At 36.4% G+C, this 68,456-nt stretch overlaps 11 protein-coding genes across 20 annotated transcripts in view; 8 read left to right on the top strand and 3 right to left on the bottom strand.

Moving 5' to 3' along the window:
• Positions 1-2,139, top strand: part of LOC110732185 (N-alpha-acetyltransferase 50-like) — a 6,273-nt gene extending 4,134 nt beyond the window's left edge. The window contains exons 2-3 of the mRNA XM_021912103.1: positions 728-850; positions 1,612-2,139. Of these exons, the coding sequence (XP_021767795.1) occupies positions 728-850; positions 1,612-1,829 (341 nt within the window). The 3' untranslated portion in view covers positions 1,830-2,139. The remainder of the gene's footprint in view (positions 1-727; positions 851-1,611) is intronic.
• A 2,703-nt stretch (positions 2,140-4,842) lies between these two features.
• On the top strand, positions 4,843-9,478 carry LOC110732183. 2 transcript variants are annotated; one of them, XM_021912102.1, is made up of 7 exons: positions 4,843-5,107; positions 7,624-7,666; positions 7,743-7,830; positions 7,917-7,979; positions 8,088-8,183; positions 8,332-8,409; positions 9,082-9,478. In XM_021912102.1, the coding sequence occupies exons 1-7, from the start codon at positions 5,029-5,031 to the stop codon at positions 9,166-9,168; spliced, it is 534 nt and encodes a 177-aa protein (XP_021767794.1). In that variant the 5' UTR covers positions 4,843-5,028; the 3' UTR covers positions 9,169-9,478. The 2 variants fall into 2 exon arrangements, with proteins under 2 accessions (XP_021767794.1, XP_021767793.1); XM_021912101.1 differs by having other exon boundaries at positions 7,738-7,830.
• Positions 9,479-14,477: 4,999 nt separating this feature from the next.
• LOC110732173 lies at positions 14,478-15,017 on the bottom strand. The gene has a single exon (XM_021912083.1). It carries the CDS (start codon positions 15,015-15,017, stop codon positions 14,478-14,480), a length of 540 nt encoding a protein of 179 aa, XP_021767775.1.
• A 6,941-nt stretch (positions 15,018-21,958) lies between these two features.
• Positions 21,959-30,942, top strand: LOC110732181 (carbon catabolite repressor protein 4 homolog 6-like). The gene is made up of 16 exons (XM_021912099.1): positions 21,959-22,324; positions 22,413-22,788; positions 23,955-24,118; positions 24,766-24,831; positions 25,517-25,569; positions 25,728-25,809; positions 25,944-25,990; positions 26,497-26,578; positions 27,055-27,147; positions 27,226-27,258; positions 27,344-27,435; positions 27,525-28,144; positions 28,229-28,386; positions 29,153-29,238; positions 29,407-29,491; positions 30,532-30,942. Exons 1-16 carry the CDS (start codon positions 22,211-22,213, stop codon positions 30,595-30,597), a joined length of 2,217 nt encoding a protein of 738 aa, XP_021767791.1. The 5' UTR covers positions 21,959-22,210; the 3' UTR covers positions 30,598-30,942.
• Positions 30,943-31,217: 275 nt separating this feature from the next.
• On the bottom strand, positions 31,218-33,027 carry LOC110732182 (chlorophyll a-b binding protein CP29.2, chloroplastic-like). Its single transcript, XM_021912100.1, has 2 exons — positions 32,437-33,027; positions 31,218-31,786 (listed from the first exon to the last, which is right to left on the bottom strand). The coding sequence occupies exons 1-2, from the start codon at positions 32,941-32,943 to the stop codon at positions 31,433-31,435; spliced, it is 861 nt and encodes a 286-aa protein (XP_021767792.1). The 5' UTR covers positions 32,944-33,027; the 3' UTR covers positions 31,218-31,432.
• A 2,287-nt stretch (positions 33,028-35,314) lies between these two features.
• Positions 35,315-40,431, top strand: LOC110732180 (syntaxin-81-like). The gene is made up of 7 exons (XM_021912098.1): positions 35,315-35,728; positions 35,879-35,962; positions 36,072-36,176; positions 37,272-37,415; positions 38,409-38,651; positions 38,759-38,890; positions 40,078-40,431. The coding sequence occupies exons 1-7, from the start codon at positions 35,651-35,653 to the stop codon at positions 40,219-40,221; spliced, it is 930 nt and encodes a 309-aa protein (XP_021767790.1). The 5' UTR covers positions 35,315-35,650; the 3' UTR covers positions 40,222-40,431.
• A 1,088-nt stretch (positions 40,432-41,519) lies between these two features.
• LOC110732179 (3-ketoacyl-CoA synthase 11-like) lies at positions 41,520-44,269 on the top strand. 3 transcript variants are annotated; one of them, XM_021912095.1, is made up of 3 exons: positions 41,520-41,663; positions 42,047-42,086; positions 42,265-44,269. In XM_021912095.1, the coding sequence occupies exon 3, from the start codon at positions 42,325-42,327 to the stop codon at positions 43,864-43,866; it is 1,542 nt and encodes a 513-aa protein (XP_021767787.1). In that variant the 5' UTR covers positions 41,520-41,663; positions 42,047-42,086; positions 42,265-42,324; the 3' UTR covers positions 43,867-44,269. The 3 variants fall into 3 exon arrangements, with proteins under 3 accessions (XP_021767787.1, XP_021767788.1, XP_021767789.1); XM_021912096.1 differs by having other exon boundaries at positions 42,235-44,269; XM_021912097.1 differs by lacking the exon at positions 42,047-42,086.
• Positions 44,270-46,219: 1,950 nt separating this feature from the next.
• On the top strand, positions 46,220-51,662 carry LOC110732178 (26S proteasome regulatory subunit 8 homolog A-like). The gene is made up of 9 exons (XM_021912094.1): positions 46,220-46,534; positions 47,514-47,611; positions 47,784-48,008; positions 48,105-48,167; positions 48,421-48,584; positions 48,737-48,893; positions 48,991-49,089; positions 50,196-50,306; positions 51,259-51,662. Exons 1-9 carry the CDS (start codon positions 46,354-46,356, stop codon positions 51,397-51,399), a joined length of 1,239 nt encoding a protein of 412 aa, XP_021767786.1. The 5' UTR covers positions 46,220-46,353; the 3' UTR covers positions 51,400-51,662.
• Positions 51,663-53,495: 1,833 nt separating this feature from the next.
• Positions 53,496-61,407, top strand: LOC110732177 (probable 1-deoxy-D-xylulose-5-phosphate synthase, chloroplastic). Of its 3 annotated transcripts, XM_021912090.1 has the most exons (10): positions 53,497-53,918; positions 55,985-56,104; positions 56,250-56,414; positions 56,580-56,730; positions 56,832-57,100; positions 57,245-57,524; positions 58,372-58,664; positions 59,232-59,507; positions 59,834-60,118; positions 60,838-61,407. In XM_021912090.1, the coding sequence occupies exons 1-10, from the start codon at positions 53,751-53,753 to the stop codon at positions 60,985-60,987; spliced, it is 2,157 nt and encodes a 718-aa protein (XP_021767782.1). In that variant the 5' UTR covers positions 53,497-53,750; the 3' UTR covers positions 60,988-61,407. The 3 variants fall into 3 exon arrangements, with proteins under 3 accessions (XP_021767784.1, XP_021767782.1, XP_021767783.1); XM_021912092.1 differs by lacking the exon at positions 60,838-61,407 and having other exon boundaries at positions 53,496-53,918; positions 59,829-60,005; XM_021912091.1 differs by lacking the exon at positions 53,497-53,918 and having other exon boundaries at positions 56,010-56,118.
• A 1,884-nt stretch (positions 61,408-63,291) lies between these two features.
• Positions 63,292-66,476, top strand: LOC110732172 (probable boron transporter 6). The gene is made up of 11 exons (XM_021912082.1): positions 63,292-63,383; positions 63,477-63,615; positions 63,714-63,879; positions 64,025-64,191; positions 64,341-64,514; positions 64,604-64,699; positions 64,797-64,919; positions 65,054-65,361; positions 65,472-65,769; positions 65,883-65,942; positions 66,275-66,476. The coding sequence occupies exons 1-11, from the start codon at positions 63,307-63,309 to the stop codon at positions 66,425-66,427; spliced, it is 1,761 nt and encodes a 586-aa protein (XP_021767774.1). The 5' UTR covers positions 63,292-63,306; the 3' UTR covers positions 66,428-66,476.
• Positions 66,477-66,720: 244 nt separating this feature from the next.
• The window catches only part of LOC110732175 (potassium channel AKT1-like), an 11,186-nt gene continuing 9,450 nt past the window's right edge, over positions 66,721-68,456 (bottom strand). For all 5 annotated transcript variants that reach the window (XM_021912086.1, XM_021912089.1, XM_021912085.1 and 2 more), the window contains exons 11-12: positions 68,104-68,456; positions 66,721-67,571 (exon numbers count right to left, since the gene is read on the bottom strand). The exon at positions 68,104-68,456 is cut by the window's right edge and continues 217 nt beyond it. In XM_021912086.1, coding sequence (XP_021767778.1) covers positions 67,321-67,571; positions 68,104-68,456 — 604 coding nt within the window. In that variant the 3' untranslated portion in view covers positions 66,721-67,320. The remainder of the gene's footprint in view (positions 67,572-68,103) is intronic.

Raw genomic sequence — 68,456 nt, 5'->3', positions numbered from 1 at the left:
GATATTAATTGCTGGGTACTTAGTTACTGTTTTTGTATTCACGTGTCACTTCTTGTCATGTTTTGTAACGGTGTAACCTATTGATATAAAAAGTAGCCTTTCCTGCATAAAAGAATTTGGAAAAAAGGTTTAGTTATTGTTGTAGATTTATTACGGCACAGTGTTTGTTGATGCAGATATTAAAAGATCCATTATCTGTTTCTAACAAAAAGGATTGCTCTTTTTAGAGGCATTCTGTTCTTAACTCTGTCAGTGGTAATATACCGACCCACGCTTCCATGAATGCAGTTGCTGGCTGGAACAGTAATGTCACAACACATTATTAATTCTCACTTGGGATAAAATGAAATTATAATTTATTGTTTTTGTCAATTCTAGTCGTGAAAAGACTTTAATAAAACAAAAATGCTAGTAATAGATAAAAATGGTTAATCTTATGAAAATTGTGAAGCTATTTCTCTATTAGTATGCAATGATTCATGGCCACAAGAAAAACAAGCTGGGTATTGAAAGTAACTTGATTGTGATTAAAAAGTAAAAATAATGGTGAACCTATCTGTATCGACTGTATGTAGTAGTAAACTTATTGAATAGACAAAAAGAGGGGGAGATATGTAGGTATCCATTTCTAAAGGCTCTGTTTGGAGCCTCATAATTTCTCTTTTTGAGTCCAACTAATTAATACTAGTATATGAAATATTCATCCGTATCTGTTTTCCAATCGCAGCTTACTACAGTGATATATGTGTTGGAGCAGTTGCATGTCGTATTGAGAAGAAAGATGCTGGAGCTGTTCGGGTTTATATTATGACATTGGGCGTTTTGGCACCCTATCGTGGGCTAGGTATTGGTAAGTATATACTGCTATCTTTCTTGTCAAATCAAGGATGGAATTTATAATCCATCATAATAGTACTTTGTATTTGTTAGTGAGATGTATGCTGTTTTGCTCCTTTGTTAAATTGAGAATGTGAATTTATGATTGTTTGAATAAAGATGGTAACTTCTGTCCAATGGCCCCAAGATTGATTCAAAATTTATAATTCATTGCTCATAACAGCTAATTTGTCTAGTTAAATAAGTTTTAACTATTCTAAAAAATGAAACATTGTATTGAAGGCGACTTGCTATGTTTGAAATCTTTCCACGTCAGCTCTTGTGACTTGGTTTGTTTGAAATATTTTCGTCAGCACTTGCGACTTGCTTTGTTTGATCAAGTTTCTATGTCAGCACTCAAATAATGGTGCTATCTCTATTTGGGTTAACATCCTTGATGAACTTCTCTATAAACCTATATTTAAACTGAGATTATCTATAATAGAAGTCACCATGATAGAATGACCTGATTTATCCAAAAATAAAATTTCCCTTAATTTTATTCAATTGTGATAGATGCTTAGTTTTTCCATCAGATATTATGTCTGAAATTTGAATTCTTAACCCTTGACTCCTGAACTCCTTTAATATTGGAGACTTTGGAGTACCTTGTTTGCTCCAAGTTTCCCATAAAGATTATACGTCTGATCTTGAGCCTATAAAAATTACCACTTTAGTTTAGTGCTGCTCTGTGGAATTCTTTTTGTCTGATGGGTTCTCTGTGGTTTTGCACAGGTACGAAGCTTTTGAACCATGTACTTGAACTCTCCTCCAAGCAAAACATATCTGAGATTTATATGCATGTTCAAACCAATAACGAGGATGCTCTCAATTTCTACAAGAAATTCGGCTTTGATATCACAGATACCATCCACAACTATTACACAAACATCACTCCAGCAGACTGTTACGTTGTCACCAAGTACCTTTCTCCTCCTCAACCGAAGAAATGACCGCTTTTCTTATGTTTGTAGCTGAAGCTGAGTTTTGAACTTCAGAAGATTGTTTAGTCTCAAACTTAGTTTGTACTCAGTATTAGTTATCATATATGGGGGTATGATACCATTCTTGTCTGCTAAATCTCGAGATTTTGTGATTTTTACAATTGTAGGACCTTTTCTACAGTCTCTATTGTCCATTCTAATACAAACCAAAACTACCATGCTGTGGCAAATATCAACTTCCCTGTGTTGAAAAATGGGATGATTCTGGTCCTGTTTATTACTTTGTTAAATTTTAGCTAGTTTGAGAAGTTAAATTATAGTTTGCCCATCTAATTAGTTTGCTCAAGTTAGTTACTTTTGTTTTGTAAGACTCTGACAACAACATATAGTACATTAGTACTATGTAATAGAATTGACACAAGGATTGCAGATTTGCAGGAAGGCAACTACCTTCGCTTTTCATTGTATTTAACATTGTAGTGCTTGTGGTGAGTTTATTACACGGGTATGTCTCTCGAGCTTAGACCAAGGGAGCCTTCCTAGAAAGCTTGCTTACCCAAGAATCTCTTAGGAAAAGTCCTCGAGTAGTTTAAACATTCAAAACGATTTTCTATTCTTGTCGGATTTCAGCTTGCTCCTATAGCTCTTACAGTTCATGGTTTTTATTGGCAGGTAATTCTGCATTCTGATACCAATACAGGGTTGTAATTCTAAGTTTGACTTTACCCGGATTTGTATGGTTGATTGTTGTTAACGATGAGTCGATGATGATGAAAAACCCTTGAATTGGTATGAACATTCATATTCATTCAATATATCAATACAATTACATAGTCATACAACTTAATACACAGCTTTATTCAGCAATTCATTCACCCAAGCCAACAAGATTATACTCACACAGTCTCAGCAATATAATCATTAGCTCCTGTTACTTGATCCTCAATGACAGAATACCCTTCAGTAGCTTGCAAAACAGCATGAATAAGTATGACAGGGATGGTACCAACAAGCGTAAAAAAAAGATGAAGGCCAGCATCAGTGACAATCATCTCAACTATGGTGGCTACTGCAAGTGCAGCAAATATAAGTCGCTTGTCGATCCATTTATGGAGCAACAGTGAGCTAGGAAACGCGCGCAACAGTAACAAGTACAGGACAGTGAAATTTGTGTTTACAAGCAAGAGAAACAATGAGAATTTTCGCTGTGGAATAAGGGTGATTAACAGGACAACCCCTATGAAAATAACATAGAATGGTAGGAAAGTGCCCAAGTTTCTTAGGATTCTAGCAGCAGCTGCTTCCAGAGTTGAGGGTATGTTGAAGGCAGATGAGAAAGAGATGCTGATGTTAATGTTGAATATTGGCTTCGAACTTGAGCTTTTCGGTTCATGATCATCTGTTTCTTTAGTGGGTGCTGAGCCTAAGGTTGAGACTTGCCTGTGTGTGACATTAGAGTTGGCCATTTCTCTGTAATTTCGAGTTACTGAAGCAAGTTTTAGGAGTTAAATTGAGAGGTTATATGTAGAATATCTTGATTTCATTTGGTGAAGTTAAAGACCTTAAAGTAGATTAATTGATAGGTGAAGCTGAGGAAGAAACTTCTGTATTACTATGACTTAGTCATGGATCAAAAACTTCTATATCATGACTTAGTCTTGGGTCTTCGGCTTGCTTTTTACTTGTCAAAACAACAAGTCTTTGGACTTTCGAAAACCAACAAATAGATGAACATCAGGAACTCTTGACTCTTGAGGGCCTTGGTCAAACTATTTTTTAAACCTTTCGTCCGACTTTTTATAGGATGTGTTGCAAAATATATAAAGAGAAAGAGCGTAGAAGGTTTTCACTATTTCTTTAAAAGAAAAAAGGTTTTCACTATCTGTAATATAGTTGCAAATACGGATGAATGAAGAATGGTAATTTTGCATATTTCACCGAGTATTTATAGTTAAAGCACACTTCTATTACTAGCCTTACACAAGTCATATATTTCAACATATAGATTACTAGGCTTAGGAAAAACATTTGCCTATACATTAAATGTCTTGTAATTCTACTATAAATCATGCCTTGGGGCCCTTGGGCATTCACATTGAGTATTCACAAAACTCATAACATTTTAAGATTATAATGAGTTTAATCTATTAATAACGACCACTTGACCTAGACCTATAATACTTTGTAACATAGTACAAATTTGTTTCAGTAGAAAACTCAAACTGGCTCAATTCAAACTCAAATTAAACCAACCCGAATATTACATAAACTCAAAAAGATCTTAACATGATATAAATTGATCTCAACCAATACTGAACCTATCCAGACTAGATGAAATCGTGCTCGACTCAACCCACCACCCAAATTGACATCGTAGATTTGCCCTCTCCTCTTTTTGTTGGAGTCTTATGAATGACTCTTATCATGGGCAAATTTACCACTAATATATATATATATATATATATATATATATATAAAGGGGAGTTTTTTCCCGAGATTTAAGAGCACCACATAGGATTTTTATTTTTAAAAAATTATTAGAGCGTCACATAGGATTAATATTTTTAAAACGCTACAATAGGATTATGCCACCTAAGATTAGTTAACGTGCCACGTAAGATTATAAATTATAGTTATATCCAATAAATAATTCAAGTGTCACATAAGCATAATTGACCAATGAGATATTAATGGTTACATTAATTAAATACGAAATATTATCTTTTGAGATTATGAAATTTATCTAATATTTTAAAACAAATACAGAGAAAATGATGTATTACGTACAAGTGTATAACTAATAAAATAACAAATGTAATCACATAAATATGAAAATATTTTTTTTAAAAAAAATAGATCGACCCGTGCATCGTACGGGCTTCATCTAGTACTTATTCTATTCACGTATCTAAAACAACACTCTAATGCGACTATTGCCACGTCGGATGCTCATCCAATCATCTTGATCCAACGGTCATAACATCAAAAGCATCCCAAAAAAATTGGACCAAAACCCAGTATTACAAATACAAACCATTCAACAATTTTCATATAATTTGATCAAATTTTTTTCCCATAATCTTAAACCCAGAAAACCCAGAAAAAGATAATCAAATTCAGTGAAGAAGAAGAAGAAGAAGAAGAACGATGTCGTTTAGTTCATCTTTAGCAAGTCCTCAATCTCTGACACTCTTTTCCAAATCCTTTAATGGACAACTGCAACAAAGGAGGACTTCTTCCCGTTTCAGAGCTTCTGCTGATATCCCTGATTTTCTCTCTGCTGATTGGTAATTTTTAATCTTGATTCATTTATTTAATATATTTACTTTATGTAATTTATTATTGTTACAACTGTTATCTAGTGATTAATGATTTGATTCGTGTGGAATTGTGGATACTTGCTAGCTTAGTTGGTAACGTCTTTGGGGTAGTACCCGAAACATAGTTATGTATGAATTTCGTTTACATCATTGCCCTACTCGAGAAAGCTTATATAGGGTAGTTTTGGTCCAAAAATGATTCTAATATATATGGAAATGTTGAGTTTTAAGTTGTTTAGCTGATTCTTCAATTTGATTTAATTTTGATTATATATGTTACTTATAATTAATTAAAGGTGTACTCTTTTGGACGTGTAAGCTAGTTTAGTTGGTAACCCATGTACTTTTGTGCTTATTGTGGCTCGTTATGTGTCCATTATTGTGTTAACCGAACAAAATGACATATTTGGACCTTCCTAGTGTCTACGATGGACTAACAACATGTCAACAATTGTTTGAACAGATAGTAAGGACTAAGGAGTTGTTCTAGCTTCACCAAGGTCAGGTTTGAGACTTGGGGACGCAGCTTAAATTTGTATTAGTCGAAGCCTAATAGGCTATGTATTAATAGGTATACCTGCAAATGAAAAAAATACTTCCTCCGTTCTTTTATTATTGCATCACTTGTCTTTTTAGGAAGTTTCATAAATATTGCACTATTTCCACTTTAGAAAAAAAAAAATAACTTGTGTTCACACTACAAATACCCAACATACCCTTACTTTTTCACTCTTACTTTTTAATTTATCAATATGTCATATGGGCAATTTTGTATTTTTACCTTTCTCTCTCTTACTTTTTTCCAATACCAAAATATTTGTATCCAACCCCTATGGTGCAATAACAAAAAAAACGGAGGAAGTATAGTGTCATCATAGGGTCTACAATAGGGTTTTCATTGTCATGCTAATAGGCCCTAATAGGTATAACATCATCCTAAAGTCTCTAAAGAGGCTCCCCACTCTAAGCTGGGTAAGGGGGTGATTCAAATGTATGCACCCTTAAAGGAAAACCCCTAACTTATGTGCAATAATTCTGTTAAGCAATAATTCTTTATACTTCTTTAGTGATCTTTGAACCCACCTCTCCCTAGACTTTGTATTTCATACGGAGTACCACTTTATAATTTAAGTATAGACTGATATGTAATTATTACCCCAAACATTCAATACATCATAATTCTCTCAATTTCCAAGAAGCTATTTTTGGATTTTTATGTTTTGAGGAAAAAACAAGGAAATCAACAAGCAAACTAGTTAAATTTTTTCTACAATCACAAAGGCTGAAGAATATAATGTTTATATCACTCATCTAGTCATCTCAATAACAAAGATTAAAGTAATTCAGGTTTATAGAGAAGGGAATTGAGCGGCGGATTGGTTGGCCAACGGCGGAATGATTCAAGACTCTCAACTTGATTTTCATAATAATGTAGTTCCGATAGAGTTAAGTAGGATTTTAGAGGAGGATTCTAGGGGCGTGGCGATCCCACGCTTAGTCCCTCCGTAGGTAGTTGGTTAGCTTGTTTGGTTTATTTCCTGTTCTGTTATTTTTGCTTTTCTTGTATTCTGGTTTCTTGCCTCTCATGAAACAAAAAAACAAAGATTAAGGTTTGCCATAGAGTGCTCACAAAAATGCAAATGGAGAGAAAATCTCATATGCTCATAATCCATCCAAAGTTCCATAATATAATCTAAAAGAGCTCCTTATATAAGCAGTAGTGCATAAGTTAAAAACCCTTGATAACTTCTACTAATGGCCTTAGATAACAACTAAATGGTCAAGATCAATCCATTGTATACAAGAAAATCTGAAAATTTCTAGCCAACCCTTGATAACTTCTACTAATGACCCCTCTTGGTAAAGGTGCCCTATCAGTCTTGAACCGAGACCTCCAAAATCTTCGAAAGAAAATAACAAATTCGCAAAAAAGTAGCTTTGCCCGACCCCTCCGAGTTTTATACTACCCATATGCCTTAACAATTACTTGACCTTCCAAAGAGTGTTTATCCTCTTAGGCCACTTCATTAACTTATATGAGTGAATCCAATGGTTGTTTTAGAGCCAAAAAGGTCACCAATTTGATTTCAGATCATATGCCTAGAGTGAATTGAAGGATCCACTATCACAAGGTATTTTTAACTCTCAACGATTTTCCGGGAAGAATAGAAAGCAAACCCCTTTTGTATTTTGGTAAATGTATCATTCCTTGCTAATGTCAAAAAATCCACTTTGCATTGGTGACTTGCAACTTGTTTTTGGTCCAGTCATTCTTTCACTTGCATCGGTTAAATAAGGACTTATATTTTGGAAACTTGGAAAGTGTTCATGATGATGGTCATGGCTTGAGTCTTGAAACTCATGGATTATTTTTTTTTTACTGAAATTTTTGATTGAATATTACCTCCTTTTTAAAAAAATTTGTATCATCCTGAAGCTAGACCTGCTTATTAACTTCTTTCACTGAAATCATGCTTGTGTAGGCTTGAAGCTCGCAAGAAGAAACCTTTTGGTCCAACTCTACATGTAATAAAATTCTGCAGAGTTTGTTGTCTTTCTCTTATTCGTTATAAAATCTATTTTAATATTCCATGTAGTTTAGTGCAGAGGAAGCTGTTAGTCAGCAGCTAGATGCCCTGAAGTACAATGATCAACCTCGTCAAGATTATGGGATTGAGGTTATGTATAGGGTAAAATTTCCGTACTGATGGGCTTCACCTTTTCAGTGTGCTATCCTTCTTATTTTAAGATATTTATTTCTCTTTGCTATCTACAGTTTGCTGGATTTGATCCTTTTGAAAGATCTACTTATTTCGGACCACACTTTGATTTAGGGCAGGTCTGTAAATTCCCTGAACAACTCGTTATCCAAGCTCAACTTCATAATATTTTTAATGATGCCCATCTGCAGAGTAACATGCATTTGAGTTTTCTGTGTCTCCTGCAGTTTGAACGCTTCAGGCGAATTTTTCACCATTCTAGCTACCGAGTGTTGCTTGGCCACAAGGAAAGGAAAATATTGAGCAGCTTATTGGTTAAGGAGGTAACCTTGGAAAATCCATTATATACCGAGAATTGCATCTTGGTTATTTTTGCTCTATTCAACGAGGGATATTTGCTATTTGAAAGTCTGATCCTGTATTTTAATGTTGTTATAGCTTATAAACTTCATTGGTTTTATTGTGGCACAGAATCGCTTCAAGCAACGAGTTTGGGTGCAAGGAGCTCGTCCAGCTGAAGAAGAGATATTTGAATTTACCATGGTGCAGGTTTGATGTTTCTCATTTCTTATGTGATATCTGTTCTCTTAATTCATATTTCTAGCTTTCTGCATCATCCAATCCTCAATTGTATATAAAGGGAATGAAATGGAGGGATAATTAATCTTTGATTTTCTCGTTAAATCATAATCAAAACAGGTCAGATTTGAAGAATTCGACCTCTGATCAACCTCTGACATAAAATACAATACGTAGTACAATGATTGGAAATGTAGTTCCTTTCTAGGGGTGATGCTGTTTGCTAGCTTTCCGCATGTACTCCTCAGGCCCTCAGACAGAAGATGATTATTTGTATATGTTATGTGCCTTTGCTTAATATTTAATATTTATTTTGTTAATTTTCTATTCATCTGAGGGAGAGTCTCCGACTCCAGTAGGAAATTGTCACAATGACAAGCTAGATTGGTGAGTTTTAATCAAGGAGTTAAATAACCACTGTGCAACTGTATTGTAAAAATGGCGTATAATTCTTAGACCTGTTATTAGGCTGGACTCCTGACTTGCAATGATCTGCATGGATTAGTTTGGTTGGTATCTCTGTAAAGTGTCAGACATGAATTTGTTACTTTATATCTTAGTTTTTCAGTCATGTCAATTACTGAGTTTTCTTTTATTCAGTCCCATTTTGCACATTTTTGATAGAACTATTTTGATAAGCAGAGGCTTGGTGGTTCCTGGGATGGTTACTGGCTCACTGAGAGTCTACATCATGACGGAGACAGCTTCTCCGGTGGTATGGCTTATTGAACAACCCTCTTGAGAGAGTCTAGAGCTCGAGACGTATGGTGGAAAGTAATTGCTGCAGAGTGATTACTTCTTGTCAACTCTTAACAAAGCATGGTATTAAAGTGTTGTCTCACCTTCAGAATTTGTAATTTTGTACATATAAAGGTCCAAACTGTTTTACTTGTTCTGCTTAATTATACTTGTAAATTGTTACTCCTGTGAATAAAGCAATAGTATCATATTCCTCTTGTATGTATATATATTTGCTCAAGTGCTTAGTTAAGAATAAATATGGAAGCAAATCAGATGAAGAGTTTGATTTACATGTCAAGGATTCCGAAGGCTTAAATAAGTAGATTCTTTAAATTCAATACTAAGCCGTTATTAGAGGCTTGCCTTGAAAGTCTTTTCGAGCTTCAAACTTAAGCTCTTCAGCTTTTGTTCTGTTTTTGAGCTTTGAAATCAAGCTCCTGTTCCATTTAGTCTTAAAATGAAGTAGTAAGTTGGTTTATTGTGGAAGCCCTCAGAAATTATGAGTGCAACAGGCCTTTTTACATGCTACCTTTTACGTAGTTGTTGATGCATTTGATGAGGCGATGATAGTTAAAAGATTAGAAATGCATTTGACAGAATTCATTTCTTTTATGAAGATAGTTGATGCATGGAGTACTAGAGAAAGCCTAAGTTTGTAAAAGTGATGCCATGGTGAAGAGTCCTGATTCCTGAAGACATGGTTTTGGAGTAATGCGTTGAGAGTTGAAACATTGTCTTGTAAATGAAGTAGTAGCATTAGGACTAAAGGAGATATAGACACTAGAATATGGTTATGACTTTTAACACTTACATTTCACCTCTCTTTAGAGCTATGTATACAGTATACCTGACCTTACCATGTTTATGGCCAAGGCAAGTATTGGCAAATACTATCATATTTCATACAAAGTACTCATATAAGGCAATGCTTTAATCGCTAACAATAAATATTGAGTGATCAAATTTACAACATACGCAAATCAGATCGGACACGCAAGTGCATGATGCATATCCTACACTCAAAATTACATCCAATTCAAATCAAAGAAACACATAATTATTAACAAATTAATGAATTATCATCTCCACCACCTCTTTCGGAGTATAATGCGCATCATGCTCTCGAGTGTATAATCTAATCGCAAATCTGCATATTAAAAAAAAAAAATTTGTTAAGAGGTAATTATGATATTGTATATTTTACGATGATGTAGATGGAAGAGAGCAAAAGAGCAATTAGAGAATGTCGGTTTTTCTTCTTACTCTACTAGTTCACAAGATAGTGAACTTATTTATAGGCAAATATTACCCATAAAGTATGTTACATAATTGTACTTATATACAAATTATTGTCCTAAATATAGCTCATGTGATGAGCTATAAGCTATTGTGCTCCAAACTCATGTGAACTTCATTTGACATTTTCTTAACACTCCTCCTTGAAGTTCGCATGAAATGGAGTATGGGTTGCTTCAAAGAAAAATATAATATGCTTTGATATACTGCCTCGTTAAAAACCTTGTCAGGAAAAACCCAGTGGGATAAAAACCTGATCGAAGGGAAAAAGAGTGCAGTGCATATAATACTCCTCCTGATTTCAGCATAGATCACGAAGATGTCGCATTCCAATTTTGTGAACCAATTGCTCAAATTTCTTGGAAGGAAGTGATTTGGTGAAAAGGTCGGCAAGATTTTCACAAGACTGAATTTGCTGGATATTTATTCCCTCGTCCTTTTGCAGATCATGTGTGAAGAACAGTTTTGGGGCAATATGTTTCGTTTTATCTCCCTTAATATATCCTTCAGTTACTTGAGCGATACATGTTGTATTGTCTTCAAAGATGATGGTTGGGTATTCTGTTATTGCGTTCATTCCACACTCCTTTTGGATATTACTGATCATCGACCTCAGCCACACACATTCCCGTCCTGCTTCATAGAGGGCTATCAACTCTGCATGATTTGATGATGTCGCGGTCAATGTCTGCTTTGTTGATTTCCGTGATATTGCAGTGCCGCCATAAGTGAATACATATCCATTTTGTGACTTGGCATTTTGAGGATCTGATAAGTATCCAGTGTCTGCATACCCAATGAGAGCAGCATCTTGTTTTGGTTGGTAATATAAACCAAGGTCTTGTGTCCCTCGTAGGTACCAGAGTAAGTGTCGAACTCCCTTCCAATGCCTATATGTTGGTGCATTGTTGTGCCTGGCTAACAAATTCACAGAGAAAGCTATGTCGGGTCTAGTACTGTTAGCTAAGTACATTAAGGCTCCAATTGCACTTAAGTATGGTACTTCTGAACCCAGAATCTCTTCATTTTCTTCTCGGGGTCTGAATGGATCATTTTTCATATTCAAAGAACGAACAACCATTGGGAAGTTGGTTAGGGTTGCTTTGTCCATGAAGAAACGTTTCAAAACTCTTTCTGTATAGTTTGATTGATGGACAAAAATGCCATGACTCAAGTGCTCAATTTGTAGTCCAAGGCAAAATTTAGTTTTCCCAAGGTCTTTCATCTCAAATTCTTTCATCAAGTATTTTGCAGTTTTCTCGAGTTCATTTGGGGTTCTGATGATATTTAAATCATCAACATAAACTGCAATGATAGCGAATCCTGATTGTGATCGCTTTATGAAAACACAGGGACTAACTTGGTTGTTTTTTAATCCTTCTCTCATAAGGTATTCGCTCAGACGGTTGTACCACATCCTTCCAGATTGTTTCAATCCATAAAGTGACCTTTTTAGTTTTATGGAAAGCAGTTGTCTAGGCTTGTGGTTTTCTGGTAGTTTTAGTCCTTCGGGGACTTTCATGTAAATGTCCGTATCGAGTGACCCATACAAATACGCAGTCACTACATCCATTAATCGCATTTGCAGTCCTTTTGTGACTGTCAAACTTACCAGAAATCTTAATGTAGTTGCATCAACCACTGGAGAATATGTTTCTTCATAATCAATCCCTGGAATTTGAGAAAATCCTTGGGCTACAAGTCTTGCCTTGTATCTAACTATTTCATTTTTCTCATTACGTTTTCTCACAAATACCCATTTGTATCCAACGGGTTTTATACCTGCTGGTGTAAGGGTCATTTTTCCAAAAACTTCTCGTTTTTCAAGTGACTTCAACTCGGCCAGCATTGCCTCCTTCCACTTTGGCCAATCACTCCTGTGTCGGCATTCTTCCACTGTCCTTGGTTCAACATCATTTTCATCAGACACAATGTCGATTGCGATGGAATTTGCAAATATTTCATCCACGATAACATCTTTCCTATTCCAATGAGTCTTGGTAGAGACGTAATTCATTGAAATTTCATTGTTATCGACGTTTTGAACGTCTTGTTCATTTCCCGTAGGGTTGTCTTCTTGTTCGTCCCCTTTTGGATTATCATCATTTTCTTTACTTTCATCCACATTTGGTCTTTCTTGACCTTCTGACGGGGGAACATTATTAGTCTCATTTTCTATTCCATCCAATCTTTTCAATTTTCTTGGCTTAGAATCTTTTGAACCAAGTGGTCTTCCACGCTTTCTGCGTTCCTGAGATTCATTTTCTATGGCCTTATTACCAGTTGGGATTTCAATACGTGCAGGGGCATTTTCTGCTGGTATATGTGATTTTGTCACCTTCTTTGTGTCTACAAATGCATCAGGCAATTAATTTGCAACACTTTGTAAATGAACAATTTTCTTAACTTCTTGTTCACACATATTTGTTCGTGGGTCTAACATCAACAATTGTGTTGCATTCCAAATAAGTTCTATTTCTTTCTTGTGTGGGTCCACTTTCTCTCCCTCTAAGGCTGGGAATACTGTTTCATTAAAGTGACAGTCGGCAAATCTAGTCGTAAATAAGTCACCAGTCAATGGTTCAAGATATTTAATTATAGATGGGGATTCAAACCCGACATAAATTCCCAGCCTTCTTTGTGGACCCATTTTTGTTCGTTGGGGTGGAGCAATAGGAACATATACAACACAACCAAAGATTTTTAGATGTGAGATACTTGGTTCTCTACCACAAACAAGTTGTAGTGGTGAGAATTTATGATAAGTTGTAGGTCTCAATCTAATTAGTGCTGCTGCATGTATTATAGCATGTCCCCAAGCAGATGATGGCAATTTTGATCTCATTAATAATGGTCTTGCAATCAATTGTAATCTCTTAATTAGTGATTCAGCTAGACCATTTTGTGTATGGACATGAGCTACTGGATGTTCAACATCAATTCCAATTGACATACAATAATCATTAAATGTTTGGGATGTAAATTCCCCAGCATTATCGAGCCTTATTTTCTTTATTGTATGATCTGGGAATTGTGCTCTTAATTTGATAATTTGGGCAAGTAATTTTGCAAAAGCAACATTTCTGCTTGAAAGCAGACTGACATGTGACCATCGTGTGGAAGCATCAATTAAAACCATAAAATATCGAAATGGTCCACATGCCGGATTAATTGGCCCACAAATATCTCCCTGAATTCTTTCTAAGAATTTTGGAGATTCAATAGCAATTTTGTTCATGGATGGTCTTATTATTAATTTGCCAAGTGAACATGTAGAGCATGTTAATTCATCCGATCGAGGAATTTTGGCATTCCTTATTGTATGTCCAATTGAATTCGCTATTATTCTTTGCATCATCCAAGTTGCTGGATGTCCCAAACGATCATGCCATAAAATAATCAAATGTTTGTCATCTAACTTCTGGTTAGATATCATATTGATTTCCACGGGTTGTATGTTTATACGGTATAACCCCGAAGAGTATGCTGGCAATTTCTCATAAATGTGTTTCTTGCCATATTTTCCTGCCGTAAGGCATAAATACTCCTTTTGACCCGTTGTCATTGTTTCTAAATGATAGCCATTTTGGCGCACATCTTTGAAACTTATGAGATTTCTTCGAGATTTACTCGAGTATAAAGCATTATTGATCATCAATTTTGTTCCATTTGGAAGCATTATACAAGCCTTTCCAGATTCTTCAATTAATTTTGCTGACCCGGAGATAGTGTTTACATTTTCCTGAAACAACTTTAGTTGTGAAAAATATTTCCTATCCTTTAAGATAGTGTGTGTTGTTCCACTGTCCAAAAGGCAATGATATTCGGAACCAACTTCGGGTATATCCATATCTTCATAAAATAAATATGAGATTAGTTTAGAATAATATCATACAAACTTTTATTTATGATAGAAATTAAGAGTACATGACTAATCATTTAAAATACATATCAGAAAATTCATTAAAACGTAGTATATATTACATCAGTAGATGGGTTAATTAAGCATTGTTATTTTCTCCAAAGATGAAATCATTCCCAGTTTCAGCATTGTCCATGAAGAAATCGGACACATCAAGGGTAGGACATGGAGCATTTTCTTCATTAACATAATTTGCTTCTGCATTTTTCTCTTTGCCTTTTACAGAAGCCTGGTAAAGGTCTACCAAATGTTTGGCCGTACGACAAGTACGTCCCCAATGTCCTGTCATGCCACATCTGTAACATGTGTCTTTTCCTTTTGAAAGAGTTTGTTTGTGGCTTCCAGATGACTGTCCCTTCTGTTTTTCAAATTTTTTGAAATTACTGTTTCTTTGAAAATTGTTTCTACCACGTCCTCGGCCTCGTCCGCGATAATTTCCACGACCTTTTCCACGGCCATTGTAATTTCCACGTCCACCTCTTCGTGTAGCATTTGCCTCGAGTGGATAAGAACTTGTTGCATTTGCCTCATGATGAGTGGCCAAAGACCCAGTTGGTCTGAGATTGTGATTTTTCAACAAAAGATCGCTATTTTGTTCCGCAACAAGCAATACACTCATTAATTCATTAAAATTCTTAAAACCTCTTTCACGATATTGTTCTTGCAACAGTATGTTGCTTGCATGAAAGGTAGTGAGTGTTTTTTCAATCATTTGTTCATCGGTGACTGGATGATCACAGTATCTCAATAGGTACAGGCGCAAGGATACCAGTCCCGGAATTGTAACTCTCCCGCAGGACATCAAAAAACCCCGAAACATTTTGACGCCGTCTGTGGGGAGAGTACTTTCGAGATGGTATCACAGTCTGTACCGATTCTAAGTGAGAAGCGTCCCATGGAAGACCCCCTGGTCCAGTCAAACCAGGATTCCGACAAAGAATATGAAGTCGAGACTCACACGGCCCCTGACGGGTCCCTCAGAGCTCGACGCACCCGTCCCATCGAAAGGAAGGAATGGGGAGACTGCCTGGCTGAATCTAGTAAACCAGTCGGCCCGCCGCCTAATCATCAACAGGCGGCCGAGGGATCTGCCCCTATCACCAGGAATGAACTCATGACCCTCATGAGTAGTTTCAAGGGGGAGATCCAAGACTTGATCAACCAAAGGGCGCTTGTTCCTGCAAAGGAACAGTCGGCCAAATCAAACCACTCCCAGTTGAAGTTACATGTGCCTAGCATGACACTCACTGGGTACAACCGGCAAAATACCAGCTTCTCTGCATTCGGCCAAGCAGTCAAGTATTGCAAGCGTCGGATGACCGACTGTTCAGAATTGGTGTTGCCAAATCATTATTATGATTTTGATATATATATATATATATATATATATATATATATATATATATATATATATATGAATGGCACATATATGTTGCTGGCAAACATTGCATCAATTTGCATGCACACTTATACACGTGCAATATACATACAAATGATATGCATATCACTTGCATAAGCTTGTATGAGTCGTCCCCCACTTATTTTTTTTTAAAAAAGAAAAAGAAAAAAAAGGGGGGTTTTTAATATGCCGAATGGCTCGGAGTGCCGAGCATTATTGACAAAGCATTATTTGCTTTGCATGAACATGCCATGTACACTAATTTGTTAATGACCTGGCAACACATGGCTACTTCCATACCAAGTTATTGACAACTAGCTTAAAGCATAAAATGGCCAGCTGGAGTATGACTATTTTTGTGAGTTATTCTTTACAGGGCACTACTTACATTCATAAGCATAAGGCGCTAAGCAATCGGCTCCTCGCTGTTGAAATCTTGCAAACAAGGTCTTAATGGCTCCTACTTCAAAACTAACAAGGTTTATCAAGAGAAAATGCCGGCCTTTTATGAACCACTTTACCCAAGTATACATTATACAATATAGTATATACTATACAAATATCAAGCGGTATATAATACAAAGATACCATCCATGCTTGAAGCGGTTGTTAAGAAGCTGAGCATTGGAGCCCTTGCTAGAGTAGGCGGCACCTAAGTTTTCCCTCAAGAAAGCAAACGGCAGCCGGCCTAGTACCAGCCACGAAGCCGGCACAAGTATTTTATAAATAAGCAACCAAATGCCGAGTTCGAGGCAATAAATTTTCAACTCCATGAAAACAGAGCACTCTTCGAATTTTGTTAAATAAAGCATAACAAGCAAGTCAGCCGGCCATCTCTACGCAACATTAGTTAGCTCTTGATTAAACATCCGGCACTCTCAACATTTGAGAGCAGGCGGCATTATAGAGTTAGTCGGCATTCGGTCAGCCAAACAGCCGGTGCTCGTCGAGGGTAGCCTTGAAAACCCGGCTATATGTATTTAAAGCAAGAACGCCGTGAATAATTACACAATCACAAGTGCTCCTCAAGATTACAGCCGACCATACCCAAAAAACCATTGTGCTCGGTTTACTTGAGGTTCAAAAACGGCCCCGGCATGCGAGCATCTATGATCTTTGCTATCGTGATAAGACCAGCCGGCTCTATATGATGTTTTATCATGGTACAGTCGCATGGTTTTGGCTCAAAATTATGGTACCAAGTATACTTGATGCAAATGAGTGTAGAAGAAACCGAGCCACTGTCCACTTGAGTGTAGAAGCGACTTAGCGTTCAAGCTTGATCATGAGGCACCTAGTGTCCAAGCAAAAGGAAATACCGCCTCTGACCACGCTAAGGTAAAGTAGGCGGCAACCAAGTAATCAAGAAGCTATGGGTGCTATGCTCTCCTTTGATATCAGTGACATTGGGTACAAATCAGAGCAAATCATTAAAACAGCCAGCACTTGTTGAATGACCATCTGCTAACGTTCTTGCCAATTATTAGCAGCTGGAATTGGCACAAGAGCATTCGGTCTGCCATCTCTAAAACAATAAACCGGCATCGAAGTATCGTAGCTCAAGCTAGCAGGCGTCACTTGCAACCAAAGCAGCCAGCCATGTTAAAAGAGGCGGCACATGAAACGCAACATAACAGCCGGCTGTGAGAACATAGTCCAAAGGCCATCGTCTACAGTCGTTTCAACAGAGCCATATGGTGCATGCTTGCGTAGACAGGCTTGCGTATTGAGGCCTAGCTACAATGCCAAGTCGGTTGGGTGAGTAGGAGATGCTTGCCACCCATGGACACCCAAAACTTTCTTGTGAGAGTAATACCTATCCTTGGTCAGCCAATTACAAAACATTCGTCCATCATGGATACGAGTACATGCTAAGTTCATGCTAAGCTATCCATTCGTCCAATTATCATGCTAAGTTCAATTATCATGCTAAGTCCAACTGGCATTATCAGCCGGCAATGAGTGGCCGGATGCCCAGCAAAATCAATCAATATCTAATAGCTCGAGCTTGAGTAGCCAGCAATTCGACATTGGGCATTGATGAAAACACCTTCCTCGGCCCTCGCCAATAAGCTAGCAGGCGGCAGCTCAACACAAGCCGACCTTTGGTGATAGCAGCCGTCATAGGTTTGTGATTGTAATCATAGCAAGCGTCATCATCATCATCATCATCATCTTGGTTTTTAAGCTGAATGTCTTGGATGCCTTGCCAAATGAAAGCAAGCGGCATACCGAATAGGGGCTTGCTTTATCATTATGATAATCATTATTATGATTATTAAAAAAAAAAAGAAAAGAAAAAAAGAGAGAAAATATATATATATATATATATATATATATATATATATATATATATATATATATATATATATATATATATATATAAAGGGAGGGAGCCGCCTAACAGCATCATTATTCTCATTCTCATGCATGAGAATAAAACAAAAGCATAAGATCCCCTCAAAAAATATTGCCTAAGTCTATCAAGCAAGAGAGGCGGCATGAATAGTAGTCGCCCCCCCTATACGACGAAGTCTCGTAGCTATGAAAGCAGTCAACCCTCATTAATTTCACTAAGGGGCTAAAGACCGGCGGCAAATGTGTGGGCCGAGCAGCGAGGTCGCAAACTACATTAAAACAAGTTTAGCACGACCACCTGTCCCCATTTGAAGAAAGTAGAGTCATCAATCCTCCATGGAAGGGAGCTAAGTGATCTATCTACTCTAACACTTGAAATTATTTCAATACTTAATACTAATTCAGAGGGGCATGCCGCCTGTACCTTTACAGTCGGCTACTCTCCATTGAGTATTTCAATCTATGATCAGAGGGGCATGCCGCAGTACCTATATAGTCGGCTACTCTCTACTTTGATTATTTTACTCTATCACCAGAGGGGCATGCCGTCTGGACATACAATCGGCTACTCTCCATAGAAGATGGCCGACTGGTTCCAAAACAAACGGCCACCCTCCTATACTTAGCTAAAAAATGATCAGGGCCTGGCCGACCCTGTGCCTAAACAGGCGGCTACCCTCCTCTTACTTAGCACCTACGTTCACCAAGAACTATCCAAGGCCACAAGCCGAATGATCAGTCCAGGCGCCAAGCCAACTGATCCAATCTTTAAACTAATACGACCTGTCCCAACATCATAGCAGGCGTCCGACGGCATCCCTCCGGATGAAATTCGTCGTAGAGAGCAGCTCCCTTTTGGGTGGAACATTGCTCTATAAACTAATTACACGACACCTATACGACTGTCCCCAAGGGCAACCACGTAGCCGTTTTTGAGACAAGGATAACTCTATCACTAACCAAACCAGTGGTAGCAGTTGACATCTGAGTCGGATGACCCCCTGTATTACTTGGGATAAATGCAGGGGGTACCTCTTGAGTTAATATCCAACAAACATTGGCGAATCAAAAGGTTCGGCCGGCCTCCGCCGCCTGGTACCTTTACTACTCAAGCAGGAGTGACGACAACTGAGTAACACCAAAGTCAACTCATAGGCACTCCCTCAAACTTGGTATGGAACCTAAAAGGTTTGAGTAGACCGCCTGTTTTTTGGCAAACAGGGGCACTCAAACCCCTATTCCTACTAGGTAACCACTCCTTGGGTTAATCGCCAACAAACATTGGCGAATCAAGGGGATCAGCCGGCCTCCGCCGCCTGGTACCTCTACTACTCAAGCTAGAGTGTGACGGAGACTGAGTAACTCCCATGTTAACTTATAGTCACTCTCTCAAACTTAGTATGGAGCCTAAAAGGTATGAGTCGCCCGCCTGTTTTTAGCAAACAGGGGCTCTCAACCACTACTCCTGCTAGGTTAACAACCTTTGAGTTAATAGCCAAGAAAAACTTGGCGAATTAAGGGGACTATCCGGCCCCCGCCGCCTGGTTTCCCTACCACTCAAACAAAATAGGCAGTGATTGACTAACCGCAAGGTTAACCAGTCGCCCTCCTTAGTACGGAACCTAAAAGGTATGAGGAGTCCGCCTGTTTTTTGGTAAACAGAGGTACTCGACCACTATTCTTACTAGGTTGGCTATACTTAAAGCTGTCGTCTGTAACCCAACAGGCATAGCTACCTTGGTTGGACGTCCTGTCTGACGCCTGCTTCTATGCAGCCACCAAAGCAGACGACCAGCCATCCCCCAACGAAATAAACTAAGTACCAAACTTAGTATATTGAATCAAAAGAGGCCAACGGCCGAATAATGCTAAACGCTTACCCCTTGTGCAATAGTTGACAGTCCACCTGATCAGGGGCTATCTGCATAGTAGGGCAAAGAATCGGCATCTGTCTAGTTCGGCGGCAATCATTATTATGATTGATTAACTTTGAAAATGTCATACCGCCCAAAGCATCAAAATTTTCTAAGTTAATCAAGTCCATCTCCCATTAGAACTAGACAAGATGCCGACCTAGCAAAGCTTCGAGGGTCTAACTTTCGAAAGGAGCAATCCCTCCTGGAAAGAGAAATAACTCCTTCCGAGGGGCAAATGTTTAGGGTAAAATTACCCATGACAAATGGACCAATCCAGACCTGCCACGTGTCCACCACGTGGGCCAATCAGCGTCCGCCACTTGTCACCCTAAGAGGTCCAACATGGACTATTCAGGTCACATCATGTGGCCCATTATCCGCCAACCTGGAAAACGGCCATCGCATGCCCAATTCCCGAGGCAAGTCCAATCAGTCCTAGGTTTTCCCAGAAAACCTAGTATTAGGCACGTACTTCGAGGCTATATAAACATGTCATTAGCCTCCATAAACAGGAGAATCATCTCACCTAGAGAAGTCTAAACATATTGATCACTCCTCCCCTAGAGGAACCAGATCTCCCACCTTTACTTTCCGCATTTGTTACTCCTCAAACAAGTACTAACTTGACCGTTGGAGGCGGAGCTCCCACCACAAGGAGTCTCCATTGTTTTGCAGGTACATGCGCAAGGATACCAGTCCCGGAATTGTAACTCTCCCGCAGGACATCAAAAAACCCCGAAACAGTAACAATAATTATAATAATAATGGTAATATCATACAATGATGATTTAAAACAACAAAACAACATAATAAAACAAAACATGCTTTTAACCGACAAAATAAACAAACTTCACTTGTACATTATGACAAAAATTAATATTGCTACTAACAGAACTACAAACACCGTAATTAGGAGAAAATATTGTTTTATTTTCTTTAAATCTTCCTCAAAGGTGAAGGTGTGGGTGTTTTGGATGTTTTGATCGCCGTCGGGGAACATATTGGAGAAGAAGGGGTGAATAATTTTTGGGTGATTTTTGGATAAAGAGAGGATAAGAGATTTGTGGTGAAAATCGGGGGAAAATCTACCTTTTATAGAGGTAGGTTTATCTGTTACTGTTTTGTACAATTGTAAAAATATCATATAATGGTTTAATGTACTGGAAAAATTATCATTCAAATATAAGTATTTATAATTGTAAAAGGTTATCACACTGGGAATGCAAGCCATAGTGGTCCGAGAGCCCTAATATCTATAAAAGATCATGGGTTCGAAAACTGAAAGAAACACAAAAAGTTCGTAAAAGAAAGAAAAATAATAAGTATAAAAGGCTGCATCTTTTTGTCAATTTAGTTAATAATATGCATGCAAAGTTACTACTAATTATAATTACTAAAATTAAATTTTACATAGAAGGTGAGTATGTAATATCAACATGTATGAATCAAACATAAACCAAGATACCAACATAAATAAAACAAGGCAAGATAGTAATAAATTCATAAGTAAGGATATTTTTCACCGTTGTTTTGAGATATATGATATAATAAATGTTTGAGTTTCTGGTATAGAGGATCCCAAAATATGGGCAACTATAGAGCATACTCCTCAAAACATTTAGAAGTAGATAGTATTTATTTGTTATAATTTTGAGAAGTAGGTATAAATATACCTGACTAGTAACTGGTGCTGATAACGTGTTATGAGGTAACTATGATATTGTATATTTTATGATGATGTAGATGGAAGAGAGCAAAAGAGTAATTAGAGAATGTCGGTTTTTCTTCTTACTCTACTAGTTCACAAGATAGTGAACTTATTTATAGGCAAATATTGCCCATAAAATATGTTACATAATTGTACTTATATACAAATTATTGTCCTAAATATAGCTCATGTGATGAGCTATAAGCTATTGTGCTCCAAACTCATGTGAACTTCATTTGACATTTTCTTAACAAAATTATATACATGTACCAATGTACCATCTACAAATCTTTTACTCCATAAATTGAAAAATAAAATCCTAAAATAAATTGGAAAGAGAGTAAAATGACCTGAAAGAGTTGAAACTTGAAACTATACAATATAAGTGCATGAACTATTAAAAATCTCATATAGTTAACCAACGATGTAAAATGCGACAATCCTCTTCATTCTCTCTCCACCGTATCGCCACCGCCATCGTCAACACTCCACTCACCTCCACCGCCTCCGCCGCCGCCGCCATGTCCGCCGCCATCCGACCTCCGGTACAACTTTCTCTCTCCTCTCTCCTCCTGGCTCCTACTTTCTCTCTCATCTTCTTCACCATCTCACTTTCTCTCTCCTCCATTGCAGTTTAGAGGAGGCCGAAGTCAAGGACAAGGTCGTGGTCGAGATCGTGGTCGCCGGTACTTTTCCGACCACCCGACCGCCGTCTCCGGCGACGCTAATGTTCAATCTGTTCGTGACTCGAACTCGTCTTTTCAGCGAAGTGCTGATTTTCGCCCAATTAATAGCTTCAATCACAATTACAATCGCAATAATTATAATAATTGTTATTATGATTATAATTCTTCGTCGAATAATCGTGGTGGTGGTGGTAACTATAGAGGTAGAACGCCGTCGTTTAATCGGCCGCATAATCAGCAATCGGGAGCTAGGGTTCAGCGGCCGAAGCCGGATGATCATCGGGTTTGGGAGCTGGCAAAGGTTCCTCCCCCTCCTAATTCTGGTAATTTCACTATTATTCATATATTAATTGTTATTACTAGTAGTTCATCTTTTTTTGTAATTAGGGTAATTGTGATGAAATGAATGGCGGGAATTTATGAATTTTGTAAAAAAAAAGTTTGCAAAGCTAAATTTTTTATTAATTAAATTTTAAAATTAAAGGTTTGGTAATGCTTTGTTTGAGTTTGAATCAAAAGATTACTGTTACTACCTTCCTTTCATATGAGTTGTAACTTTGAAATATTTTACACGTCACATTTAATACCCTAAAGTTGCCACTAATATGAAACAGAGGCAGTAATAATTATTAGAACCATAACAGAGAAAAAAGGTACAAGAGGGGAGCAATTTTGATTATACATGGCGTATTGGTACAAGGTTAATGTTGATTATACATGTGGGCGTACTATATGACCGAGGTTAATGTTTTGCACATTTACTCGTTTGGATTGCTTACATTCTCCTAAATTCCCAATTAACAAAGTAGTGAGCGATTGAGTGTGGGGTGTAGCATCTGCATGTTACACTCGGTGTATCGAGGGCACCTTGTGTTGGTTGAGGGAAAGAACAAGGGAATTGCGCTTGAAGTTGAAAGCTTTGCCTAGAAAGTACTTCGTTGGTTTCTTTTATTTGCAACATTTTTCATTTCATATGTACCAATGCTTTATGTACACCTATGTTCCTTTTAATTTTCTTTATTGACATTATTTTGGGAGTTAAATAAGAATATTGTGGTATTGCTTAGTTCCGGAGTTAGATAAACCAATTTTTACTAGTGGGAAAAACTTTCAAATGTGTAACATTGGAATAAATTAATAAATTGTGCAAACTAATTGAGTGGGTGTCTGGAATAGAGCATAATTGATTAGAAAATGTTTGAAGAGCTAAATGAGTAGAGTGGTTGCACATTTCTTGTTTCTCGCTACTTTTTGCGTATACTGATCTTTGGCTACCTTTGATATGTTTACAAAACATTCTCTGGAAGTTCGATGTTGAAGTTTGTTATTGACAGCCTTCTTTTCCATTTTAGCATATTCTTTAAGTAATTAAAGTTTGTATTTATTGCCATTATGTTCTTTGGGCTTCTTGTAAAAGACTTAGAAACATCAGCATGGTTTGTGAATCAATGTTAGTACAGCCGACCTAAATTTATTTATGTTTTTGCAGAACGGTTTGTTGTTCTCTCGTATAATATACTTGCTGATTACCTTGCTAATAGCCATCGAAAGCTGTACTTTCACATCCGACGCTATTTTATGAATTGGGAGTGGCGGAAGGGCAAGATACTTTTTGAGCTTCAGTTGTGGTCACCTGACATTATGTGCTTTCAGGTCCCTTCCCTTCTGTATTTACTAAGCTATAGCTATTGTGTTTTATGATCAACAGGAGCTTCCTTTTTTAATTGATTCGCATGTTTGTATTTGAGCTGCTTAAACTTTTCTTCCTGTTTGTCATTGCTCTTTATACTACTGCTTTGTACTATCTTTGTTTTCTGCTGCTGTTTATTATCTACCCTTTGTTTCATTCTGTCTAATATTATTATTTTTCATGTGTCATGGCTTATTGGTCAATTTGCTTCCTTATGCAATAGCTAGTTTTACTCTATAAAAATACCTTCTTTTTTTTTCCCCATGTTAGGTATGTGATACTTTGTTGTTCCTAGCTACCACCATACAGCAGTCCTAATAACTGTTAATTCATATTGCTTTCAACTTTGAGACTGTCTGCTGCTGTTTATTATCTACCCTTTGTTTCATTCTGTCTAATATTATTATTTTTCATGTGTCATGGCTTATTGGTCAATTTGCTTCCTTATGCAATAGCTAGTTTTACTCTATAAAAATACCTTCTTTTTTTTTCCCCATGTTAGGTATGTGATACTTTGTTGTTCCTAGCTACCACCATACAGCAGTCCTAATAACTGTTAATTCATATTGCTTTCAACTTTGAGACTGAGAAGCTTATGATCCATTTTCAGGAAGTTGACAAATTTCATGACTTGGAGGAGGACTTGGGGCGTCATGGGTACAGCGGAATTTGGAAGGTTGTGGTTAACATAAGCACATCATTATTGATTTATGGATTATTGATTGCTGTTTTTGCTTTCTCTTTGAGTTTATCATCATTAAGAAAGAGAGATATTTTCTGGTAATAAATACCTTGTTGTTTCGACACGCAGTTTTATTCTTCACTTGAAAGGTTGTGGAAAAAAAAAAATCATTTGTTTGAATAGGCTAATAATTAAGAGAGAGAATATGTTGTACTTTCCTCTGCACTTCTATTACACAGTTGACATCATAATTCTTAGCTCCTTAGGTTTTTACTATTCTAGGAAAATAATGGTGCATTAACTTCTGCTGCATGTTGCCTTTTAATTTTGTGCTACCTTTTATGGTGTTAAAGCACTATAGGAGGCAAGGAGGATAAACTATTTAGTCCATTATTGAGTTTCTAAGCTTCCGAAACTAATATGTTGCTTTCAATTGATGTGCCTATGCTGCTGTTCATGGAGAAGTTTAAGACTTTAAGTTACATATATTAAGCACTTGTGTACGGATTTGAGCCGGTGTTAATTCTTAGTTTCCAAAGGGTCAAGCTATTCTTTATGCTTAAGTAGATCCCTGGGGCTTGAATACTGTTGTTTGTATAATTCCATGGAATGGTTGAAGTTTGATGCAGATGTATGTTGAAAATGCTGATGAGGCCTAATTATTTGCCAAATATACCAGATGCGAACTGGTGATCCAATTGATGGGTGTGCTATTTTTTGGCGAACAACAAGGTAAGGAGTCTTTAAAAGCCTAATGCTTTAACTTGTAAGTGATGATGCCATTTGCTACATTTTTTGCTGTTCATGTTGATGTCGTGCGTTTCTGGCCAAGAGAAATGTGTCTTTGAGTGGGATATCTTGTGACATTTGTTCGAAATTCATGGGTTTAGGTTCAGGTTGATGTATAAAGAGTGCATTGAGTATAATAAACATGGAATGCGGGATAATGTTGCTCAAATTTGTGTTCTAGAGGTATGCTGCTGATCTTGAATCTTTCTTCCTTCTCCGAAGTTATGTAGGGAAAAAAGAAGTGTCAACCTTAATATTTTGTTCAGCATGCCCATGTTAAAATGCGTTTTTAAATAATCTTTTCATTTATTTTACAGTCATTAAGTCCAAATCAGAATGGAACTCAGATGGCATCATCAACAAGGTAATGCTTGTTTAAAAATATCATTCGTTTTCTGCTGTTATTTTTTGTTAATTTTAATTTTTAGAATTAAAAAATTAAAAATCTTAAAATTAATTATTAAAAAATTTAAACCAATCAGAAGTGACACGTATATAAATGATCTCCTACAATTGGTACTTTACCGGTAAGGTTTTTTGTAAGATAATACCCCTTAAAGGTTAGATTATTATTGAAAGGTAAGATTATTTTCATTTAACCGACAAAAGGTTGGATTACTAGAATCAGGTTTTCCTTAATTTTTTAATCTTTCTATTTACTGAGCTTTTGTAAGATAGGCATAGTAACTAGCTATGTTATCATGTCAAAACATTTAGTTGTGAATTATTGGAGGTGTATATCTACATGAAAAACTAATAGGGGTCTTTCGTAACATTTACTTTCCTTTTTCTTTTCTTGGCTATCGATTATTAATATGCTTTGTTGCTACTTTGCTCTCTAAAAAATGAAATCTTATTTTACCACTGCAGCTCAGAATCCCCTAATAGAGTCGTCATTTGTAACATTCACGTGCTTTACAATCCAAGAAGAGGAGAAATCAAGCTTGGACAGGTATCAGGAATTAGTTGATAGTTCACCCTTAAAGGTCCTTTGTGCAACAAAATTTTGTATGAGTATGAAGAGTTTTGGTGAAGGCATTATTGCAATGTTTGTCGGCATATATATTACTTGTGTAGTAGATGTATAGAAAACTGATTTGCTTCCTCTTCACCCTTTTGCTACTATAAATAGGGAATAAAAAACAATAAAGAAAGAAAGGGCCAATTAAAATATATAGTGTGTACTTCCTTCTGCTTGTTATCTCACTTGATTGGAATCGTTCATGACAAGCTAATCTCATTGCACAAGTGTTCAACTATGCATCTCTGTTTCCTTGATGGCTATCTAAATTTGTTTGTTTATGGCACGTGTGTGTGTGTGTGTGTGTGAAAAGGACCAGGTCTTTCTCGCTCCATTGTGTATGTAAACGGAGAATGTCCTTGTCCTTGCTGCCTTGCTAATTGGAGTCTTTTTGTTGTTGTATGTAGGTGAGGATACTTATTGAAAGGGCTCAAGCGGTATCGAAGACGTGGGATGATGCTCCTGTGGTCTTATGTGGTGATTTCAATTGCACTCCAATGGTATACAGCTTATCTTTCTCCGTTCTCAAGTTAAATTGGGGCACTTATCAATAAAACTAAGTGTCTTCCTTTTGACAGAGTCCCTTGTACAACTTCATATCTCAGCAGAAGGTAAAGTTGGGACCTTTTTATTCTTTGGAATGACTAGCATCCCTCTATAAATGTCTGTTAAGCTATCAAATCTGTGATTTGGCAGCTAGATATATCAGAAGTGGACAGAGACAAGGTTTCAGGACAAGCCTCTGCTGTAATTAGTCCCCCTCCCAGACAATATGGTTCTTATCCTAGGTTATTTTTTTCTCTCCTCAAATTCTGCTGAATCAATTTTGCACTCTATTCTTTGGTAATAGATTTGTAATGTTTTTCCATTTTCTTAGGGAACAGCCGGCTGGTAATGTCGCTAGTCCAGCAACTGTTGAGAACAAGAGTATTGACGGAAAACAGAGTAATTCCCTTGAAAATAAGAACGGATTTGAAAGCTTATCTAACAAACTTCAAACACCTGCTAGCCTGCAGCAACCTCCTCCTGCTGATTCTTTGCAAAATGTACCCGCAAACTCATTTGATAAAAACACTGATATAAGCTCAGATGAAAATGCTGATCAGTTACTCAATGAGACTCTTAAAGGTCCTGATTCTACTTCAGTGCTTTCAACTGAAAATGTTGTTTTCTCTGGTTTGCCACTGAATGAGCAGGAAATTAAAGAAGTTCCAATTTCTGAAGACTTTAGCTTAATGGGCAATACTGATAGATTTTCCTCTGTTGCTGGTAATTCTGACAAGAATGTTGTGGAAAAAGAGACTAGAAACAACTATAGCTCAAACGTTTCTCAATCAGATGAACCTTCAGCTTCAAACCTTGATATAACTGAAAAGGTTAATGAGCTATCACTTGATGAGATTAGTGAAATTTCTGAGGGTGAAGATTTACATAAAGATCTTGAGGAATCTTTGTCTGATTTTAGCAACGGTGGTGATGGGGAACAATCAAGTGTTGGTAAGATTGTAAATTCCTTCGTGGAAGACTAATTGTTAATTTTAACTTAAGGTAGCTTCTGATAACCTGTTTTTACTATTTTAGGTGATTTGGCCCCTGAGGTTGAAACAGTTGATATGAATATACCATATTATGATCCATCTCTGTGGACCACAATGGAAATAGCTACTGCTACTGGGGATGCCAACAGCCGTATTCTTGAGCACCCTTTAAAGCTCAGGAGCGTGTACACAGAAGTGGTGGTAGGTTTTATTTTAGGCTTTTGGCTTTATTTATAATACAAGAACATGTGACATGATCTGGAAAAGGTGTGGTATATGTGATTGCTTTCATGTTGTTCCATGGGCAGGAATAATTTATGTGTCCTAGCTTGGGCTTATACGGTAGTTATGAACTGGTTGATAAATATTTTTGTCAAGATAGTCTACCTATGGTATAGTGAGTCTGTTTCTTCCACTTGATGAAGTGATGCTGCTGACTAAACACTTCATTTTCTTGTTTCCTTGGTTGATAAGAAACCTATATATAATGTTCTTTCTATGCTTTCAATGGATTCCAAATTTTTCGCACATAAAATATCTTTTGTGCAATATTATATTAACCTCGTAAATGTAGTCTCCTAATGCTCTTGACTCTATGTTACTTGGACTCTTCTACCTCTACTCGTGTCAGATTCTCAACATTCGGACATAGGTAGCTCTTTGACCCTTCGTTTTAAACCAAAATCATGAAATTTTTACCCTGATAAGTGGCTGATTAATTTAGTGTTTGTTTGAATTCGGACATAGGTAGCTCTTTGACCCTTCGTTTTAAACCAAAATCATGAAATTTTTACCCTGATAATTGGCTGATTGATTTAGTGTTTGTTTGAACACGTCTTACCCTCTCCAGACCCTGAGAAGTTTAAGATTCATACTAAGCTGCTGCTACAATTGCTCTTATTGTGTTCTCTGTATTAATGATATTGTCTGAGGTCACCTTTTAATGATCTCTGTTTGGGTTTTCTAGGATTCTTCTGGGACAAGAGACTCTAATGGGGAGCCACTGGTAACTAGTTATAACACTTGTTTTCTGGGAACTGTTGATTACATATGGTGAGCTGTACTTCTGCTCCTTTGCTTGTCCTATTGTTTGATTAATGACTTGCTAAGAATTGTGTGATAGTATTCGCTCACCTTTTGAGCTGCGTCTTGTTCCGAACACAATTTTCAGCTCACAGATTTAAATCTGTACAAGTGATATTTTGCTTCTGTGGCATACAGGCGATCTGAAGGTCTTTACACCGCTAAAGCTCTTGCTCCAATTCGAAAAGATGTAATGCAACGTAGTGGGGGATTCCCAACAAAGGTAAATTTCTATCAATATTCATTTTGTACTGTTCTTTTCACCTTAAAATGATATTATTCCAAAAAAATAAAGGTCAGATAAGGCTGCTAGTAAGTACTGATATGTTTCAATGTGGGCTACCCAAATTCCATTCAAAACTATGATTAGTTCTTGTTTGTGCCAGTTGATTCCAATTTGTTCAATATAGTGGATTTCAGATGAAAAGAACAGACACTTAATTGATGGATATGATCAATTTGATTCCAAATAGCTCTTACCATGCTTATGAAAATTGCAGATATAAATTGATCTTGATAATTGATATTCAATCTCTGAAATGGCTAATCTGCTAGGTTAGTGCTTCAAGTTTGAACCAGTAGTGAGTAGTGTGACTTCATTTTATGAGAAGCGACCAACATTAGTTATTTAGTATAGCAGTAATAGCACACATGAAAATAATAATTCTTATCCTTAAATTGTGTTGCTCAGTGAATAAGTCTAGTGCAGATATATCATGTATTTGTGTGTCTTCTCAGTTTGCTCTTCAAATTTGGATTTTCTCCATTATTTTCCCTCCATTTTCCATCTTCAAGTAATAAACCTTACAAAAAGAAGGTCAAGATCTTCCTAATTTTTCCATCATGCACCCGAAAAGAATCTTGGTAGATCATTATGGATTGGTGGACAATTGGACATGAACAGGCAGCTTGTCTCTTTCTTTTCTTTTCTTTTCCTTTCCTTTTTTTTTGGGGGGGGGGTGTGGGGGAACAGGCAGCTTGTCTCTTTCTTTTCTTTTCCTTTCCCTTTTTTTTTTTTTTTTTTTTTGTGGGGGGCGGGGGGGGGGGGGGTAGCTGAACCATTCAATAGCCAGAATTTAGTTGCAGGGCTTGTAGGGTATGTCTGCCCTGTTTCCATATAACACAGGCTTAACAGATCTAATAATTTTTAATTTTATCTTTATAGTGTTTGTCTCACTTTGCTGAAGTTGCTTGCAGCCTTGCAGGTAGAATTTTATACAGGCATTTGATAGTGATACCTTTTTTATGTGGTTTTTTAATCAGAAATGGGGAAGTGATCATATTGCTTTGGTTTCGGAGTTGGCATTCGCTGAAAAACAAAATGGATGAAAATGTTGAGCTTCAGCAGCTGACATCTTGGTACTTCCATTTAATTGTTCCCTGTTGTGACTTGTGAGTATAGTCCTCGTACATGTTTCCCGTTTGTGGTGATTGAGATAAGAGGGCACCGCAGGAACACATAAGGAAAGCTGATCTTTTCAAATTGTTAGAAAATACAGAATTAAATTTTTCTACGACATGATGCATAATAACTTGTGTACATTTGTTTTTATTTTTTGCTACTTTTGAAATCTCTTCCCCTCCCTTTTTTGTGGAGGCGATGAGATTATATTGCCTGTAATTGTTTACTGCCAATTATAAGATATAAAAGCTCTTCTTCAACTGTGTCCATGTTAACTTCTTTGTGCTGTTAGTCATGATTGTTTGCAGAAGTATGTTAGGAAAGCATATTCTATATTCCTTATTTTGGGTGTTTCCAGTAAACAAAAATGGGTGCTTCTAGTTAAAATTATTTCCAAAATGTGTCATAATATCTGCATTTTAGTAACATTGATAAAAAGGATTTTGCATCGAAGCAAAGAATCATTATTCCTTCTATCTGAACTGAGTGATTCTTTTGAAAACAAGTTTTAGTGATTTGTTCCCGTTTATTTGGCTGATTTCTGTTGTTTAGTTAATCTTTGATACTATATTTATAGTATTCCAATAATAATCATACAACCTGTCTAGAGAATGCATTCTTCATTCTACTTCAAGCCCCAATAATCCATTCTTTACAGTACTGGTACAAGATAACAGTAGGCACTTCTGAACTACACAATGAACCCTATATTATGGGCACTTTAAAGATGCTTAATGTATAGGATCCCCAACCAGAGTCATTCTACAGGAACCTGTCCAAGATGGTAGTGTGGAGCGGGTCGCTCAAATGAGTCGCCCAGTTGTTAAGCGGGCCTTTACCGGTAACAGCAGCCTGAACAGCAAAGCCAAGGAAACCAACCATAGCTAGCCTGGCATGCTTGATCTCTGCCAACTGAAGGATCGGCTTCTTTTCCGGGTCAGATGCCAAGCCCAATGGGTCGAAGGTTCCACCTGGGTAAAGCCTCTTTTCAGGGTCAAGCTCTGAATTCCTCTGGAACTCGATGTATCCGATGACCAACACCTCAATCCAGATCAATGTGGTCATTGAAAAGGGAAGTGGTTGGCCAAGGTATGATGATCCTTCAATCAGCTCCACCTATAAAATTTAATCACAGAAGTAATTGTCAAGAGAAATTTAAGTATTTCCCCAGTAGTGCTACAGTAAAAAAAAATTAATTAAATTTAAAAAGAAGGCATAAAGACTACCCGTTAATACTACGAATTTGTATTTTATTCATTCTTGAAAGTTCAACTCACTTTCTACTTTAAGGTGTTCAAAATTCAACTCATTTATACTTAGATTATTTATTTTTGGCAAACCCCTTTTACCTCGGTAATTTTTTTTTTTGCTGTACTATTTAACTCTTTCCACTCATTATTTCTTACAAAGTATTATATCCACCATTTTCTTACAAAACTACTGTAGCTTTCACTCCATCTTTCTCACTTGTTTCATTAGCCTATTTCTTTTTTTCTTTTTTCTTTTTTTTCCATTTATTTTTAACCAACTTTTCTAAAAACAAGTGTTTATATTAACTTTCAGAACCAATATTAATATGCAACTTTAACCTGAAACAATCATCATTTTGATCTGAAATTGTACATATGTGTCTAGTATGATTTCCTGTTAAAACATCTAGATTTCATCATTCTACAAATTTCCTTATAGTAAAATCATTTTAGACAACCAAGCAAGACATTTCTCTGAACAATGAATACAAACTCAGGAAATCATATTATACTTACCTTGCCAGCATCTTGCCAGGTGACACCAGTAAGCCACTCAACAGTCAGAGCACCAAGAGTAGCCAACATAGCCCATCTGCCATGAATCAGCTCACACTCCCTGAACCTCTGAAGCCCAAAAACCTCACTGTATGGCTGCAAAGCTGTGGACTTAACATCCTCCGACTCGGTCCGGGTCCCAATAATGTCACCAGCCAAGTTCTTGGCTAAGTTCTGGTCCAAACCATCATAGTCATATTGTAAATACTCAGCAGGCTTTCCTAGCCCAAATGGGTCGAACCCATAATCACCCACTAAGGTCCCATCTAAATACTCTGGGGCCTTGGCACCAGGGTACCATAATGGGCGGTCTGATGTTGAGCCTGATTTGGGCTGGGCCTTCTTGGCTACTTTCTTGGTTCCAAACCCGAATCGGCACGTGACCTTTCCTGAGTTGGATGGCACGTCAGGAAGACGAGTCCCGATGAAAGATGAGGTGGCGGCAGCGGAGGCCGAGGCCGAAGCCATGTTTGATTTTATTTACTTGTTTAGATGGATTGGTGGTGGTTATGGGAGGTGTGTTGAGAGTTTAGGACTGAGAAGTGTATGGTTTAGTGGTATGAAATGTTTTTGGTGGGGTGTTTTATTTCTGATGTTTGGGTGATGGGCTATCTAATGTGGGCACTTGTAAGGCGTTGGATTGAGGGAGAATATCTATCTAACGGGTGAGGTAGTTTGGGCCTTATCTTATCTGATTTTGGTAATCTAATTACTGAAGCAAATGTACATGTCATTTTCCTTGGCCCACTTTAGTAGCGTAGCTGTCTTTTTTAAACAAAAAATCCTCAATTTTATTTGTGAAGGGAGCAATAAAGACAATGATATAAACGCAAAGAGCCAAAGAGTCATCAAGGCAATAATGTAGTCTATGAAATGAAGGTAGTAGAAATGGTTTAATAAGGTCAATAACGCAAAGAGTCATACGGGCAATAAATCAATAATGTAGACCTCAATTTCAAATTATTTGCAAGACATGAAGTGATGAAGGTCGTTGATGAGATTTAATTTCATGTGTTTAGGTGGTACGGAGTATATTTTAAGACTTTAACCAACAAAAACAATTGACATCCACAATTTTATTCATCTTTGATAGTGGATAATTGCACATAAGCACAATTTTGGAGAACTAACCTAACACATGCTCAATTATTACTTATAAGTTTACCGTTAGTCTCGATATAAATTCAATAACTTATCACTTGATATTACTGGAATGAGTATAATCAAATTCTAATTGAACTAATAATGTATTGTCACCCTAAATAATAATTGTCTCATCTTTTCAATATATTGTTTAACATACATCCATTTTTACCCATTTTTATTCACAAAGAAATTAATTAGATTTGGCACTTCTCTTTAGTGTGACTTATTCTTAGTCCAAGAGTTTTGATAATTGTTTATTTTACAAAATTTTCATAAATTTCCATGACCACTAAGAACATGGATGTGTGACCACTATGGACATAAATATGTGTTCATAGTCGTTTGAAATGTCAAAGGGGTCAAATTTAATTTGTTGATTCATGCTGACTCTAAACTCTCTAGTGTAACACCCTCAATTTCTAATCACAATTCATATTATGATACAGTAGATTTTTTTTAATTCAAAATAAATCTAGGTTATTATCAATCTAAAACTTCACTTATGCCCAAAATCTTGCCCATTTGCTTTTCTTCTTTTTGAAAGACATGCAACGTAATTATTGTGTTCTATTAATTTTTGTTATTAAAATTAATCTAATTTATTTGAATTTATTTAAACTAACCTTACTTATATATATATATATATATACACACACATTAATGTTAATTTAACAACATTTAATTATTCCATATCATTACATTTAAAATCTTTTTATAAGTGAAAAAAGGTCAAAACGGAAAGATTATAAGAGAGTAAGAGATTGAGGGAGTAATTAAAAAAAAAAAAAAAAAAAAGCCTATCTCCCGATAATTTTTTAGGTCGCGTACTCAAGTTGATACTCTATGTATTCTGTAGTTTGTTTGCTGCAGTAGCAAATGCCCCCAAATACTATCACTCCAACCTAGAGCCACAACCAGACACTAGCCACTAGTTTTGGGGTCAACTCTTACAGTCACATTCATAATTCTTAATTGCACTTAACTCAAAGGGGAGTAAAATTTGGATTGGGCCGAACCTTAGTATGAAACCTCACGGCCAAACTCGAAAAAAAAATGTCAAAGCCAATATTTTTTTTTTTTTTTGAGTTCGTGTTTAGTTAATAACCCTACTGAATCGACACCTTTTACAGATTAAGCCAACCCAACTTCACAGGTCAAATTTGAGAGTAGAGGAAGTATGGGAATTCTCTTACTCCCAAGAAAATGTAGTTGGTAGGGCTCGAATTTGTGACTTCAAAGTCACAAGGTGAGTTCCCCATCAATTCTAAAGCTTGGTAGATAACTAGATTTATTATTGTAAAGGTAATGAGATAGATCTTGACTCGATCTTTTTCTCCCCAGTTTTTGCCACATGTTTGTTAATTGTTTTACGTCACACCTTTTTGTATCCGGTACGATCTTGACCATCGTGTTGTCGTGTTATAAGTGTAAATGATGATCCCATTATAAAGATATATCATAAAATTCATAAATTATTGATTTGTTTTTTCCTTAAGTGAGTTGATTCTTGTTAGTTATGTGTTGGAATTCTCAACAATAACCCGACCTACTTAGCTAAATGTGCGTATCGTGTTGACCCATTTAATTTAATGTCTCGTAAACCTTTGACACTAACTCGACCTTTTTGTTTCTAATTCACGCGTGTCAGCTTTCTCCGGCTCTACTCTAAATCCATCAAATTATACAATGACTACTCGTACAAGTATACTGTTATTACTGTAAAAATAACGTGGTAATCTTCAGATCGTATCTCCCCTGTCTAAGTCCTCTCTTCGATCTGCAGCGGCGCGTTCTAACACCCGCTGTCGTAACTCACCTTTTCTCCCTCCAAAATCTTTTCTTCTCTCTACTTCTGGAAATTTCTACTAATTTGCTTCAATTCAAAATTTCGAATCGTAAATAATACTCTCTCATCAATTTGCTGAAATTCCTTGGATATTCTGTACAAATCGCTGCAAATTCACTTCATCTTTTATCAAATTGAGTTCAAATCATACAAATTTCCTCTGCTGTGTTGTATGATCCAACAATGGCGAAAATTAGGGATAGGACTGAGGATTTCAAAGATGCTGTTCGCCGTCAAGCCGTTTCTTTCGATTACAACGAGGTACATTTCCCAATTCTCTATTTTAGGTCAAATTCAAATTATTGATGATTGATTGTATTGGAATTACTTTAATTATCATAATATAGATTATAATTGTATCTTGATTGAATGAATTTTAATTCTTATCAACTTTCAATTTTGGTGTGTTAGTCTAAAATTGCTGCTATAATGGCGTCATTCATAATACACAAGCCTCGCGAAAGGACTCCGTTCATGAAATCTTCGTTGAAAACAGTAAGATGATCAATTTAATCTTCGAGGCGTTTGATTTGATTGGACAAACATTTTTGATGCATTGCAATGCTGTAATGTGTTGATTTGGTTGGCGTTTTTTAATTTATAGCTTGAGAGCATTGGAGAGTTGGAAAAATATTTGATGAAACATAAGCGCGATTATGTTGATATGCATCGGACTACTGAACAAGAGAGAGATAGCATTGAGCAGGAAGTAAGTTCTAAGCTATCTTTATGTTGGACTTATTGTGTATAAGTATTGTTTTGTGTTCGGCTTATCTATAATTTATTGAACATTCAGGTACTTGTGGCAGCATGTTAAGTCGTAAGTCTTGAACAAATTGATTGATTCTAACCTCATACTTTACCATGGCTATGTCAAATTTGTTTGATTTTCTTTGACTTTATTTAGATTAATAAGTGTGTGGTAGTGGTTTAAATGTTAATTGCTCGTGTTTGGACCAAAGGTAACAAATTTGAGCTCTTCTCTGTAATTAAAATGAGCACAGCAACAAATAAACAAGAGGAAAGACAGAAACTTGATAAAGATGAAGCTTTTTTGATAAATATTGGGATTTCATACAGTTAACTGTCCTTCAGAAACATAACTGTCCTTCAGAAACATATAAGACCTTTGCTCTTCATAATTAGCCATCAACACGGCAATATTTGCCTGATTCTTTGTTTAATCTCTCTATATATCGTTATACAATGCTCCTCAATTCATACCCTCTAAGCTTTCAAGCTAATCCATTCAATGTTATCTAAGTGAAGCACATTAATCTTTCAAATAATTACAAACCTACCAAGCTGAATTTCACAATTACCATTGGAAAAATGTAAGACCTTGGCAATTTATAATTGATCATCAACAGCTAGTAAACAAAATAACCTTGATCTTGTACCAAGGGATTTACCATCGCTTACCTTAATCATAAGAGCTTAAATTGAGCTTCAATTTGTCTAGCTACTAATGATACTAAGGCAACAACAATGCACTATATATATTGCTCATCCAAAAGTCTAAAAACTTACTACAAGACTGTTTCACTTGTCTTTATCTGCTATTACATTATCACATAGAGACTTATGCCTAACTATAAATTGTTGTACAAATACTCGTCAATGTGTTCACTCTAATCTCTGAAATTATCCACGCTTTTGTTTTCGAGATGAGCACATTAGTCACATATTATTTATGTCATGATTGTATATCTGATCATTTGACCAATAAACCTTATCAAGTTCATTGAGAAGGTAATTAGTATTGATATTGAGTTCTTTGACATTTGAAATTTGTTCTTTGCAGGTTACTTCTTTTGTTAAGTTGTGTCAAAAGCAGATAGAGGTTCTAAAAGCCAGTATAAGTGATGAAGAAGCCAATTCGAAGGGCTGGCTTAGTATGAATACAGATGGTTCAAATGCTGATATTATTGCACATAAACATGGTGTGGTATGTGATTTATGATGGTTGTAGTTAGTTTCTTATCCTGCTAACTAGCTCAGTATGGTGCGTGTTGAGGTGGGGTTGGGTTTTGGCTTTGCTGGTATTGGTGCTTTTCCTCCATTCTTTCATGAGACCTTCTGAGTTCAGAATGTGGATATGTCTCTAGGTTTAGCTACCTTAAATCAAGAAGCAAATTTTGTTGTGCTGTTTCCTATATTTGTGTTATGCTTTTATGTCCTTCACTCCTTGGTTTGTTAATGGATCACGGATGTGTCATGTCTCAGTGGCCCAACTTCAACAAGTAGATGAGATAATCTAACTTATTAGGCTTGATGAAAAATAATGAGGATAGTTAATTTGTGTGTTAGTCAGTTATTGTATACCTGTTCGCAAATTGATATACCATAAGAGCAACTTTTTTTCTGTTGGAAATTACTCATCAAACTTATTGGAAATGATTCGAACTTATTAGAATATTCTGTTGTTGTGAAATGAACTTGGGTATTAGCTGTTGGAAAGTATTGGAAATTATAAATTTTTCCTGAAACTTAATTTCTTAAGGTAAAAAGAACATAGCCTTTGGACATTCTCCTTTTATGCATCAGTTCCTTTGCAAGGTTGCCCTTTTCTTTTTAAGAATTCCCTCTTTGTTATTGGTGTATGACTACCGTTCCTGTTTTTATGTCTTGAGCAGTAAGATCTCACAACTGCCAATCAATTTTGTATGGTTTACTCACTGGCAAGTGAATCATGTCCCACTATTGGTTGTTTGATGTGAAGAATGTGGATTAAAAGTTACTGATTCATTATGGCAGCTAAATGTTACAAGTACTTAGATTTAGTCGATTAACTAAACTGACACAGTTGGAAGTTAAATTATTATGGTTGCATTGTGTGGCATCTACATTGTTGCGAATTTTCTTTGTAAAGAAGATAATTCCTTTGTTTTCTAGGTTTGGCACATTTCCCTTAATCCCTTATTTCTGAAACAATATACAGGTTTTGATTTTGAGTGAAAAGCTTCATTCAGTTACATCAGAATTTGATCGGCTGAGAGCTATACGGTTCCAAGATACACTTAATAGAACAATGCCCAGAAGAAAAAGAAGCCGTGTCCCCGATAAAATTTCAACAGATCGTTTGAAATCAAAACATCCAGAGGCCACAGAACCTGATGAAGTGGAACCAAGTCCCCAAAGAGTCCAAGAACAGCTTTTGGATGATGACACTCGTGCACTTCAGGTTATAAGTTGCATATGCATCATGATACTTTGAATAGTATCAATACACACTTTATAGTTAGTATTTGGCTGCAGAATTCATCAGAATAACAAAAAAAGTTAATGTAGGTGGAGCTGAGTAATCTCCTTGATGCTGCTCAAGAAACTGAAACCAAAATGGTGGAGATGTCTGCACTGAATCACCTCATGTCTACACATGTTCTCCAGCAAGTTCATCAGATTGAGTATCTATACGATCAGGTGAGATTTGTTATCATAGTTGATGGACCTTGAAATTAAAGTGTTTTTGCTAAAACCGAGCAACGAATTTTTGGTCTTTAGTTAAATTTAACAATTGTGTAATCGTGCCATCTATGGAATGCATTCTGAGTTTCTGATCATCACCAGTATGTTAAAGTGAAATGTAATCTTTTTTGTTCCAATTTCCAAATCTAATATAACAACTGTGTAATTGTGTCGTCTATGGAAGGCATTCTGAGTTTCTGATCATCACTGATATGTTAAAGTGAAAAGTCATCTTTTTTGTTCCAATTCCCAAATCTATCTTGACCTCATATTGTAATCATAGTATGATTTGCAGCTTTTATATTTTTCCTTGTTATAATCGAACTTCTTGCAAATCTGTGATATTTAGTAAACCAAAGACATAAATTGCTCCATCAAAGTAGAGCAATTTAGATGAGCATTTTTTTCATTACTGCCAGTACCCATGGCATATCAAAGTGCATCTTATTAGGCCTAAGTTTTATGTATAAAAGTGTTGTGCATTAATATTTAAAGCCCTCAAATTATGCTGTACGTATTATATATATTCAAATTGTTAACAGCTATTGCCGTATGATGGAAGTAGAACTTGCACATTCCATTAATTTGCTTTTTACCATGGTTAATATGACCATGGTCCAAGTTTCATGTTCATATAAGGCCCTTGAAGGGCTTGAACCAACTGTTCATGTGAATTTATTTTTTTCATGAACATTGAAAAGTTTAACGATCATGGTTCATATTTCATCTGTGTCCCTTAGTTCCTTGAACTTCTGTGGTTCCTTTTGTGGCGACAAGTTGGGGAGGTCGTATGGAAAAATAGCTCGACACCAGGGTGATGTCAGAGCACGTACATGTAGCTCTCAGGAGGAGAGAGAAACTCATGAGCAAACTCTACCCCAACAAATAGGGATCTTGAGTTGCTTTTGGGTGGATCTTCAGTGATGTATACTCTCATCTAAAAAATAACTGTACTAAAAGCCATTTGATTTGGAAGATTTGAGTTCTGGTGTTTTTTTTTTTTTTTTTTTTTTTTTTTTTTTTTTTTTTATGTCTACTGTTATTTAATTGTCATCACAAACAACTGTGTTAGGTATTATGTCTATAAGATCATCTGAGAAACCTTGTATTTACACACCATTTGCTATTTTTTGTCTATTCAGGCAGTTGAAGCAACGCATAATATGGTGCTTGGCAACAAAGAGCTTACTCAAGCCATACAGCGAAACAGCAGTAGCAGAGTGTTTCTTTGGCTGTTTTTTGTTGTACTTACTTTCGCAATCTTATTTCTTGATTGGTATAGCTGATGAATGTAGTAGGTATAGAGGATTCAGAAGCTGCAAGCTAATTATCAGTCATCAATCTAAAAGGCAGTAGAAAATATGTCCACGGTTCATGACCAAATGTACTGGTGGTGTGAGGCTAACAATTCTCCAATATACAACGTACTTGTGAAAAAATTTCTTTGTATCCATCGTTTTCAGCCTGATATATACAAACTAGGAAATTTCATACTACACACTTTTTTTTTCTTGTTTGAACTGTTGGTCCCTGCGTGCTAACATGTTGCAGACTTGTAGAAAACATGTTTACAACCGTGTCATCAACGAAAGTTGGTTTGGATGTTGGATCTTATCTTTTCTTTTTTTTAAGAATTTTTCCATTCAGCTTCAGATGGTTAAGGACACATCCCTTCTTCATGAAAGACAGCATCTATGCCCTTTTACTCCGTCGTATACTCTACATATTCCAATGAAAGTGGCCGAATCAATCGGGTTTTGGTTGTAGTTAAAAATGTTTGGTGAAATTTTGGTTGTAATTTGCATAAATAAACTTTGATGATTGAAACTCGCAAAATGAATACTTTTATCAGTTGCAATTGACAAATTTTCTTTTTTATTATTAAAAAAAAAATGCTAATCTCAAAACGCTGCTCAAAGGGCGTTTCCAAAATGACTTTGCTAAAGGTATATAAATCAGCTGTTTGACCAATCCAAGCCGCTCTTTTTTTGCTTTAAACCGCTCTTCACCAACCAAACAAGTCGCCAACTTAGATTCCAATTTCCCAAAATAACAGTCCCCTACAGTCTGGTAGTTTGGTCCCACCTTTCTGCCGTTCTGCATCATATTTATTCACATGGTATCATATGCTAAATAATGTTACACATTATATTAATCGTTATACTACTTCAGTTTTTTTTAGATGACACATAATTCCTCCGTTCTATTAATATTGCAATAATGGACTTTTTACACTATTCATCACTCTTGTTTGACCATATAATATGAGCTATACGTTAAGCAAAATATAGTCAAGTGAGATCTTATTGGATTCGTCTCATATTATTTTTTTAGAAGTTTTTTTAGTTGTCACGTTTCTTTTTTGGGTAAATTTTTTACCATGTATTTACAAGCTACCCCACTTATTTTTTCATTCTCTCTCATACTATTTTCTCCCCTTAATATATGTGCCTAAATCAAACGCGTCAACTAAATAGAAACGGAGAAAAGACATCATATGATTTTAATATAATATAAAGATTATTAGATTATAATCTTATACACACTGTTCTTCTACGTATTACAGCATTACAGGCTGCATTACATATATATACAAACATCCTTCATTTGAATTATAAAAAAAAAACACTCTTACTTCTCTCATTCTGTTTTTTCACGTTTCTTTGGTTTCTCCGAATTTTGAAGGAGAAAAAGTCGACTTTTTTCATCTCAAAATCTTCAATTTCAGGTGATTTCCTTTTCTGAGTTTCATTTATTTTGCATTATAATCTCACTTTTAATTTCATGCTTGTTTAGTCAGATCTAATCTGTTTAAGCTTTGGTTGACAATCTGGTTGTTTATTGATCCCGATAAAAAAAAAGTAAACTATTGTTTGAAGTAGAATTGTTAGTTGGGGTCTTTATGTCAGCTTTTTAAGTACCCGTGTTGGATCTTCGACTCTTTAATAGGTTTTATGGCCTTATCGACACTTAGTTTTTGGCAAATTTATTGAAGCTTATCATATAATTAGTCGGACAATTGAACATGTACCCGTGTGTGAAATTGAGTCTGAGTAACATAGAACATTATCGATTTTCTCTAATTCTTGGTTTTTGTATTTATTTTTACAGGTAATCCGTTGTTCTCTGACACCCAGTTCCTGAATTTGAGGTGATTTTCTTTATTATAAAGAATGGATTTTTATTTCTCTTTAATAAATCTATAACAATCTTAGGGTTTAGACTTTAAATAATCAGCCAAAATTTTGCATTTTCAAATATACCCAGTTAGCTAAATATGATCATGTTCTACTTTTCAGGGAGTAATTCTGAATAATTTGTTGTTTCAGGGGCCCAAATTAATGTATTTTTGATCTGATTGAGTAAATTGAATTGTTGCTGAAGAAGTTATGAGTGAACAAAATCCTGCCACCCCCTTAATGCCCAATTCAAATTCAAGAAAGCTTCCTGATTTTAAGCAATCTATTAAGTTGAAATATGTCAAATTGGGTTACCATTACCTCATTACCCATGGAATGTATCTGTTCCTATCACCTCTTATTGTTGTCATTGCTGCCCAACTCTCCACTTTCTCTTTGGAAGATGTCTATGTCCTTTGGGAGCATCTTCGCTTCAACTTAATATCGGTGATTGTATGCTCGACCCTGTTTGTTTTCTTGGCTACCCTTTATTTCCTTACTCGGCCTAGCCCTGTGTACCTCGTGAATTTTTCGTGTTACAAACCTGATGATTCTCGGAAGTGCACGAGGCAGATTTTCATGGATAGGTCTCGTTCCATTGGTACGTTTACAAAGGAAAACCTTGAGTTTCAAAGGAAGATACTCGAGAGATCAGGACTTGGTGAAGATACTTACCTTCCAGAATCTGTTCTTCTCGATCCTCCTAATGTGTGTATGCAGGAGGCTAGGAAGGAAGCTGAGATGGTGATGTTTGGAGCCCTGGATGAGCTGTTTGCTAAAACGAATGTGAAACCTAAGGACATTGGGATACTGGTAGTGAATTGCAGTTTGTTTAATCCCACTCCATCATTGTCTGCAATGATTGTTAACCATTACAAGATGCGTGGCAACATTGTTAGTTATAATCTTGGTGGAATGGGTTGTAGCGCTGGATTGATTTCAATCGATCTTGCCAAGAATCTTCTACAAGTCCATCCCAATTCTTATGCTGTGGTCATTAGCACGGAGAACATAACCTTGAATTGGTACTTTGGAAATGAGAGATCGATGTTGGTTTCTAACTGTTTGTTTCGGATGGGAGGAGCTGCGATTCTACTCTCAAACAAGAGATCTGATAGATGGCGGTCCAAGTATCAGCTTGTTGACACTGTCCGAACCCACAAAGGTTCTGATGATAAGTGCTTCACTTGTGTTACCCAAGAAGAGGATCCCGAGGGAAAAGTTGGAGTTGCTTTGTCAAAGGATTTGATGGCTGTTGCAGGAGATGCCCTCAAGACTAATATCACTACTCTAGGCCCCTTGGTGCTTCCTATGTCAGAACAGTTGCTTTTCTTTGCCACTCTGATAGGAAAAAAACTCTTGAAGATGAAACTAAAGCCCTACATCCCAGATTTCAAACTGGCTTTTGAGCATTTCTGCATTCATGCTGGAGGAAGGGCTGTTCTTGACGAGTTAGAGAAGAACCTGCAGCTCTCTGATTGGCATATGGAGCCTTCGAGGATGACACTCAATCGATTTGGGAATACCTCAAGCAGCTCCCTGTGGTATGAACTGGCTTATTCTGAAGCTAAAGGGAGGGTTAGGAGGGGAGATAGAATATGGCAGATTGCGTTTGGTTCTGGTTTCAAGTGTAATAGTGCAGTCTGGAGAGCTCTGAGGGGAGTGAATCCCGAAAAAGAGCAAAACCCGTGGATGGATGAGATCCATTTGTTTCCTGTGGATGTCCCAAAGGTATCGTCAATTTCAAACTGAGACAAGGTTGATGAGCCAGCAGTTGCAGCTAAGTATCCCTCTTAGTTGCAGGGTGCTTTGAATGGTTGAAGAAACTAGTTCCTTTCAATTGCTTCTTTTGCAGATTTAACCTTTCTTCGGGGTTGCAGTAGATGATACAGCTGATGCCTCTTGTTGGCATGGAAATGATAACGAATTCGCTTATGAAGTAGAGAATTTGTTATACACTCAGATAAATGTCTAGAGTTGATAAGAGAAGTAGGAAGGTGTGATTAGGTGGAGATTAGAAAGCCTACTAATTTAAGTAGTGAACTATTGATGGAATTAAGCTAGTATTTTTCTTCTTGTTTCTTGGGGTAGACTTTTTGTGTAATTGATTGGTTTAATCTTTTTATTTAATCTGACCATCCTATTGCCTGCGATTTCTGCCAAAGTAAATATTAATGATTGAATCTTGAATAGGTTTTGCTAGTTAATAGTGCTCAATCTCAGCTAAATTTGATATCTATATGAGGGAAAACAGCAGTATCTTCTTAATCTCCTTATCCTTCATTGAAGAAAAGTCAATAGTTTACTGTTGCCTCTTGCCTGTACAAATTTTTAAAATGTAATTTTTTTTTTTCGCACTTGAGCATTGATTTCGAATCTAGTTTTATCATAGTTACAAAGACTATTGTGCTATTACCTTTTTGAAGTTACCAAGTTTATTTTTTTTCCATAGGCTCGAGTGAGCTACAAGGGCATATATAAGAAGTAATAAATGGGGGACTTAGTTTTCATAACTATGCTTAGATCTTATGAGTATTGAAGTATTTTATTGTTCAATTTTTCAAGTTGTTGCAAAAGTTGTGTTTCAAACAAAATTTTGTCATACAAAAACTTTTTTTTAGTGAATTGAAATTATTATTACTGAATATTAAATTTTTAAGGTGAAGAGAATTAGGTCTCAAGTTAGTAGTTCAAAACAATACATGATTCCAAAAGTTACATAACAACTCATACAAAAGTCTATTTAAATAATTTTAAAACAATTCAATTTAAAAGCTAATCTTTATAATGTACAGAAAAACCCTAATAATAATTTGTACATAGTAAAATAAAATTCAGACGCAAGAGTCAATTAAAGGGAAAATAAACCTTTTTTTAGTAAACCGAGATTAGCAACGTCCTTCAACTATCACATTTAGTGAAAAAAGAACTATAACAAAGATTTGACGATCAGTTTGGTAGGTGCCCATATATGTTGGTAATGAGAATGAATTTGTATGTAAATTTGTAAGGAAAATCAAGGTTTAATTTCATGGTAATAGTAGTTAACCCCAAAATCCCAAATTGTCCATTTTTCTCTATAAAATTTCATTCCCACCTAATACTTCATCTCAAGTGATAAGTAAATGGTAATGATAAAACGTTAAAAAAAAAAACAAAAACAAAAACAAAAAAAAAACTTATGCTTTAAGATGAAATCACATTTCCATGGGGATTATAATGTTAATTTCTTTTATAATTTACGAAGTACATGTAAAACTATTCCTGTTATCAAAATTTATGATCGGCTATCAAATGGGTTGTAATGAACAACAGTAGTAAACAAAGGCCATTATGGACTTCAATTTTATAGAAGTGGCAAAAGGTTTTCACAAACCACGAAAGTTCCCAATTACCCTCAATTTATTGTGCAAAATGACAAACCACAAAAATACCTAATTACCCTCAACTTAATAATAATAATAATAATAATAAATAAATAAATAAAAATTAAAAACCCTACCCAACCAACCGGTGGCCAAAATCGGCCAATTAAGTGGCCAACCGTTGGCCAAAATCGGTCTAACAAGTGGTTGAACCAACATCAGAAACAAGTTTAGCCACCATTATTTTAACATTCGGTTGTGTAAGCTGTCCAATATAAAAACCTCAACCTCCTAGTCGGTAATTAGCAGTGGTGGATTGCAAATAAAGAAGAATCGTAGTGGGTCGCTCATGAGGTGAAAGTGGTGGCAAGGTGATGGTGAAGTAGTAAGAGAATAACCGTCCATAGTTCCATACACACATGACGCTCTAAATATAGACGTTAAAGAGCTACTCTGCGGTAGACCTGACAAATGATTCATTCGGGTCGGGTATGGGTTGAGTCATTTCGGGTCAGCTAACATTTAGGTCGGATATGGGTAGGATCGGGTCGATTCGGGTATGAGGTGAAAGTGGTGGCAAGGTGATGGTGTAGTAGTAAGAGAATAACCGTCCATAGTTCCACACACACCACACACCAAATATATACGCCAAATATATTAAATACGAAGTAGTTCCTATGCGCCAATACTTAACCATTGTTAACCACCATCTAATTTTTACTCGTACAATTTTAAAATCCTAAAAATACAATACTCTATTACTCTACCTTTCCTCTTGAGCAAGCCACTTCCCTAAATTTAATTTTCTCTCTCCCCAAAATCCCAAATCCCTCTTTTCTCACACAAACTCATCTTTCTTCCCCAAAAAAAATTAATGGCGACTGCTCTTACCGAACGTAGTAGCCCTGCAACAATGGCCGCCGGAAACACCACTCATGGCGATGGTCTACGCCAGTATTATCTGAAACGAATCAACGAACTCGAACATCTTCATCGCCAGAAAACCCTTGATCTTAGCCGTCTTGAAGCTCATCGTAATGAGCTCAATTCTCAAGGTGAGCAAACCCTAACCCTAATTTTACCTTTATCGAAATACTCACTTCTTTCTTTAATTTCTGTTCTCTTTGATTTTACTATCGATTTTTATTTTTAATTTTGTATATATTTTTTTCTGGGGGTCGAATTTGTCTTTGATCTCATGTTGGCATTGTTTGGTTTGATCCCTTTTGAGTGTTTTCTTGGTTTTGAGTTTGTAATCTCGTCGTTAATTAGTCAAATTTTTGTTCTTTTTTCCGCAATTTTTGTTTCGATTTGTTTCCGGCTTAATTGCAATTATGATGTTTTAGTGTAGTAATTAGCTGAATACCAAGATTTCGGAAACTTTCACCTTTATCTTCAATTTACTGTGTGACCGAATTTGTGTGATGTCCTTTCCCTTGATGCTGAATTGCTGTACATAGGGTTTTGGAGTTGTGATTTTGATCAATTTTCTTTCGGGGTGGATTATTGAACGATAACGAGGGAGGGGCCAATTGATTTCCTACTCTGTCTTTGTTTTAGGATCTGGGAGTTTATTGTGATTGATTTGTGATGTATTGGGATTTGGGAAGCTTAACAAATCAAACAATTTACTAGTTTCTTCAAATTTTCGATATAGCTATCTGTTGTAAGATTCGAAAGTTCGGAATGGTTGCTGTTGCTGTTGTTGTTTATGGGTTTAGTTTCTATCTTGGTATTTTTTGGGACACATTGCACCATTGCATTTCTGTTTGTTTCAGATTTCAACTGGAGATTTTAATTAAATGTGGGTTGCTTAAGTTTGGTATAAGTTGATTGTTTGGAATGTGTTGTGTAAACAGGGAATTGTTCTTGTGTGGTTTGTGATGAATAAGGTGTACTTTGTAGTTGTTTAATCAATTTCGAATCTTACATAGAAATTATGCTTTATTGCAAGTATGCTTTAAAAGCTTGGCCTTTTAACCCACATTGAGTGTAGTTAGACTTATACTGTTATACTCTCTTGGACATGCTCAGTCAGGATGCTTAAAGAGGAACTTATGCTGCTTCAAGAGCCTGGATCATATGTTGGAGAAGTTGTCAAAGTAATGGGAAAGTCTAAGGTGTTGGTCAAGGTAAGCTTTTATCATTGTGTACTGAGTCATTTTTCTATAGCGACACATTATAGAATCAATAACTGTTAATGGTAGTCTTCAATTTTCCATTTAAAAAAATAAATAAATTATGAAAGTAGTCTTATCGTCAATGATAAAGTGGAGTTTCTGATTATTACCAATCCTGTAACAGGTTCATCCAGAAGGGAAATATGTTGTTGATGCTGATAAGAACATTGACATAACAAAACTCACACCTTCCACTAGAGTTGCTCTTCGCAATGACAGCTATGTCCTCCATCTAGTCTTACCTAGTAAAGTTGATCCTTTGGTGAACCTTATGAAAGTTGAGAAAGTTCCTGATTCTACTTATGACATGATTGGAGGTTTAGACCAGCAAATTAAAGAGATAAAGGAGGTTAGCTGTCACTATGTTCACCCCCACCCAATGACGACAGTTTATGAGTAGATTACTTTTGTTAAACAAATTCTAACTCTTTAAAAACTGTTTCAGGTTATTGAGCTTCCAATCAAGCATCCTGAATTGTTTGAGAGTCTGGGTATTGCTCAACCTAAGGTGAAATTACTGAACCTTTTTCTGGTTTTGACCTATTTGAACCTCATTATGATTAATGAATGATTTAAAAGAATTTATGTCTCTGGTTCTGAAGACATGTTTTTTGTTAACATTAACTCCCTTCACCATTTCACATTTATGGGCTTGTGGGAGACTTTCATTGCTATACTGCGTTTATTTCTTTTATTGGGTGTCTTAACCATCATTTTTTTTTTTGGTAATCATGACTGTATCTGTCTTTTGTTTTGTATAGGGAGTTTTGCTCTATGGTCCACCTGGTACTGGAAAAACTCTGCTTGCTAGGGCAGTGGCACATCACACTGACTGTACATTCATAAGGGTTTCTGGGTCAGAGTTGGTGCAGAAGTATATTGGAGAGGGTTCCCGAATGGTTAGAGAACTTTTTGTCATGGCCAGGTTTGTTATATCTTTTGTTTAAAGCCTGCTATACTGTGTTGATATCCCTATTTGACATTGCATCATAAGGTTTTCAAACTTACATTATTTTTTTGTGCTGATTTAGTCTGAATGAACAAGGTGCATGACTTTTTGATGTTGCTGTTGTGCAGAGAACATGCTCCATCTATCATATTCATGGATGAAATTGATAGTATTGGATCAGCAAGAATGGAATCTGGATCTGGAAATGGAGATAGTGAAGTTCAAAGAACTATGTTGGAGCTTCTCAATCAATTAGATGGATTTGAAGCATCAAAAAAGATTAAAGTACTTATGAGTTGTTTTCTGAATTGTACTTAATTATATTATTGGACTATTAATACCTTATATTTCATTGTCATTGATGTGGCATAATTATCCTCAGGTTTTGATGGCAACAAACCGTATTGATATTCTGGACCCAGCTCTCCTTAGACCTGGAAGGATTGATAGGAAGATTGAGTTCCCCAATCCCAACGAAGATGTGAGTTTAATATATTGGCATCATGTCCTTATTTCGCAACTTTGTGGTGCACTTCGTATTTGCATATTTCCTTCTTTAACTCAATTAACTGTCAAGCAAGTGCTTTATCCCCTCCCTGAAGATCATGTAGCTAAAATGAGTCTCCTGCTTTGTGCTCTGCTTTATGGACTGAAAGGACCCTTATTGATCTGAGTAGGCTAGTTCAGTAAGTTTGGAGGCATGGAGAAACTTTCACCAATCTGTTTTCTTTTGTAGGCTTCCTCTTGAAGTTCCTTTGTAGATTAACCTAAAGTGCTGATACTGTTGTCTTCTTTTAAAAAGGCTTAGAAACTTTCTTTTATTATACCTTTCTTTGGATTGGAGTGAGGGGAGAGAAAAGAGGAGAGGGGAGGGGGGATTGGATTGAGGGGAGAGAAAAGAGGAGAGGGGAGGGGGGGGTTATTATGATGCGCTGTCTACTGTCATTAAGTGGAGTTAAATTATTGGCTCTGTGGTTACTCACATAACTGATAGAGAAAATAAGGGTGGCATGTAAAATGAAGTAAATTTGAAATTTGATTCTGCCTTTAAAGGATTATAATTAAATAATTAATGATCCTAATCGAGTGGCAGTAGCTGTTTGGGACTTTGGGTATAATGTACTCATTGGTTATAAAATATTCTTAGGTGGAAACAGCATTATAAGTCTTTTTGATATATGGAAGAAGGAAGATTTTGTTATATTTTTATTCCCTAATTGACGTGGAAGAACATTATATCAGAAGAAAGCACTTAGCCACTTAGTGACTCATATAGTTAAATCTATCAATGTACCAAAGTCAGGGTGCTCAACCCTTTCTTTGCTTTGACAAGGTGGTCTTTGTCCTTTAAATGTAGTGCCAAGTATTTGGTAATGCATTTTTGAAATACACATGTTATTCATTTGGTTTAGGGTCATGCATTACTAAGCAAGTAGAATCAGCCTTCACTTGCTGTAAGCAGTTTTGAATGAGCTATTTCCCTTGCATTTATAAACTTAGAATACTTAATAAAATTTTATCTGAAATTCCCCAACATATTAACAGTGCTTCTACATTATTCTAAATGACTTTGCTGCATCTTTTCAGTCTCGTTGTGACATCTTGAAGATCCACTCTAGAAGAATGAACTTGATGCGCGGGATTGATTTGAAGAAGATTGCGGAAAAGATGAACGGGGCTTCTGGTGCAGAGTTAAAGGTTTGCAAACTGTTGTTTTCCTTGAGCATCTTATATCATTTTTTTGGTGTAAAATGCATATCAAATTCTAGAGCTTTTCAAGTGATACAGAGTTTCCAAAGGATTATGATTTCTTACGACATGTAACATGTTACACATGCCATTCCTAAACCATACTTAGACAAACCGTTGGCATTATAATGAGACTAAAGCTATTAGACAACGCTGTTTCGGTGTTTCCCTTCCATATTGGAAATGCCTATCATTTATTGTATGCTTAGGCTTATCTTTTTTTTTTTGGTTGGGATAAACTGATGACAAAGTTTGGCTTGTAAGGAACATTAGATTTTTGTCAGTCTCATAGATAAACTTTATTTTGTGCTACCCTGCAGAAACAGGACACTAGTGAAAATTATAGATGTAGGTCTGTGAGAGTCGAGTAATTGTTGCTTTCCCATCAAATGTGATGAAAGTTGTGCTGTGCTGATTTTCTGAATCTAAACCTAGTTTATTGGTAAAATGCAAGGGAGTGATGCAAAACAGAATTTTCCTTACAAACATGCGTCTGAGAGCAAATATGTTATCATTGTGAGCTGGGAACCCAGAAAAAGTAGATTCTAGTATTCTGTTGTCAGTTGCTGAAACTAACAGGATTTATGCTTGGACTTAATTACAAGTACGATGTTTACAAAACAATATTCTGTAAGTTGGCTGTGATAAGCTATTGAATGTTAATAACTGCTTGCCCAATGAATTGACATTTGCATATTTAATCTGTGTTTAGCTGCACACCTGTTTAATAGCAATTTTGAATTGAAACAGTTTATCCAATTGATTCCCCCCCCCCCCCCTCTCTCCCTTTTCATTTTTTGATCATGTAAACATAGATATCTTGGACTCTTGGTCTATATGATTTTCCTGTCGGTGATTTATACATGCATGTAACCAAATTCCTCTACTCTGGTGTGTGCAGGGTGTATGTACTGAAGCAGGTATGTTTGCTTTGAGGGAGAGGAGGATTCACGTAACACAGGAAGATTTTGAAATGGCTGTGGCAAAGGTGATGAAGAAGGATACAGAAAAGAATATGTCCTTGAGGAAATTGTGGAAGTAAAAACTTCATGTCCTTGTATTCTTTCTGGCGGCATTGATTTTCCCATTGAAAAATTGACGAAACAAGACAATCTTAAACTAGTTACTAGCAAACTAATTAGCAGAGAACAGATGAATGAATTCCTTCCTATATATTTTTTCTCTGCTTTGGTTGGTTATTTGAAGGTTTAATTGCTAAAAGTTGATGTATTAGCTAGATGCTGGTGGTAAATTATTTGAAGTTCTATAGTTCTTCTGCAGTGTTATTGTCCATTTCATCCAGAATTTTTTTTGCTGAACTGATTTTGTTTTTACTGAATCGAAATTATTTTTATGGAAATATTATTTTTAAGAGAAAGAAAATAAGGCCTTAGTTTTTGATACAAATCTACACCTTAAAGTATATGATTTGATTAATTAATTGATTATATATATATAAGAATTGTTATTTTTTTCTTTTTCACAAAACTTTAAAAAAACTAAAAAACAGAATTAAGTAAATTCCTACGCCGCGCTGCAACTGCCAAGGAATGGGCACGAGAAACAGCAGATTTACCCACTTTGCTAATATGACAAGTAACAAAGGAGTCAAGGACCGCACCAATATCCTGTAAAAGCCAAACCACAGCAATATCCTTGAGGCCAGTGCCAGAAAGCAAACTCAAAATATTCTGGCAATCTGTGAAAAGGGAAACGCTAGAAAACCCTTGTCGACGAGCGTGCTTCAGAGCAAAGAAACAAGCCAATAATTCCGCATGAAGATAAAGGCGTAATCTGATTGGCCTTATAATGAACTTGAGCGGACTCACTTGTTTACAATTTTTGGGTACAGAACCGCGTCTAACTAGATCGTGAATATCCTTATATCCTTACACAGAAGAACAAATAGATTATACGTATTACAATATACTAGTATATAAACTCTTATCCAACTAGACATTGAATACCACCAAGCATATCTTGGTCTAGTGGTCAAGTTTGTATCTCACAACTAAGAGGTTGTGGGTTCAAACTCCATTAGAGGCACCTTTTGGGGTGGTGAATGGTGATTCCCTTACCCTTCCCCTTCCCCATCACTTCCAAAGTGCCTAGCCCGCTAACCCGAGTCGGGAGGACCAGTGAGAGGTTCCGATCCGGTAGGGCCCTTCTCCTTATATATTGCTAATTAAGCATAAAACATCAACTTGAACTTATTGATACGTTTTAAATGTGATTGCATATAAAAAAAAGTTGTACAAAACCTACAAAGGTGACTCTTAAGTGATAATGAGTTAATAATGACGTAAAGTACGGGCGCAATAAAAAATCACCATTTAAGATGTTCCGCACTATTGAATATTGATGTTCTAACAAGTAACAACTAGAGGTGTAAAAAAAATTCATACTCGATTACTCAAATTTATATTAAACCAAATAAAGCATAAATTTTACAACGACTTGGACTCATATTAACAATTGTGAATGGATTTTCAACAGCTAACTAGCAATAGAATTTAAATAAATATGGACTACTGTTTTCAGAAAATAGAAAACCATAAAACTCTATTGTAATTTAATATATAATCATAACAAACTACTATGTATTTTTCCTTTGATAATTGCTAAAAAAAAAACTACTCCCTCCGTCCCAAAAAAAAACGATCCATCTGGGATGATTACGTGGGTATTAAGAAAGTTAAGTAAAAAGAAGTAAAAATATATTGGAAAGATAAATTTACATGGGGTTTGTAAAAAAATAGAGAGAGAAAGTAATAAAATAACATGGAAAATCAAATTTTTATATGGGGAAGCTAATTTTGCACAAATATTGTTGCAAATTGGTGGTGTTTTAATGCAAATGGGTCCTTCTTTTTGGGACAAAGTTTTGACCAAATGGGTCGTTCTTTTTGAATGGAGGGAGTAATTCTAATTGGACCCGAATCATACTCAACCGAGTTACTCCATGTGACCTACCCAAATAGATCCAAACATAAATCTAATCCTACTTTAAAAGAACCCGAACAATCCAATTGCCACCTCGAGGTAAGACCGTAAGGTCATCAGCAGGCCCCAACAGTACACAGCAACGTGCTAAGTTTCTATCCATCCAGCTCTAGGCAATAGAAACAGCCAATATCATCTGAACACTATGCAACTGATAGTGCTTAATTTGTTTCCACTCAAACTTGTACCCTTTCATTTTCTACCTACCACTACAACTCTTTCTTTGTCATAATTTGTGACACTTCAATTTCAATTTGTGGGCTTCAAAGTTCTTATTAATTTCATTAAACTTGCTCGATTTTCTGCTGAGAAGATGGGTACTTGTGTACTTTGATGGCAATTTGGTGGTGAATTTCTGGTTCAATTTTTGTGGGGTGTTTGACTTTCAAGATGGGAATGGCTTATCTTGAATACCCAGTTGGAATTTCTGTTCAAAATCATGGAAATTGTAAAGATTTTCTTCATAAATTGGAATCAAGAAGCTTCAGCTATCAATCCAATTTAGAGTTTTGTAGAAATAATGCCTGTTCATCCTTAAATTCCAGCTTCACATTCAAGGTATTATCATACATTCATACAATTTTTCTTTTCTATGTGTAATAATGTTTATAAAGTTGCTGAATTATCATAAATATGGAGGTTTTTTTCTTTTCATCAGAAGATTGCACTAATTAATGTTGTTGCAACCCTTTTAGGGTGATATTAAAACAGTTGTTTTCTAGTAATTCTGTTTTAGACTCTTCATTTTAGACACTCCAACATTGGCGCGAATACTTGATGCTTCAATTTGATCAAAAACATGGAATTGTTTGGTGATATTGCCGATATAGCATTTGAACACATGGTCGTGTTCGACATGAGTATGGAAGTCTTGATAACATATGATCTTATTGTTGTTCTATAGGATAAAATTTATCCGAATTCACCCTCTAAAGATTGCTTCATATTCATACTCCGTTTATAGTATAAAGTGTAGATTATCAGCCATAAGAAGTCATTTTTGGCTATTGTAACTTCAATCCTATAACTGTTGCAAAAAATTGTGGACTATTGACATTGTGATAGGTAGGGCATGGGGTGGAATTATTGACAATGAAGTACCTTTGGACTTGAAGAGTATGTACCACCAATAAATTAGATTTGGATAAAGTAAGAAACAAACTTCAAGTGTGGGTAGGCGAGCTGGTTCGTAGTATTCTTTAGAATGCAAAGCTTATGAAAGGAATGTGGGGAATGTTCCATGTGTGCGTGGAAGGGAAAATCGCACTACATTGGAAGATTGATAGGAAGTTGACAAACATACGGCCATACGGGGTTAGTGGGCTACTCTTCATTTTTCCTAGTCTTATTTGCCATCAGTCGTCATGGCTCAAACGAGTGGTAAGTTGCATCAGGAAGATGATATTCAATTGAATGATGGGGTTGTCATGCATGAGTCAGGCTGTCGTGTCCTTGCAGGGTGAGTTTATGGAAGCATGTTGTATTCCGTTATTCGGTTGAATGACAAGGATATTATAATGAGTTTTTATAAAGGTGCGATTTGGGTACATATGATCGCGCTCAGGTAATTGTTTGGATTTGTGGGTGAGGGCACTACACATGGGTTGTGTGTGGGAAACAAGGAAATTCGAGTCCGATAATGTGTTCTGATCTGTGTGGGACTTGGGAACATTGTCCCATGACTTGCATGGTGTAGAGCTGTAGACTGTTACTGTTGGTCAAGTTGTATCTTCCTTGGTGAATAAGAAAGATGATTCCTTAAGTGGATGTGCAACGGTGATGTGCTTTCTTCTAAATGGGTGTCTTCTTGGAAACAAGTCTTCTGATTGGGAAATTGTTGGGTTATGGAAGCTTTTGTGTATTGTGTGGGTATTGGGTCTTGGAGCCAAGCTACAAATTTGGGCCACTTCTATGCTGCAGCCTATTTGCATGGAGTGGTTGGCACTTGTTGGGCTGTGAAAAGTGTTGTCCCGTGAGACAAGAAGCAACAAGTGATCAAAGTTTCTAGTTGGCAATTTCATAGCTTTAGGATCTTAGCTATTTCCTAGTCGAATCAATATATAAGAAGTTGACTTTGATTAGTATTACTTATACTAGCTGTAATAAGAGTCTAAGTGTTTACGCGCATATATAGGTAGGTAAAAAGACAAGATGGAGTGTTTGGGACTTTGGGTCAAAAATGAGGAAGATTCAATAAGGATTTTTGATTACCTATAGTGATTAGGTTGGGTGTGGAACTCTTGCGGGACCAAGGGTGATCTTGAGAGCCTTGATATAACTTTCGGTGTAAGATCATTGTTTGTTGCTTTTTGTCGTTTCCTGTGTTTATTTCCACATGATATAACTTTCAATTAACTGCATTAGGGAACCATAGTCCTAAAAGAAGACTTTAGTCATCTTATAAAATCAAAGTGTATATATATGATAGCATTTATGTTGTTAAATAATGTTATTTTTAGCCTTAGGATAAACTTTTTGGTGTTCGGTTTTTCTTTTCTTGTTAGTTTTCGGACTACTGTGAACTTTTATGATGCTCCCCCCCCCCCAACCCCCAAGTGAAGTACTAAACAACACCCGTTTATATACAGAGTGCTTTGTGATATATCTTGTCTTCTTGAATGCAGGGATTTGCAGGAAGAACTCGAGCTCTTGCCAATAACAGTGACTTTTTCTGGGAAGAAGTGCCTACACCTATACTTGATATGGTTGAAAACCCCATTAACATGAAAAATTTGTCACCAAAGGTTGAGAAGTCATGGTACCTTTTTCTTTACACCATTTGGTACAATTATGAATAATAATATTGAAACTTAGTGTCTTTATAAGATGAAAACAAACAAGCAGTAAAATGAAGTTTTATGTCAATTGATTAGAATCCTGGTGCAACAGGAGCTGAAGCAATTATCTGATGAAATCCGTGGAGAGCTCTCTTTCATGGTATCAAAAGGACAAAAAAATTTAAAAGCTAGTCTGTCTGTGGTGGAGCTGACTGTTGCAATTCATTATGTTTTTCATGCACCAATGGACAAGATTTTGTGGGATATAGGAGACCAAGTGAGTTATCAGGCCCTTTTTTTATCATTATGGAATTTTTTTGGCTCAGCTTTCTGTTGCTCCCGTTTGTTTTCGTTTCTTCCATTTGAGATAATTGAGATGTGATACTATGAAGAGAGTTCAATACATATTTATACTAATGTGATGCCTTCTGCATTTGAGCAGACGTATGCACATAAGCTACTCACAGAAAGAAGATCTCTGATAAGTACGCTGGGACAGAAAAATGGACTTTCTGGTTATACATCCCGTTCTGAGAGTGAATTTGACCCCTTTGGTGCTGCTCATGGATGCAACAGTATCTCTGCAGGACTTGGTAGATTTTAAATTTTCTTCCTAATAGATATGCTTATTTCTGGAAAAGTGAAAATATTGCTATATATAACCACACCTCCATTATATCCATCTATATTTCAGGTTTGGCAGTTGCAAGAGATATCAAAGGGAAACGTGAGCGTGTAGTTTCTGTTATCAGCAATGAAACAACTACTACTGGTCAAGTCTACGAGGCAATGAGTAATGCTGGATACTTAGATTCAAATTTGGTGGTAATCTTAAATGATAGTCGCCACTCTTTGCATCTTAAGCCTGATGAGGATTCCAGGACACCAATTACTGCACTCTCTAGTTCTTGGAGCAAGGTGCAATCCAGCAAAACTTTTCGAAGATTCAGAGAAGTTGCTAAGGTATGGTTCTCTTGGTGGTCCTTACTAAAAATAAACTGAGCAATTTTTAAGAGAATGAGCTAGTATCCCCTGCTTCGATGAAATTCAAGTTTAATTTTGTTCCATTGTTATATTAATGAGTTTTTTGTTTTCATATTCCTTTAGGGTCTTACTAAGAGAGTTGGTAAAGGTTTGTATGAATGGGCTGCCAAAGTCGATGAGTATGCCCGTGGTATGCTGGGTCCTACAGGATCAACACTCTTTGAGGAGTTAGGACTGTACTACATTGGTCCAGTAGATGGGCATAATGTTGAAGATCTAATTTGTGTGCTACAAGAAGTAGCTTCGTTGGATTCTATGGGCCCTGTATTGATTCATGTCATGACAGATGAAAACATTGGACAACCTAAGAAAATGAGTGAAACAGTGGAAAATCTTGATGAAGGTAATTTATTCAGTAGTTACCTTTATTGCTCTTCAACATCAGTTTTGTACATTATGGCTGGATTCTATATGTATGCATATCTATCAGGATGATTCCGTCTGATGCTTTGACGAGTTTTCTCAGTTATATTCTAATCAGTTTCTTGGTCTTGGTTAATTCAGCTTTTTAGCCTGTGATACAATACAATACAATAATGTTGTTTTGACTCTTTGACACGTGTTAATTGTTTGCTTACACTAATAGAGATGGATGCTTGCTTTGTTTTGCTAGCATGGTTGAATTGATAACATCTTGATTTTCAATTGAGTAAATATTACGTTTTCACTTTGTTAATACTCGGTTAAGTGGAGGTTTCTGAATTGAAAAACACTTGAAATTTCTTTCTTTATACTCGTGCATGCGCCAACTTATGAGGAAAGTTAAACCTTTTTTAGCTGTCAGGTTATCACTGTTGTTTAAGGACTTCAATTTGTTAATACTCTCTATGTTTTCATGCTCTCAAAAACTCTAGTTGAGATCATATGCAATGAAGAAAAGCACACTATGTCGCAACTTGAGGAAGATGTGGATCTTGATTACATTTACTAACTGGTATATGATGGAATCCTTGATGTCCATTCTCCGCTCAAGTTGTTTAACAATTCCTAAAATATTAAAACAGTTGTAGTGACTTAGAGATTTGTTTATGCACTTGCATATACCAGATTCCAATATTTTAATAAAGGCAATACTTTAATGGTTCAGTGGAAATCAAAGCCGATAGTCTTATTCAGTAACAGCATATAATTTTAAAATCGCCATAATAGCCAACGTTTTTTCAATGCTTGTCCTTTTCTTTTCATTTCAGGCTCAAGTGATATTGATTCATTGATATCTAGAATTGGCCCTCAAACATATGACCACTATTTTATAGAGGCTTTATCATTGGAGGCAGAGAAGGACAAGGATATAGTGGCAGTTCATGCAGGCATGAGGATGGAGTCATCAATTCAGTTGTTCCAAGAGAACTTTCCAGATAGGTTTTTCGATGTTGGAATGGCCGAACAGCATGCTGTTACATTTTCTGCTGGTCTAGCATGTGGAGGACTCAAACCATTTTGTATCATTCCGTCTGCTTTCCTACAGCGAGCTTATGACCAGGTCTTGTCTCCCCTCCCCCTCCCCTTTTCTCCTGCATTTTGTCTAATCTTTTGCTTATTATTACTCACTCATCTAGGCCTCCTATCTTAAAGATACTAAAACATGACAGTTGCTTGACTATGGGACACAAGTGTGGGCGCTTGGCCATAAATGGTTCCAAACAATATTGTATGACCCCGGGATGCATCCCCTACCACCCCTTGAATTTTTGACACCGGGTCCCGAAATCTCAAAAAATAGTCCGATTTTGTGTATTATAGCCTTCAAACTTGGCCTCCAGAGAACATTTTTGGACCCGGCAAGATCATGCATCGAGGTCCTTCCTGGGGTTCCCAAAGGGCCCAAGGAAACCTACTTGGTGCCTGGAATCATCTCATTCATCATGTCTTGGCTCACCCTTCGTTACCATGTCTTAAGATGCCTTGCCTTAGCCTTCATTTAATTACTATTTGCTGCCTGATACATTGATTTCTTGTAAGTTGCTAAAAATTAAATGATAAAAAATGGCTGCAAATTGGTCATAGGGGAGTTGAAAAACATGTGCTCATTTGTCTCTCCTGTTGACAGATTGTTCACGATGTTGATAGACAGAAAGTTCCAGTGCGTTTTGCTATCACAAAGGCAGGCATGGTAGGTTCTGATGGACCGGTGTGCTCTGGCTCATTTGATGTAACTTTCATGTCCTGCTTGCCCAACATGATTGTGATGGCTCCCTCTGATGAGTTTGAACTTGCTCGTATGGTAGCCACTGCAGCACAAATTGATGATCAACCAGTGTGCTTCCGGTATCCCAGAGGCACTATAGTTGGCATAGATAACCCCAAGTGTGGAACGCCAATTGAGGTAGTTACTTCACTCTGAAAGTGTGCTTTATTTTTATCAATCAAATGAGCACAGTAATTAGTTGAAAAACCTGATATGTAAAATTACTGCTTCCACTTTCTTATCTCCTGTAAAATACTGCAGATAGATTGCTAAACATAGATTGGCGATGCATCTGTTTTATTCTGTTTAGACCATTTGGTCTCATATCCCTATTACTGCTGATTATGTTTCTGCCTTAACATAGGTTATTTTATGTTTGACTTTTATTTCTGTATTTGATGTGATTGATAATTTTAAGTGTTGTGCACCATTGCCTTAGTTGTGAACTGTTTTCTGTAGAATAGATTGGCAAGGGGAAAGTCCTCATTGAAGGTAAAGATGTTGCTTTATTAGGATATGGAGCCATGGTTCAGAACTGCCTTTTGGCTCAGTCCCTCCTTTCAAAGCTAGGAGTAGAAGTTACTGTTGCGGATGCAAGATTCTGCAAGCCCCTTGACATTAAGCTTGTGAGGAATCTTTGTGAAAATCATGCCTTTCTGATTACTGTAGAGGAAGGATCTGTTGGAGGATTTGGGTCCCATGTTGCCCAATTCATTGCACTTGATGGGAAGCTTGATGGAAGAGTTAAGGTAAATCTTTAAACTGCTTTTCTGTTAATTCTTATTGATAAAATCTAAGCTAATTAATTAACCCTGCCCCCCACAGGCAACATCTGTTTAAATTTATTTTTTACATGATCTATGTTTGAGGAACTTTACATGATCTATGTTTGTGGAATTCTTTCCGATAGAGCTTATTGCTTGACCATACTCTGATTTTCCTCAGTTATCGCCTGTAGAAGCCTCTGCTTTTAGCTTTAACAATTCCAAGCCTATCAATGATTATTTATGGAGTGAAATGACTTTTAAGGTTCCATGGCCTACTGTTTCTGTTGGTGTACCAATGTTATATACATAAATGAGATAGCAAGTTTGAGCCTTGGGATTTGCATGCTAGGATATATTTTCCTCATTTCACCTCTATACTAGGAAACTGCTGTACTTGTATCATGTCAAAACAAATTTAGAGGCACTTGTACAGCTCAATTTTTTTATTGATACCAAGATAGAGTGACACGGTGTATAGGGAAAGTGATGTTGAATGGGGTACGGTGAGAAGCCTATACTTGTGGAAACAAGTTTACACAATATAAATTTCCTAAAGTATAATGCTGGAGCAATGTGTTGTCACCTTCGTTCCTTTCACATCTCTGCTTCTGTTGTGCAAATGGCATATCCTAGTTCAAGTGTTTAACCTTGAGAGGATGCAGTCAGCGCTCTTATATTTGTGATATCTGTGACTCTTGCAGTGGAGACCAATTGTATTACCGGATACCTACATAGAACATGCATCTCCAAACGAACAGCTTACTCGTGCAGGGTTGACTGGTCATCATATTGCTGCCACTGTATTGTCTTTACTAGGTCGTACACGGGAAGCCCTTCTTTTGATGTGCTAGATTCTGGATTTTGTTATTGATTCTCAAGGAGTGACTGCTATTAACTCTGGCCATTACAAAGGACACTGGAAGAGTGTTGAAAGTTCATGAGGGATACCATGATCATGTATTATTCTGTACATCCTGTAAACTTTTTTCGATGTGATTACCTAGTTTCTATTTGATCTGAGGAAGTTACTGGCTACCCGAGAAAGGATGAACATGCAAAAGGCTCGTAGTCTGCAATGAAGTTGCTTCGGTATAGCTCCACTCTGGTTGCTCTTCTAAATTGTTATCATCTGTTAGATATGAGCCTTAAATTTCCTATAGACAAGTTAGCATCTTGTACATTATTATTAATTCTACGTATTGTTTGCTATGTTGTAATATTTTGCATTTTGAATGACAGTATGATAGTCTGTAGTAAGCTATTTGTTGAGCCTTGAAATGTTGTATCAATTGAAATTTTTGCTAACAGTAAATCAATGAATTGAGAATTACCACGCACGTACTTACCGCGGCTTGTATGAGACCAATACACAAATTTTACACGTACCGAAAAATTTAGTAAATATTATTTCATAAAATAATTTTGTAGACGTTTTTTAGTTGAATAATTTAGGAAATTTGATAATATTTTTCATTTTGAGATTAAGGAGTTTAATTTAACTAAAAGCGTATATAAATCAAGCATGTTTGGCGGAGTTGGTGGAAGACACCTTTAGTGAACTTCAACTTCAAGTCTTACCAACTATAATTGTCTATGATTAGGGCAATCTCTTACCTCCCTTTTTCTCAAGCGTTGACTTGTGTAGCTAAGCTAGCTTTAGGAGAGGTCCTAGTTTATTAGTGTCTTTTAGTAAATTAAAAAATACTAAAAATAAAGGTGCACATATTTAAAAAAAATTATAATAAAATTACAAAATCAAGGATCGATGAAATGGAATGACAGTTAAAAATCATTGGCAGGATGATGGACGATTCAACCAACATATAAAGGAGTCAAAAATCTCTGATGGGTAGCAGTATTACACGTGTCAGAAGCCCACAAGCTTTCTCAAAAAAACTTCAAGAAACAGGGGAAAAAAAAATGATCCCAATCTTAGATCAATATTTTGAGTGCAAATTATAGAGGGCTGTATTTGATAATTTTCCTGAAAAATTAAAACAAATTTGTAAGATTTTTATTTTACATTTTTTAATATTGATTTTAAGGTTATTACATGCATTTTATTTACATTAAAAGTAACTGTATCATTCTTTCAAAAAACAAGTAATGTGTATCATCTTCATACAGATTAATTATGCAGATTTAATATTTTTAGGTTCATCGTTAAAGGTATGTTAATTGTATGGAGACATTGCATTATGTCATCTTATGTCGCAGGAATATTGTTAGATTTTGTATTTATTGATCTTCATGATCACATGTTTTTGATTTTTATTCTTCTAAAGTTCTAGGAGTTTGGTTAAGACAACGTTTTTAAAATATAGCTTTCATTTGCTAGAATAACCACATTTTAGGTATGGCCTCGAACCAGCCTCGAGTAGGAGGATTACTTGTGCATGATGTTTGTTCTACATTACGAGGGAAATTCAGATCTTTCAAAGCTGATATGTTTGTAATTTTTAGTTGTTCGCATTGTCTTGACTCTTGAAGCCCCCTGTGTACTCATACGATCTCATTTGCTTTTACTCCCCCCGGTCCTTAGGTTCTTACTAATGAAATCAATTTGTTGTATGTAGTTTGCGTTCTTTATGAATTGCAATGGACTCACCAACCATCCCGTTTGAAGGTATAGCTAGAGATTTTAAGGGACGATTACCTTTCTATAGACATGATTGGCTTGGAGAAACTAGTATAAAGTAAGTTTTTTTTACTCTTAATACCTCAGAACAAGATCCTCTTCAGTTATTTAAATGAAGTTTTCTGCTGTTTCTATCTCATTCTAGTAAAGAAATGGTCTAGTAATTGGAAAGGATTCTCACCCCTTTTTCCTCGAAAAGAGGCTATAAGATGATTTATATCCCCTGGCTCAACATATGCAGGATATTGGCTCCAACAACTTGTATATTTTTTGCATCTGCTCTTCCTGTAATTGCATTTGGAGAGCAATTAAGTAGGGATACAGGTATGTTGCCTAGTGAACTATAGTCATTTGAAAAAAAAACTCGATCTTCTGCATTTCATGTTGCTGAATTGGTAATATTCCTTTGTTGTTAGATGGAAGTTTAAGCACAGTGGAAACACTTATTTCAACGTCTATTTGTGGAATCATTTTCTCTATATTTGGAGGGCAGCCGCTGCTGATTTTAGGTGTGGCGGAACCTACAATAATCATGTACACTTACCTGTATAATATATCGAAAAAGAATGATAAAGTGGGGAAGGAGCTTTTCTTAGCTTGGGCAGCATGGTGAGCTAGAAACTTCTGACAGTTGAAATGGTTAGGCTTCAGTATCATTCTTGACTAAATATATTACTGATATATTTCTTCTGTTTGTTATAGGGTATGCATTTGGACATCCCTCTTCCTGTTCCTTCTTGCAATTTTTAATGCTTGCAATCTCATTAGTAGATTTACGAGGCTAGCTGGGGAGCTCTTTGGCATGTTGATTTCTGTTCTTTTTATGCAACAGGCGGTTGAGGTATGCATGGATGTAAGCAAGAGGAATATGCACGCGTAAGTATATTAGTTTGAATTGATCATTTGATTGAATTGGCTTGTTTATTTGGAAAATGGCAGGGTTTGCTTGATGAATTCCGTGCACCTCATGGGAGAGAGCATAAGGAAAGGGGTGATGATTTCCTGATGATTTACGTGAATGGCTTGCTTGCTCTTGTCTTCTCCTTTGGGGTACTCTTTACTTCTTTGAAAAGCATAAAAGCGCGATCATGGCAATATGGCACAGGTATTCTGAGTTTCCTAAGGGGTTTGTCTAGTTTATTTTGAAGGTTTAAATTTGTCTCTAGGAACCTCAATTTTCGTCGTGTGTTACAAAACCTTCCTTGATTTGTCACAGTAACAGTTGGTATATTTTGTCTTGTGAATAACAGGATGGTTTCGGAGCTTTATAGCAGATTATGGGGTTCCCTTCATGATCGTTGTATGGACAGCATTGTCATATGCTGTCCCTAGCAGACTGTCGTCTGATATACCCAGACGGCTTGATATTCCATCCCCTTGGGACTCTGCCTCGCAATCCCATTGGACAGTTTTTAAGGTCAGTGTTCTTACAGAGAAAATGCCATTAGCCTAAGTGACTGAGAACTATCTGCAGTATCCATCTTTTTGTTGATAACTGGATACATGCTGCAGATTTGATTAATTTACGTGTAAATACTTCACAAAATAGATTTTTTTGGAATGCAGGATATGCCAAAGGTCCCCATTGTCTACATCCTTGCTGCTTCTATACCTGCAGTGATGATTGCAGGACTTTATTTCTTTGATCACAGTGTCGCGTCTCAGATGGCTCAGCAGCAGGAGTTTAACCTTAAGAAACCTTCTGCTTTCCACTATGATCTGTTTTTACTTGGATTTACAGTAAGATTATTTCCAAGCATTTCCAATGCTCACTGTTTCCGAAAAAAACACCTAGGCTGAATAATCTCTGTTACTATTGTCTTTATCAGACTTTGATCTGTGGGTTACTAGGACTCCCTCCGTGTAATGGAGTCTTACCGCAAGCTCCTATGCACACAAAGAGCCTTGCTGTTCTGAGGAGGCAGGTTAGTGAGCATCTTGAGAGGAATAAGAAAGGTAAAAATAATCAGCTTCTAATATGATTTGAATTCAGTTCTTATACATGCTGTTAATGGACCACAGTTGATCCGAAAGAAGATGATAGCCAAAGCTAAAGAATGCATACAGCAGGATGCTAGCAACACGGAACTCTACCAAAACTTGAAAGATGCCTTTTTAGAGACAGAACCTGTTCCTAATGTAGGTGTTTGGTCTCATGTATAAGTATGTTTTACAAAATCAATTTAGAAAAATCTCGGTATGATTGAAAATACCTTATATCTTGCTGATATGGTACAACTTTTTATTGATAGGTAATGTCATTTCTCTTCTCGCAGGAGGCTGCTGTCTCAAGAGAACTAAGAGGGTTAAAAGAGGCTATAATGAATCACAATGGGTATGTGAAGAAAATTGATCCGGCTAAGCAGATTGATGCTCACTTACCCATCAGGGTATCTGAACAGAGATGGAGCAACCTGCTGCAATCCCTACTCGTTGGCCTCGCTGTTGGAGCAATTCCCATCATAAAAAAGATACCTACATCGGTTCTATGGGGATACTTTGCATTCATGTCGCTTGATAGCCTTCCTGGAAATCAGTTTTGGGAAAGGTTGCCACTACTATTTGTCACCCCAAGTCGTCGATACAAGTAAGTCTCCTTCGTGTTTAAATTTATAATATAGGTAAACATGGCAATTCCGTTTGTTTGGTTAACAAAATTTAATTTCTTGTGCTTATTTTTGGAATGGTGTTTGACAGAGTCTTTGAAGGAAACCATGCTTCATTTGTGGAGTCAGTGCCATTCAAGTATATCATGACATTTACAGTGTTCCAATTAGTATACTTCCTGTTTTGCTTCGGAGTAACATGGATACCTATAGTCGGAATTTTGTTCCCATTGCCATTCATCTTTCTAATACCTATCAGAGAATACTTGCTTCCTAAGCTGTTTCCATCTGAGTATCTGCAAGAACTGGATGCTGCTGAGTACGAAGAAGTCATCGCTGTACCTCACATGTCAATGAACGCCAGAGATAAACGATCTATATCTATAAATGTAAGTCCTTTCATCTTACGTTTTCTTACAATGTCATCTTACATATCTTCCCTGCTCAACATGGTTGTCAGAGCTAATGATTTCGGATTTCCCATCCATCTTTTTTTTTGCAGGATTGTTTAGCTGAATACCAGGAAATGGTTCTCTCTCCAATGCCTAGCATTCCAGCAACGGTATGTTTGCTGCTATGCTCATGGTCTCTTAACTTCTTAAGTGATACATGATCATCCTTACTGAACTAATTCTGACTAAATTAGCCCTCTTTTGTTCAGCCGAGTATAATACTTTCTGCATCATGAAGTGTTTTCTAATGAGCTCGACTTGATTAACAATATGCTTTCTGTAGTCTGAAGGCTTAATTGCTCAGAAACAGCAAAACAATACAACAGGATACACCCTCTTAGATCTATATTAAATTAGTCTCACCAATTTTTTTCATGATTACATTCATAATATGTGTGTAGCATTCATTAATGACACGGTGCATGACTTTGTGTAAAAACAGGAACCAGAACCAATTGATGTAATCGACGATGGTGATAGGACTCTGTATGACGGGGAAGTATTTGATGCCATGACAACTCGAAGAGGCGAACTGAAGCATAGAAGTATGAGTTTTCGTAGGTTCCGAGGAAACTCTTTTACTAGATATGAATAGTTATGTACAGAGCTATGTAATACTGAGAATCTGAGATGTTCAGAAGTAGTTACTAATTCTAAAGTTCTAAACATTAATGATTCGTGATCTAACTTCTTGATATGCCCTTACTAACATCGCGACAGGAAATAGATTAACGTAACTATTGTAAATGGTATCAGTTAAATCATATCAGGTCCTTAATAACAAGAGCTTAGGACAACCAGTTCCAAATATGGTTATGAATTCTCAGTTTCAAACTTGTGGTGTTAATTCTGTCAAAGTGGAATCAAAATAGAGCAATAACAAATGAATTGAGACCACAAGCAAAGAAGTAAAATTCTTTTGACATTTGAACTAGTAGATTACATTTCCAAAATCATCATACTATACATGATACAAGAACTGAAGTATAGAAAGGATAACTTTTCCTTTGCCTTATTCAGTTGAGCCGTTCCGAGAATGCCCTTACACATATCCCAATCTACGTAAAACTACACCAAAGAGGGTGTATCTACCCTTCAAGTATGGAGTATAATTTTGTGAGCTAGAAACTGGAATTTGTACTTGGAAAATAACAAATAAAAAATGGAAAAAATTACAAAAACATGTAAGCAGAACAAATCTATTCTATAGGTATTTCCTGTTTCTAAGAATATACGGCGCTCCAAATCCACAAAGCCATCCCTGGTAATGATTGGGGACACCAATTTAATCTCGGTATTTAGTAATCACTATAGTACCATTCCTGCATAGGTCATTTTATAAAGCCTTTTGATTTCCGTTGGCTTTGCCAGGGTAATCTTCCAATCAATTATTGGCCAGGATTATGAATACTGTGACAGTCATGGTTTCTAGAGAAGATAGATGTTAATGGAAAGCTTACCGAAAATGAGCTTTCAAGGAATTTGTTTTTATGAACAGATGAGTGAGAGTTGATCACCATCTCTTATAAGATCGATTTCATCAATTTCAGCACCTTCTAGAGTGACTACTTTCGTACAATGACATCCAAATTTTTTGCTTCCGGTTTCAAGCAGTTCTTGCAGAGTCTTTGGCAACATTACAAGCTTTGTAGTCTCACTTTTCTCTGGGCATCTAAGAATTACTCTAGCTACTTGGTTCCCCAACATACTTGAGAAACCATTGAGATCAGTAGATTCACCTGCAAGTTTTTAGAAGTTTTTGATTAGTAACACAGACAGTGGGCAAACAATCAAATGAGCTCAATGTGTACATTCTGAATCTCTGATCATATCAATTATCATAAGTCCTCTTTTATAAGCAGTTGACATAAAGACAAGAACTATCTGTAACTCGTATTTTTACAAAGAAATCCATAAAATGCAGCATTTTTCATTCTTATGATTATTAGTTCATGGCTAATTTGGTATAAGGTGATTAAACAAATGGCCAGTGATGCACTAAGTTGACAGTATTGAGGCCCAATTCACTTCAACTTATTAATAATAAGCTCCAGTTTAAATCATTTACTCATTAATTATCAGTTTTATTAAGCAAAATCTAGTTCTGATTGCTGCATACTATTTTTTTTTTCCTTTTCTTTTTGTGTGTGTTTAAAAGAGCCTAAGATAAACTCATGTATTATTAGCCTATATAAAATAAACTGTAAAAATTCAAAGCTAGATACCAAAAACTATAAATATATACAGAAGTTTGATTCAACCCATGCTCACCTCTAGTGGCAGCTGAGACAAAACCAAATAGCGAGTTTTGAAATGTGTCAACCTGACGCCTAGGGTGATTATCAACCTGCGTCATTTGAATTGTGTTTGGAGGAACATCTATTGTACCAGTACTCGGATACTTCATGATCCGAGCAGGACCAGCTCCCTTATCAGGAAATCTTACAGTTGATTCTAGGCTAGCTGCCTTTTTCTTAGATTCAAATAATGCCTTTATATCTTCTTTCCCTTGAAAATCTGCCAAACTTCTTGCTGTCCATCCATCCTCATCATACTTGTCAATATCTGCCCCTAGCTCTAAAAGGAAATTGACAGCTTTAATATCTCCATTAGAAACTGCAGCA

The sequence above is a fragment of the Chenopodium quinoa genome, unplaced genomic scaffold, assembly GCF_001683475.1.
Source record: "Chenopodium quinoa cultivar QQ74 unplaced genomic scaffold, ASM168347v1, whole genome shotgun sequence".
Lineage (NCBI taxonomy): Eukaryota > Viridiplantae > Streptophyta > Magnoliopsida > Caryophyllales > Amaranthaceae > Chenopodium > Chenopodium quinoa.
Note: the sequence above shows the minus strand (reverse complement) of the source record. Positions and strands in the feature narration are given on the sequence as shown.

Bases quoted from the DNA above. Each gene is read 5' to 3' on its own strand.
- LOC110732172 (XM_021912082.1), top strand. From the start codon at position 63,307: ATGTACACTTACCTGTATAATATATCGAAAAAGAATGATAAAGTGGGG. The intron at 64,700-64,796 runs GTTAGTGAGCAT...AATGGACCACAG, and splicing joins TTGCTGTTCTGAGGAGGCAG to TTGATCCGAAAGAAGATGAT. The intron at 64,920-65,053 runs GTTTGGTCTCAT...TTCTCGCAGGAG, and splicing joins AACCTGTTCCTAATGTAGGT to GCTGCTGTCTCAAGAGAACT.
- LOC110732180 (XM_021912098.1), top strand. From the start codon at position 35,651: ATGGCGAAAATTAGGGATAGGACTGAGGATTTCAAAGATGCTGTTCGC. The intron at 35,963-36,071 runs GTAAGATGATCA...TTTAATTTATAG, and splicing joins TGAAATCTTCGTTGAAAACA to CTTGAGAGCATTGGAGAGTT. The intron at 38,652-38,758 runs GTTATAAGTTGC...AAGTTAATGTAG, and splicing joins ATGACACTCGTGCACTTCAG to GTGGAGCTGAGTAATCTCCT.
- LOC110732181 (XM_021912099.1), top strand. From the start codon at position 22,211: ATGCGACAATCCTCTTCATTCTCTCTCCACCGTATCGCCACCGCCATC. The intron at 25,570-25,727 runs GTAAGGAGTCTT...TCATGGGTTTAG, and splicing joins ATTTTTTGGCGAACAACAAG to GTTCAGGTTGATGTATAAAG. The intron at 29,492-30,531 runs GTAAATTTCTAT...TTTTTTAATCAG, and splicing joins GTGGGGGATTCCCAACAAAG to AAATGGGGAAGTGATCATAT.
- LOC110732173 (XM_021912083.1), bottom strand. From the start codon at position 15,017: ATGAGTGTATTGCTTGTTGCGGAACAAAATAGCGATCTTTTGTTGAAA.
- LOC110732179 (XM_021912097.1), top strand. From the start codon at position 42,325: ATGAGTGAACAAAATCCTGCCACCCCCTTAATGCCCAATTCAAATTCA.
- LOC110732177 (XM_021912090.1), top strand. From the start codon at position 53,751: ATGGGAATGGCTTATCTTGAATACCCAGTTGGAATTTCTGTTCAAAAT. The intron at 56,105-56,249 runs GTTGAGAAGTCA...CTGGTGCAACAG, and splicing joins TGAAAAATTTGTCACCAAAG to GAGCTGAAGCAATTATCTGA. The intron at 60,119-60,837 runs GTAAATCTTTAA...TGACTCTTGCAG, and splicing joins AGCTTGATGGAAGAGTTAAG to TGGAGACCAATTGTATTACC.
- LOC110732183 (XM_021912101.1), top strand. From the start codon at position 4,968: ATGTCGTTTAGTTCATCTTTAGCAAGTCCTCAATCTCTGACACTCTTT. The intron at 5,108-7,623 runs GTAATTTTTAAT...ATGCTTGTGTAG, and splicing joins GATTTTCTCTCTGCTGATTG to GCTTGAAGCTCGCAAGAAGA. The intron at 7,831-7,916 runs GTAAAATTTCCG...TGCTATCTACAG, and splicing joins GGATTGAGGTTATGTATAGG to TTTGCTGGATTTGATCCTTT.
- LOC110732178 (XM_021912094.1), top strand. From the start codon at position 46,354: ATGGCGACTGCTCTTACCGAACGTAGTAGCCCTGCAACAATGGCCGCC. The intron at 47,612-47,783 runs GTAAGCTTTTAT...ATCCTGTAACAG, and splicing joins AGTCTAAGGTGTTGGTCAAG to GTTCATCCAGAAGGGAAATA. The intron at 48,894-48,990 runs GTACTTATGAGT...AATTATCCTCAG, and splicing joins AAGCATCAAAAAAGATTAAA to GTTTTGATGGCAACAAACCG.
- LOC110732182 (XM_021912100.1), bottom strand. From the start codon at position 32,943: ATGGCTTCGGCCTCGGCCTCCGCTGCCGCCACCTCATCTTTCATCGGG. The intron at 31,787-32,436 runs GTAAGTATAATA...TAAATTTTATAG, and splicing joins CCTGGCAAGATGCTGGCAAG to GTGGAGCTGATTGAAGGATC.